The sequence below is a fragment of the Helianthus annuus genome, chromosome 3 (assembly GCF_002127325.2).
Source record: "Helianthus annuus cultivar XRQ/B chromosome 3, HanXRQr2.0-SUNRISE, whole genome shotgun sequence".
NCBI classification, from domain to species: Eukaryota; Viridiplantae; Streptophyta; class Magnoliopsida; order Asterales; family Asteraceae; genus Helianthus; species Helianthus annuus.
The window spans coordinates 136,573,981-136,646,069 of record NC_035435.2 but is presented as its reverse complement, the minus strand read 5'-3'; the positions used below and the strand labels follow the sequence as shown (position 1 = coordinate 136,646,069).

The 72,089-nt window shown below is 35.1% G+C and overlaps 5 protein-coding genes across 6 annotated transcripts; 2 read left to right on the top strand and 3 right to left on the bottom strand.

Annotated features, from left to right (window-relative positions):
- The first annotated feature begins 13,952 nt into the window (after nucleotides 1–13,952).
- Nucleotides 13,953–16,593, top strand: LOC110928001 (GDSL esterase/lipase At4g26790). Its single transcript, XM_022171269.2, has 3 exons — nucleotides 13,953–14,427; nucleotides 15,039–15,519; nucleotides 16,252–16,593. The coding sequence occupies exons 1-3, from the start codon at nucleotides 14,068–14,070 to the stop codon at nucleotides 16,443–16,445; spliced, it is 1,035 nt and encodes a 344-aa protein (XP_022026961.1). The 5' UTR covers nucleotides 13,953–14,067; the 3' UTR covers nucleotides 16,446–16,593.
- A 1,410-nt stretch (nucleotides 16,594–18,003) lies between these two features.
- On the top strand, nucleotides 18,004–21,256 carry LOC110929710 (zinc finger protein VAR3, chloroplastic). 2 transcript variants are annotated; one of them, XM_022172888.2, is made up of 6 exons: nucleotides 18,004–18,566; nucleotides 19,085–19,187; nucleotides 19,301–19,524; nucleotides 20,037–20,135; nucleotides 20,222–20,706; nucleotides 20,812–21,256. In XM_022172888.2, the coding sequence occupies exons 1-6, from the start codon at nucleotides 18,112–18,114 to the stop codon at nucleotides 21,108–21,110; spliced, it is 1,665 nt and encodes a 554-aa protein (XP_022028580.1). In that variant the 5' UTR covers nucleotides 18,004–18,111; the 3' UTR covers nucleotides 21,111–21,256. The 2 variants fall into 2 exon arrangements, with proteins under 2 accessions (XP_022028580.1, XP_022028579.1); XM_022172887.2 differs by having other exon boundaries at nucleotides 20,222–21,256.
- Nucleotides 21,257–21,301: 45 nt separating this feature from the next.
- Nucleotides 21,302–23,346, bottom strand: LOC110929711 (upstream activation factor subunit UAF30). The gene is made up of 3 exons (XM_022172889.2): nucleotides 23,193–23,346; nucleotides 22,589–22,767; nucleotides 21,302–21,557 (listed from the first exon to the last, which is right to left on the bottom strand). Exons 2-3 carry the CDS (start codon nucleotides 22,760–22,762, stop codon nucleotides 21,429–21,431), a joined length of 303 nt encoding a protein of 100 aa, XP_022028581.1. The 5' UTR covers nucleotides 22,763–22,767; nucleotides 23,193–23,346; the 3' UTR covers nucleotides 21,302–21,428.
- A 7,768-nt stretch (nucleotides 23,347–31,114) lies between these two features.
- LOC110929709 (EH domain-containing protein 1) lies at nucleotides 31,115–38,056 on the bottom strand. Its single transcript, XM_022172886.2, has 16 exons — nucleotides 37,747–38,056; nucleotides 37,586–37,665; nucleotides 36,186–36,254; nucleotides 36,042–36,099; nucleotides 35,888–35,943; nucleotides 35,757–35,793; nucleotides 35,575–35,645; nucleotides 34,651–34,764; nucleotides 34,451–34,553; nucleotides 34,313–34,362; nucleotides 34,097–34,225; nucleotides 33,750–34,001; nucleotides 33,568–33,647; nucleotides 32,903–33,029; nucleotides 31,947–32,090; nucleotides 31,115–31,520 (listed from the first exon to the last, which is right to left on the bottom strand). The coding sequence occupies exons 1-16, from the start codon at nucleotides 37,829–37,831 to the stop codon at nucleotides 31,335–31,337; spliced, it is 1,641 nt and encodes a 546-aa protein (XP_022028578.1). The 5' UTR covers nucleotides 37,832–38,056; the 3' UTR covers nucleotides 31,115–31,334.
- A 1,752-nt stretch (nucleotides 38,057–39,808) lies between these two features.
- On the bottom strand, nucleotides 39,809–44,003 carry LOC110929708. The gene is made up of 4 exons (XM_022172885.2): nucleotides 43,561–44,003; nucleotides 42,137–42,586; nucleotides 40,904–41,219; nucleotides 39,809–40,266 (listed from the first exon to the last, which is right to left on the bottom strand). The coding sequence occupies exons 1-4, from the start codon at nucleotides 43,966–43,968 to the stop codon at nucleotides 40,130–40,132; spliced, it is 1,311 nt and encodes a 436-aa protein (XP_022028577.1). The 5' UTR covers nucleotides 43,969–44,003; the 3' UTR covers nucleotides 39,809–40,129.
- Nucleotides 44,004–72,089: the final 28,086 nt, after the last annotated feature.

The following is a 72,089-nucleotide window of genomic DNA, read 5'->3' as shown; positions in this document are numbered from 1 at the left end:
AAGTCTAGCTAAAATTCGATTATATATGCTTGGTCACATTAAAAACCCATTCCCACAAAAAGTGAGTTTTGAGCCTTTATTGAGCATAAAAATACACATACTTAGATTAAATGCTCATTTTTCGTTTCTTGTGTGAATAGCCGCTCGGTCTTTACAAATCTAGAACTTGCCACAACGATACATTCCCGGTCCTTACCAACTTAAACCCAAGTAAGTAAATGATGGAGGCATTAGGACTAACTATTTTTCTTTCTAAACCATTATTTTTCATTTTTTTTTTTTTTTTACCTACCCAAAATCCCCCTAGAAAACCCCTTTGAGCCTAAACCTTTCATTTCATTACCCCCAAAACAATTTTCTACCCACCAAAAACCTTTTTCATTTTTTCACCTTTATTTTAGTGACAAACTCGGTTTTTCATAAACATACCCTTTACGTGACGATCAAAAAAAAAAAAAAAAAAAAAAAAAAAAAAAAAAAAGAGAAAAAAAAAATGTTGAAGTCAAAAACAAACATAAGCTACAAAAAGCTTGTTTGGAGAAATACTTCAAAAATAAATATCACCAAAAATAAGGTATTTCACGAAAAACCGACACTTGTTACGATTTTCGCCCTTTTTACTAACCACTAACCAACCACCCACCTTTAAACCCAAGCCTTCACCCCAAAAGACCTCTTGATATTTACAAAGGTAAAAGTTAAAAAGGAGGAGGATTGATCGCTTGGCAAGCATATGGAAAATGTAAATCCGTGCCGCTCTCGAGCGATTCACTTAAATATACACCTTCGGCCGAGTGATTGAGTGATCTCCCGTGAGGTATGTGAACTTGTATATAAATGGAATTTTAATAAAGCATGCTATGCCAAATTTAGTAATTTATCTTATGTAAAGTTCAAAATAAACCATGACGAATAAGATTGTAAATAAAATAAAAATATAACCTATACAAACCTTGGATTCCCGACACTCTAGGACAAGTTAAAAAAAAAAAAAAAAAAAAACTTCTCTTCTACCTATTCCATTTGGGAGTGTAAGCCACATTAAAAGAGTTTTGCTTGAGGACAAGCAAAAGTTCAAGTGTGGGGGTATTTGATGTGTGTAAAATGCAACATATAAAACACATCAATTAAGGCATAAAACTAACCCTTTTTAAGTACTAATGTTGGAAAAAGAGTGTTTTTGTCTTCCTTTTGTATTTTCAGGATGAAATGAGCTCAAAATCACAAAAGAAGCAAAAAGACCACTAATTCTACCATAAATACAAGAAAAGGGACAAAAAGTAAACTGCCCGGACCCTCAACGGCACCTCCCAAGACAAAGAGAAGAAAACAGAGCCTGAACACGCCCCGTGTCCAGTGAAAACGGGGGCGTGCCCAGGAAGCAGCAGAAAAGACAAACCAGTAGAAGCTTCCATTGCTCACCACGGGGCCGTGCCCAGCGGATACGGGGGCGTGTTGAAAGTACAGCAGGCGCATTAATTGTAATTCGCAATTACAATTAATGAAGAGAGAGAATGTCAGACGGGCACGGGGCCGTGTTCAGCGAACACGGGGCCGTGTCCAGCGTTCTGTTCAGCCTATAAATAGAGGAGCTTGGCTTCATTCTTTCTCATCCCTTGGCACACCACCTCTCTCACACTTCATCCACCACCCACCACCACCATAACACCATCATCCACCACCATCATCCATTGTCCATCATAGAGTGTGTGAGTCCTCTCGGGATCCAAGATTGATCGTAAGAGTTCTTGACAATCAAGGCCATGTTTGCCTAAGTCTCTTACATCACTTGGTGAAGACAAGTGTTTAGTATAATACTTTTTATTTTTAATCTTTTGCACTTTTTATTTGGTTTTGTATTAATGACTTTAATAACTAGTTACTTATGTTGAAGGTGATCTTTCCTTATCGTTTGTCCGTGGTGTCTTGGCGTTATTTTACTGTCTATATAAAATAAAAGATTTTCACCATTCATATCTCCACGGTCTATATGGAGGTATGTTGGCTACCTGGTCGGGGGTTAAGGGAACGGTTTGGTAAAGGTCTTGCCCTTGTTCAGCGTTTAGAGGTCCTGCTTGGGACCTGGGTCAAATTTAGTAGGATCTCCTTCAATGCCCATAGGTATTGGATGGCGGGGATCCAAACTCTTTGACCCCCTCATAAGCTAACTACTATTAATACTATAACCCAGCTATTTAGGACTGTATCCCTGCTGACTCAGACTACTTAGCCGAGGGTAACGTCACCGCCAAAAGCGGGGCCTACCATAATTTGCATTAATAACTTAATTCATTATCTTTCAATAATCCAACCCTTTAGGATTGTATCCTTGCTGACTCAAACTACTGGGTTGAGGGTAACGTCACCTCCGAAAAAGGGGCCTACTACAATAACTAAGATAATCTCTTAAACAAGTGCAAAAGTGCGAAAATAATCAAAGGTTATACTAATACACTTGTCGGATCCAAGTGATTCATCTTGTCTATCTATTTTTTATTTTATTTTATTTTTCAGCATTTAGTTAGTTTTTATTTTTCTTAGTTTAAAACATTTTTCTAACTTTTTGATTTGATTAGACGTTGAGGATAAACCGGTATTAAAAGCTCTTGTGTCCTTGGACGACCTCGGTATCTTACCAACACTATACTACGTCCACGATGGGTGCACTTGCCCATATGTGTGTTTAGTGTTAGTAAATATCGTGTTTTATAAATTTAAAACTTGGCTAAAAGTGTAAAAAGGGCTTAAATATATATCTAAATTATATACACACCGACACGCATCAAACTAGTTTACATAAACTAGCCGAAACGGGTCAAATCATATTGTTTTGACCCCAAAATCCAGAGTGTGATTATTATACCCCTATAAAACAAGTCTTCAAACTTGTTGGGTCAAAATCACATTCCATTCCCGGTGTTCGCCTTTCACGAGATTAAACCGTAACTATCCTTTGAAACTGACCGGTCTAAGCTACGGCTAGATTAAAGACCCGTTAGGATTCTAATAGGTTATTTTAAAACCTTCATTCCAGAATAGGAGACCAGTAAAAGCTATCTGCGATTTATTTCGATTAAGGATTTATACTTGCAAAGGTAAATACTTTTAACTTATTTTCCGTTATACGGGCTTGGGTTACCGTATTTAAAATACCGCTTGGTCGGGCAATTGACCCCAACTCATTAGTAGTTGGGTATTATCAATGTGACCCGTTTAAAAACTTGTTTTGTTGGCTTTACGCCTTTGGGAGCTTAAGGACCATGTCCCGGATATCCTTGGCATCATTTTACGAAATGGCCACTACCTCGACATCCGGGTGTAGGCGTACACCCGGCATTGTGTCTATATTAATTAAAGGTATAACCGTTGGTTTTCCCGCCACGGCTTTATGCTTTGTGGCGTGTCTATTAACCTTTAACCCGGCACGACCCGGGCGACCGAACGCATAGCAAACATGTAATTCTTTACAAGATTTAATTATAAATTATCCCAAGTTATAAAGAGTTTGTGCCTTGTGCATTTAAACCATTTATTAAACATTTTACAAAAGTGTCAGTTGAATGTATTTACCAGTGTAAACTGATGTATTTTCCCAAAAAGATTAAATGCAGGTACTAAACGAAATTGGCTGGCTATAGCTCCTTAGCATCTTAAAGAGTCTCGCAAGCTTAAGATGCCTTCGTCTGTTGAACAATACTTATATTTTTATTTGATCCCCTGTGGATACATTTTCGACTATTCGTAATACTTTGATATTGCAAACAATGGCTGAAATATAATTATCTTTATGCTTCCGCTGTGCATTCATATATTGTGTGGTTTGACTATATTGTTGCCAACTACGTCACGGTAATCCCCCACCGGGCCCACCGGTGAGACACGTGGAAACCGGGGTGTGACACTGTTCATTCAGGGTGTTCCCTGTTCGAGCAGCAACCCTTTTCGAGTGTTTCGCGACGGTTTTCGATATTTCGATTTCGATGGACGATGATACAAATACGATAGAGTTCCTAGTCAAATTACTTTCAGTCCCAACTGTCACGGCCCCTCGACCCACCCTGGACGGAGTCGGGGGACCGCGAGGCAGTTCCCGTGGTATTTAATTTATGCGGCAGCGGAAGTCTTTTTATAACAGGATCTTTTATCCGTAAAATATGCTCGTTTAATATATTATACAAAGTCTAAGGGATATATCCCATAATGTACAATAGTTGATTTCACACAGAAATCTTTATTTTTCAAAACACGTTTTATTGGTTTATTTACACTGAGCCACTTTTCTGAGCTTGATAGTGCTTTACTGCACTTTTCCTGGATCACACAGATCACCTGAAACATGTTTGAAAAAGGTTTTGTCAGCGGGGAAATACTGAGTAATTCATTCTGTTTTCTAAAATGACCCGTTAGTTATAATTTACAGTATTAAGAGCGATTACAATGTTTCTATCAACCAATTATCAAGAATGGGTATTTGTCACTCGATTCATTTCTGTGACTGTGGTCATACCACTATTGGGTCTCGTTGCCCAAATAGTGACGGTGTACTCACACAGAGTAATAATAACTCACATAGAGTAATATTCACTCACATAGAGTGATAAAAATAGTAATGTGCACAATACCCCACATACCAGCTGTAATTTGGTGATTACAAAGACTTAATCCCTGTAATTATAATCTTGAAAATAATTTGAGGTATTGTAATACTTACTCACAAACTGTGAGAAAACAATTTAAAAAGAAGAATGACTCACTTTGCAGATTAACGAGCAATAGATATAAGCCTACTGATTAGCCTTGCTTAAACCTAATTTAACACAATGCACACACAGACAGGTTAGTAACTAATACAGCACTTACGTCAATTCACGAGATTAAACTTTCACAACGATTAATCAGTGCAATACTCGATAATTCAATCGGATTCACAACGAATAACAGAGCATAGTCCGAATTCGAACAGCACTCTAATATTCAAGTCGAAATCACGATGAATAATCAAAGTACAAGCTCAATTGAACAGCACCCGGACTATCGTTGGATAGCTATAATCGATCGGACGTTGAATCGTAATAGCGATCGAGTTATTACCCTGATTGTGGCAGCACCTCGTGATTAGTGTGTGTTTAATTGTGATATAACGTTCTTAACTCGACGTACAAACAGAAATTTTACGTCGTTTTAGTGTCAGGTTTCAAGTCCCAAGGCCTGGTATTTATAGGTGAAATTGGACTCCCCCGCGTGTCGCGGAAGAAGCCGTGATCCCTGTCGCGACTCGCCTGAGGTAACTATCTAGCCTAGAGTAGCCTTGTTGTGGTTATAGGCCTGCTGAGTCAGTTTCGACCGAAACTTAACTTCCACGCAAAAATTCGTTTAGATATTATCAAATAGGGTTTATCCCCCCTGAGTTTTAGGGGCCCTGATCCTGATTCTAATTGTAATGAAAATTTTAGGGTTAGTGCAAAATTACTTGGGTGTCTCAATTAGGGTTTTCTTATTAGCTAATGATTGTTCTAATTATTGATTTTAGTGGCAGTTGTTACACCAACTGCTATATCTGACATACAATCATCTATACGTCACGTTTTGATGTCGGTTCCGATTGAGTTTGATTGCTTTATGAGTTTCGATTCTTGAATACCACACAAAACATAAAGTAAACACGCACAAGTAACACATAAGGCACACACACACGTAAGTATTACCACACCAGTTTCGCTTAGTTCGAGTCCCGAGTTCGATTGATGAGTCGATTAACTTGATTATTGATTGATTAACTTTATCGCATTGTTACTTCCTACTATTCACAGTCGTAAATCGGTCGCATTGATTAAACATTCGACCATTTTATTTAGACAACACTTACTCCACATAATACAAAAGCAAAAAGAACTATTATCAGTCAAAGAAGTCAAAGTTGACTTGGACTTTGACTTTGACTTTGACATTCGAAAACACGGGGTGTTACATGAACATTCTCCCCTCCCTGGCCCTTGCATGTCCTACTGTTGTGACCCAAGCTTCCACACTTGCTACACTTCTTCCTGGTTTTGTTTTCTCCACCTGCAACTTGATCCTCACTTGATGCAGGTACAACATTCTCCCCACCCTGCCCCTTGCATGTCCTACTGTTGTGTCCCAAATTTCCACACTTGTTGCACTTGGTTGTATTGCCCTTCCTGGTCATTTTTCCCTCACTATCAATATGAGCTTCAACTTCAGCCTCACCAACTGATTTCTTTCTCTTTTTTTGTGGCCTCCCAACCTGCTTATGGTGTTTGAGAGGCAGAAGTTTGGTGGGACATTGTGAGGGTATCCAATTCTCAGGCCCGAGAATTGGATTAATCACATTCTCATAAACCTTCTTCCATGTGGATAACCAATACACTTCATCAACCAATTCTTCTGGCACCCCTATCCTAATATCATTCCTGGCCATATCATTGATAGCAGCCACTGCATGTTTACATGGCATGCTAGTTAAATCCCACTTTCTGCAGGTGCATGTTCTGTTCTTCATATTAACAACACACTGGGATCTTGAGCTATTCACCTACACAAAATCAGAATCCAACATTGAAACATTGAGTTACTCACCTAGTAAAGGGTCTTATTTGGTCAAACTGCAATACACACACCTGGTACTGTACTGCATCCACCATTAAAACATTGAGTTGTGAGGCTTCTTCTTTGATCTTATTAAACACTTCTTGAGCATAAGGAGTTAATGGACCATGAGCTTTAGCTTGAATCTTCTTTACATTCACAATTCTTTTGGTCATATACACTCTTATGAATTCTAAACATGTGATTACAGGTGTGTCTCTGGCTCCTATCAATTGCCTATTGAACACTTCACATATATTATTCAACAATATGTCACATTTGGCCCTACCTGAAAAGTGTGCTTTTGACCAACTGTTTGCTGGGATATTTGATAGCTTTTCATGGAAACCAGGCTCTGCAATCTTCATTTCTTCTATTGCCTTTTCAAAATATGGCATTGATGTCTTGCATGCTACTCCATACAACAAGTTTTTGTATACATCACCAGGCCAATCCTTCTTCAGATTCTGGTGGATATGTCTTAAACAGAACCTGTGTTCAGAGTCTGGGAACACTTTGGATAATGCAGGCAGTAGTCCCTGCCTCAGACAATGTAAGTTAGATATGATAAAATGGCATAAACATTTAAATGATAAAATGCCATACCTTTTGCCTATCTGAGATGAAAGTGAAGTTGGTACTGTCTGCTAAGCCAAGATCATCTTTGAGTAATTCCAAAAACCATTCCCAAGATTTAAAAGTTTCAGCCTCCACTAAAGCATATGCTACAGGATATATACTGTTGTTGCCGTCAACACCAACTGCAGTAAGAATCTGTCCAGGAAATGGACCTTTCATAAAACATCCATCTAGTCCCAATATTTCTCTACCACACATCTTGAACCCTCTCATAATAGAAGCAAAACAAACATAACATTTTTTGAATTGCCTATTAGGAAGACAAGGGTTAACACAGGGTTCACAATCTATTTTAATTGTGCTACCTGGATTTGCCCTCAACAGTGCTTCACAATAAGACCTTAGGATACCATACTGCTCTCTATAATCTCCAATGATCCTTGTTGTAGCAATTCTTTTAGCCCTAAACACTTTCTGGATTGAAACATTCACCTGATGGTTCTTCACAAGCATATCCTGTATGGCTGGCAAAGGCATGTCAGGGTTTGACTCGATCATGGGTTAGATCTCATTAGCCATCTGAGACATAGTGTACAGGCCCACTTCTCTTGTTTGGAGGCAATAATGTTGTGAGGTAATGGTTTTCACACACCAAGATTCCTTTTCAGTTCTTCTGGAGATCTGAACCGCCCAAGGACAAGTGGGCTTCAAGTGCCTTTTATCTTGTTTTAACCCTAGCCCTCTAAATTTACTATTCTGCCCCTCACCAGAACCTAAAGCAGGATTAGTCCCAAGACAAATAACTCTGAACCTCAACTTATCATTTTTTAATATATAAATCTGCCTTCTACTCTTAACAGTATATGTCTTAACCATCTCATTCAATTGTTTTTTATCTGGTATTAATTGACCAATTGAAAATGGGAGGTATGAGTCACTAACATTACCTGTATTTTTTCTCTTCTTCATTACCTTCTTGGCAACCTTGTCCAGCAGTGTACAGTTATCATCTTTATCACTAAAATCCTCATGATCACAAGTTATATCTTCCTGCCTAAGTTCTTCTTCAGTATTCTCATTTCTAGCATCCTTAATTGTCTCATTGACTTCATCAGGATCAAAGTCAACACATGCCTTGAACTGACTCATATCTACTTCATAATCAAACACTGGATTATCTGGTTCGTGATCAAATGTGTAATCTGGATCTTCTTCATCACTGTTCTCTTTATCACTACTTTCTGACTCACCCTCAAAAACTGCCTCGCTACTTTCTGACTCACCCTCAACCACATTATCTTCACCCACATTATCTAGTAAAGCCAAGCTCATTGCAGTTGAATCCTTGATTCTAGATTCTCCTATTTCAACATACAAATCTACTAACTTGCATCCTTTTCTAAGTTGGTCATACACATAATCTAACTCATCATCATCAGTAAAGTGTCTAAGAACAAAATCCAAACACACATTAGGATCTTTAACAAAATAATTGAACACATCATCTATAGAGTAACCTATATCTTTCAGCATTTCACGAAGAACATCAACACTTAACTTTTAAAACTCAACCCAGTCAATGTAACTAACCTTACTGTTGACATACTCCCTTCCTGGATAATCAGTAAACTCACCTCCATGGTTAATCTTTAGAGAAAATAGTCTGGGTTCATCCCCTGTTAACACAAATGATCAAACCATCAGATAATATTCAACTTACCGAAAACAACCTATACCCCTGAGGAAGAAGACACAATCAACTTACCATATATATCTTCAGGATCGTAGTATTCACCTTGAGGACGAAGCCGCCATGTGAACACCATCGCTTTGGGTTTCTCTCTTGCACAATCAACCGTCTATGTGTTTTGGCGGGAGTAAATTAGGGCTTAATAGTGATTTTTGGGGTTTTTAGAAGGGAAATAAAGCAAAAAGACGGTCATACCCCTAGCTCAAACAGTCAAACAAACGACAGCTTGACAGAAGGACTCATACTGTTAGGAATCTATAAAGTCAGGGGCTCAAAAAACCAAAAATTTAATTTAGGGGCTCAAGTTGATGTTTGGGACATACCACAGGGACGCAAATTGCATTTTTCTCTTGAAAAATCTATGGGAAAAGTGTGTTTTTCTACATCCATGAGAGATGGATGGTTTAAATCATACCGAGTGAATCTACAGAAGTATTGAGAACTAAGTGGGTGTTTGGGATTCCTTCTCAAAATGACTTATTGACTTATATAGAGCTAAAATCCTTTTGAGAAGGAGAAGCTTAGCCAAACATTATTGAGAAGTCAGGAAGATGAGAAAAGCTTAGCCAAACACAAGCAGGAAAAGGACTTTTCAAGGTTTTTTTTTTTGTCTTCAAAAAGGAGAAAAGGAGAAGTCACAAATTGTGACTTCTTGAGAAGGAGAAGTCCTTCTGAGAATGAGAAGTCAAAAAGCTTAGCCAAACATGCCCTAAGTTAGTTTGCCGAAAAAAATATTTAAAAATCAATCACACCTTTCCTTGAGTCTCGTGTTTACGACATTGCGATTGATGACCAGATAAGTAAGAAGTTGACTAGTCATCCTATTAAACTTTTCTCTCAAGGTAGTATTACCAAAATGGGTTTACTCAAAGCTTTTTTTTTCATACTAGTTGAGTAAACCAAAAGTAAATCATCTTCTCTAATCTGAAAAGGTAACAATGATTGAGGATCGCAAAAGATAGACATTCAATTGTCTAAAATATGAAAAAGGCAAAAATGATTGAGGATCGTAAAAGAGAGACGTTCAAGTCAACACGTTAGGTCGTCTAAGGAAACCTTTGCGTGAAAGAAGAGTATTCCTCCTACCGTACGAAGGTCATGTGAGGCAAAACTTCTAGAAATAACAATAGAGAATACTTGGATTCTTGGAGCCCTGGATTGCGTATGAGAAAAATGTGATATAAGTACACCCCCAAACGCCTCATATATCATTCATTGCTCTTGCATTCAATACCTGTATTTGCACGCGTGCACACTGGCGAACCCATTATTATTATTATTATTATTATTATTATTATTATTATTATTATTATTATTATTATTATTATTATTATTATTATTGTTATTATTATTGTTGTCGTTATTATTATTATTATTACTATTATTATTATTATTATTATTATTATTATTATTATTATTATTTGGGGGGAAGGGATTGGGGCGTTTAACCGAACTTTTAAGGAGGACTATCGGGTTTTTGCCAGTAAATTACACTACAAAACTTTACAGGGTATCAGACTCTATGTAGGTACGCAACTGCACATGCACTAATCCATTAAAGCCCATACCATTCACTTGTGTTTAACGGTATCATAAAGGTATCTACTTTATCTAATGGTTTCTTTAAAGAATCTCACAACATAATATATAAGATGAACCTTGAGTGTGTTTATGATGAGTTTTATTTGGATACTTATCATAAGATATTATGCAAAACATATAAATTGTAAATCTATAAACTCAAACCTATGTTTCTATTAGGTGCATTATCCACCCTGTTAATTAAGTTTTAACCGCATATTTTTGTATAGATAAATTTCGACATCTAAAAGGCAAGGCCTAGTTTTTTTAATAGGGTTGAAGTCAAACTATGTAACATAAAATTATATTATTAAAGTATCATCATAAATAAATAAATAAATGTATATGATATATTACATTATAAACTGTGTCGATATTATCATAAATAAATGTATATGAGATATTACATTATAAACTGTGTCGATATTATCATAAATAAATGTATATGAGATATTACATTATAAACTGTGTCGATCAAAATAAAGAGTAGTTACTTGATACTACTTCCTAATTCCAAATTCCTAATGAATAGAGTAATTACTATAATCAAACAAACATGGATATGCGTCAACCTCAATAGTAGTTTTGTTTAAAAAAAAATACACCAATATACAAGTTTTAGAGTGATAAGTGTATAGTGTAATTTGTCTCCCTGACGTTTGGTCCAGATTGCCCACCGCATCTCTTTCTTCCAGTTTTTGTCCTCTGAAACCCGGGCATGGGTATTTCATTGCCACATGCCCCAACAGTTCGTCAACTGTTAGTTTGACTGTTAATTATGGGGGTAAGAATGTAATTTTACCCATGAATCTTATTGACCACACCTTATATCTCACTTATCTTCTCTCCTTCACTTTGACACCCTCAACTAACACACCCAAAGTCATCCCTTATCTTCCTTTTCACTACGTTCACACCCTTAAAATCTTAAGTTTTTATGACCTTTTAAAAATGTGTTACCTTTTAAAATCTGTTTTTAATGAAACATCTTTTAGATCTTGTTTGGAAAAAAAATCAATTTGAGAAGAAATAAAACATAAGAGTTGTTAAAAACACATTTGTCTCAAAAGTCTATATTTTTTTCTTCTGAAAAGCTACATATGTTCAAAATATATACCAAAATCTCGTTAATTTCAAGTGTATAATCTTTTGTTCATACATGATTATAAAATAAATCATCATATTCTAGCTTTGATTATTAACCTTAAAATAATTAAATACATGCAAGTCAGTGACGGGTGTTCATCAAGTCGAATTTCGATTATTTACTTATTTGAATCTAATTCAAACGTAAAAATTGAAAATTGAATTTAAATTCGAACAAAATAAAAGTCAAGTTCCTAATATTGGTCGGATTCAGGTTGAATTTTATTGTAAGAATAAACAACATAAACATGATAAAAGTATACATATCTATTCTATACTATATAATAAAAGAAACCAATAAAAGGACACTTGTCATGATTCTAGACCATCCTTAATTGTAAATAATTATTATTTTAATTTAAATTATTAAATATTAATTAAATTTTATCCGATATATGATCTTTATTTATTTAAAAAAATATATATCCTACAATTAAAATACTAAATAATTTAAAATGTATATCAATATAATATACACGGGTTATATTATATCTAACATAATAATATTGATAGTTTATTGACAAAATATTTGAATTTAGTCGGGTTGGTAAATATTTATTATATTCAACACGGGGCGATTATGTTGCTATTTTTAATAAATGTAATAGCGGGTGTAAATTTTTTATTTGGTTACATAGACGTAACCCGTGTAATATATATGATTTTTAAAATTATAACTTTTTTATTATTTGTTATATAAAATTAGATTTATTCAACCCGTATAATAGACAGAGTTTTTTTAAAATATAACTTTATTTCAAGAGTCAACACTAAAATATTTTGTTTTATTCTTTTAAATAATATTAAATAAATGGGTAAAAAGACTAAAATACCCTTGGATGACAAGATTTAACAAGAAAATCTAACTGGGTTAAGCCTAAAGGACAAAACGTGCAACAAACTTCGTTGTAAAGGGCAAAACTTATCAAGATTCGTTAAATTGGACACCGCCTGATAACTGGTATTAAGATAAAGGACAAAACTTGTAATTTTTCCTTTTTTAAATATAACTTTTTTATTGTTTGGTATATAAAATTACATTTATTCAACCCGCACAATAAACGAGGTTGTTAAAGATATAATTTTTTTTATTATTTAATATATAAAATTATATTTACCCAATATGTGTAATAAATGAGGTTTTTAAAAATATGTTGTTTTTTATTTAGTATATAAAATTGTATTTATTCAATCCGTGTAATCTATTCAACACGTGTAATATACGGGGTTTTTAAGGATGTAATTTTTTATTATTTGTTAGATTTATTCAATCTGATTATACACGGGTTTTTTAAAGATACGACGTTTTTAGTATTTAGTATACAAAATTACATTTATTTCATCTGTGTAATACACATGGTTTTTAAAGATGTAACTTTTTTTATTATTTGATATATAAAATTACATTTATTTAACCCGTACAGTATACGGAGTTCATAAAATATAACTTTTTATTATCTATTATCTAAAATTACATTTATTCAACCCGTGTAATACACGGGGTTCTAACCTAGTTTATTTATAAAAGTAAAAAAAAAAAAAAAAACATATGTTATTTGAATTTGGATACTTAGGTCAGCTTAGTATGCACAAATTCAAATCTGATTTGTAAACGAAGTCAATCCGGATGTTAACCCGATTCGAAAATTCGAAAACAGAGTTCGGTTTGGTTTGAGTTTTTTTTTTTCAATCATACATCTAATAATAAATGTCCCTGGTTATAACTTATAACTTATTAGTATTACACAAAGCTAGTTGGGTCAAACTTTGGCAAGGTATAATTGGGTGTGTATTAGCCGTTAAAAAATAGTATTACACATGATTTTTAGGATAATATGTCTATTTTACATTTTTATTACACATTCATACATACTTTTCGAGCCGGGGGTCTTACTGGAAGCAACCTCTCTATTCTTACGGGGTAGAGGTAAGGCTGTTTACATCTTACTCTCCTCAGACCCTACCTTTGCTTTGCTATTGGTGGGATTTACCGAGTATGATGATGACGATGATTCATGCATACTTTCTACCTCAGCTACCAACAAAGGCATCATATCAGCAGCAGAATTAATGAAAATCTTTTCCGTTACAACATAGATTCCTCTTCAACTCTAAGAACAAGATTCATGTGAAACTATATTGGATACACCCACAGATTCCACCACCTTTTTTTTTTGTAAAAATCATAATACAGCAACAAAAGCCACAAAATCAGTGTTCAGTGGCATACTTTTGCCCCATAAAAACAAAATCATACGTAACGTAAGCCAACCCAAAACGACACCGCTTTACTCATACAAAAATAACATTAATGCAACACACTAATCAGTCTCATTTACCATCACTAGAAACTCAATCAACCAGCTTCATTTCATTTGTAATCATATCTTGTATAATTTGGAATAATGAAAGGCATACCTTTGCTGCTATTTGGTTGTTTTGTGGCTCAGTTGAGAATGATTCATGCCGGAATATCCTCGATTATCGTGTTCGGGGACTCTTCTGTGGATCCGGGTAACAATAACTATATGCCAACTATTGCCAAGAGCAATTTTCAGCCCTATGGTTGTGATTTTTATGGTAAGCTACCCACGGGTCGCTTTTCTAATGGGCGGATCGCAACGGATTTTATCTCCGAGGCTCTCGGGATCAGGCCTATAATACCTGCCTATTTGGACCCTCATTATGGTGTGGTAGATTTTGCTAAAGGAGTTAGTTTTGCTTCAGCGGGAACTGGTTATGATAATATTACGTCCGCAATAATGGTATGTTGTTCGACTTTTTTTATAGGCGGAAATGGACAGGTCAGGTAACGGGTCAAATTGGGTAACGGTCGAGTCATGGTCAAACATTTATGTTAATTTGGTCAACCCACTTTCCATTTCTTGTATTGTTATACTCTCCAATATCATGATAATTGCAACATTTAATATATTGATAAAGCCAACACGATGACTTTGTTCGCGTGTTAACAAGTTAATTAATGTGACACTTTTCGACATAGTGAATCATGGATGGGTCGATTTGGGTTATGTTTCATCTCTAATAGGCAAGTGAATGAAAATAACTTAAAAGAAACAGGTGAGACTGAAAGTCACCCGAAATGTACTTTTATAGTATGAAAAAAAAAACAAATTATCTCTTTTCCTAAGAGGAAGATTATCATTAAAATTATGTACGTTACGTAATCATCTGTTAGAAAAAGGAAAATAGTTTTAGATAAAAAAAAGTGTTTTGGGTCAACCCAACCTCGCCTGTATCATAAAGAGACCATTTTGACATGAACCTGTTTTAACCGATTACCAAACGCGCCTGAACCACCCATTTTGCCACCTCTAAATATAACATGTAACTTAAATTTGGAAAGTAATTGCAGTCTGTCATACCGCTATGGAAGCAGCTCGAATACTTCAAGGAATACCAGAACAAAATGATGATTCAATTCGGAGTTGCAGAAGCCACCAAAGTATTAAGTGAAGCGCTTTACGTTATAAGTCTAGGAACAAATGACTTCATAGAAAACTATTACGCGCTTCCACTTAGATCATTGGTTTATTCCGTCGAAGAATATGAGAATTTTCTTTTAGTGAAAGCCCGAAACTTCGTCACAGATTTATATAATCTTGGAGCACGTAAAATATCTATAGCCGGGCTTCCTCCAATGGGCTGTTTGCCATTAGAAAGAACCAAACATTACTTTGTATGTATAGATAGATACAATCGTGTGGCGCAGGAGTACAATGTGAAGTTGCAACAACTAGTGGCACAGTTGAACCAGGATTTGGGTGGCGTAAAGTTGGTCTACTCAGATATTTATAGCATTCTCTTTGATATCATCATGAATCCACAATCTTTTGGTAAGTTTTTTTGAATTTTTATAACTGTTTATACGCGCTATCAACAGTTTAGAATGTACACGATCAAAGTGAGAACTGAGAACTAGGGCTGCAAACGAACCAAACGTTCGACGAACAGTTCGTGAACCGTACGGCGGGAAGTTTGTTTGTGTTCGTTCGTTTATTAAACAAACGAACACGAACAAGAAATTTCGTTCATTTAGTTAAATGAACAAACATGAACAGAGGTCGTGTTCGTTCGTTTATGTTCGTGAACGTTTGGTAACGTGTTTGTTTGTGTTCGATAGTTCATCAGTGTTTTTAATTGTTGTATTTATTTAAATACTTCAAAATTCCGACAAATTAAATATCTAATAAGTGTCAATGTATTATATATTCTGTTTATGAACGATTGTTTGTGTTCGCTTGTTTCTATCTGTGTTCATGAACATTATTTTGTGCTCATTTGTGTTCGTCAACCTTCGTTTTTGTCCGTTGTCTAAAATTAACAAAAAAACACAAACGAACACGAACAAATTCATTTCCTTAACAAACGAGCACGAACATAAAATCTCGTTCGATAAGTGTTCGTGAACAGTTCGCGAACACATATATTTCTTAACAAACGAACATGAACAAGGTCTTGTTCGTGTTAGTTTTGTCCGTTTGCAGCCCTACTGAGAACTAACCATACGTTGTCGTTGTCGTTGTCGTTGTCATTGTTGTTGTTGGTTTTGACGTTGGTGGTTGCAGGGTTTGAGGTTGGGGAGAAAGCATGTTGTGCAACTGGAAGATATGAAATGAGTTACCTGTGCAACAAATTCAACCCATTCACATGTGACATTGCGAATAAATATGTATTTTGGGATTCATTTCACCCATCTGAGAAGACAAATTTCATAGTTGCACAGCATGCGATCAACACCACCTTGGCAGGATTTCTGTAGATATATAAGTATTATATGTGGTCAGGGTTATTGTGATCTTACTCAAAAACTAAATGATATTGTGCTACATCACTAGATCTATGTAAGACTTTTGCTAGCGTCTTGCTAGTTCCTTTTTAATGTTATTGTCGTCGTTCTAAAGACAAAACTAGATTGTATCATCCAAGTACACAAACGCCTATATGGCAACTTCGTTTAGGTTGTTTTTCACCACATTACGAAATAGACTATACTCTCCATGCAAATATGCAATATTCATATATATTGCTTAACAAATGTCCATTAACTGATTTACATGACCCAAAATTATAAAACTTGATAAAAAAAAACATCTTACCACAAATCAGCAAAATGAAATATAGGTCTGTGTTTTACAGAATGTAATCAATAGAGATACGGTGAATGGTTGTCCCCTTCAACTGCCTTAAGGATGTAGGATTACCTTTTAACAAAACTTAAAGTGAATTGATTTGCTTAAATAGTTCAATATGAGGCCAAACTAAACCTAAGAGTGAACTTGAATTCGATTCAGTTTTCGGTTTTAAACCAAGAGGACAAATGAAACCAAGATCTTACATTTAGTAATTTTATAACTTACAAAATTAAATGTACACAGTTAAGTAATTTGGTTCAGATTGTAAATGAATAAATTTTAAAGTTCGGTTTGATTCGGTACAGATTCCGGCTTGTTTAAAGGAGCCAAATGCAGTCATTGCATGTTGCTTGTATTTCTGCACCTAGATGCACCCTTGATTGATTTGAGCTCAACATTTGATTTGACTAGCTGGGTTTAACTCCATCTCCTTCCTCATGGCAGTCTTTGATGACCGTCCGTGAAGGATGGTAAGAAGCTATGTAAGAGGGGTTGGTCCGTGGGGGGGTTTTTGCGTCGGGGGAGTTTTTGATAAAAAGCCTGATGTGAAGGTCCTTGGCCTCCGAAACACTTGATGCATATTGCATACACAAACGAGTTACAATCATGTTTAAAAGACTAACATGACCAACGGCCTCACCGTTAACGGGGTTTCTTGTATGTATCAACTTGAACATAACTAATGTGGTTAGGAAACCAAAGGAGTTTGATTGTTAGAATCTCTATAATTTTTTGCTTCACACATATATGCAGATATAGTGAAAACTAAAGAAAATATTACTACTAAAAGAAAATTATCAAAATAGTCAAAGTTGACAAAGAAAATATTAAAAATAGACATGAAAATTTAGCAATCACCAAACTAGTCCACCCCCATTCCCTCGATTAAGAAGCCTCCACATAAGCTCTCTCCAGTTCAGACAGCTAGAATTTAGCCTACACTTTTAGCTGATACGACAAGAAAACACCAGCAAGTTTGTACTTTTGGATCCCAGCGGCTAACGATTAGTCCACACTTTTAGGAACGGCTAAACTACCGTATTTATTTTTGAAAAAATTTCATCCAACTTTAACTCTTAGTAATTTAAGTATGTTGGTAATTTTCCCAATTTTTAACCCTTGCAAACTGGGCCTCTTGGTAATATGGCCCAATAACAATAACAGAAAAAAATCGGGTTCACTTCTCATATCTCCCTTCTTTTCAGCCCGTTTTAGGTTAACAACCGGAGCCCTCTCCTCCGGCGACCATTTCCACCAACAAAACCTTCTCCGGCAACCATTTCCTCTAATCAAATGGCCGGAGCTTCAACAAGATTACTCTTTCTCTTAACCAATCCATCATCCTTAATCCACCAACGCCCTATCAGCCTCTTCCGTTTAGCTCGCCGCCACTCCATCACCTTCCCGTTCACAACCCTAACTGCCGCCCCCAACCACCACCACCACCTCCGTCATACTGGCCAGTATTCACCCACTCCGACCAAATTCCCTGCGAGTTTTTACTCCACACGGACTAATTATGCATTTCAGGATAATCATCATGTTTCTGCTGACGGCTATCGTGCGCCGCCGTCTCATCCGTGGCAGGAGTGGTCCAGACTACTTGAAAGTCTATCTATGGCAGGTTATTTTAACGGAAACGGTAATATTGAGGATGAATTTGTGGAGAGTGAAAAGTTATCGAAGGAGTTTGTGGCTGCTGTGAATTCGTGTTTGGCGTTTGCTCGTGATAGACCTGAAATCTTAGGGTTTGTAATTCAAATCTCTTTCTATTGCATTTCTGTTTTAGTTAGTGTGATAGATAACATTATTTAAATTTAATCGAATTATAAACCCTAGATTACTAGTTCATTTGTTACTCTGCAAATTGCAAAAACTGAATTAATCAGATTTACAATGAGGTCATAAGGATGGCAATCGTGAGAAAACCCGAACCCGGAGCATTCGAGATGGGTAATGGGACAGGTATTTGGGCATGGGGATTAGTAATAAAAGTTTTCGTGGGTATGGGATTAGGTGATACCGGACCCGATTACCTGAAAGCATGTTCAGGTTTATTACCTGAAACATATATCCAGATTTGTTAAATTTTTGTTTTCCGTCAACACTGGTTTAGTAACGGTTCACTATAGTAAATTCATCATGTGAAAAATGTTTTTTTTTTTTTTCGTTTTCGGAATATGTATATGATAACTATGGTTCATTGAAGTAAATGAGGATAACTTTTTTTAATTACAAATTGTTTATTTGAATTTTTTTTTTCCAGGTGGCTTCCAAGGAAGGATATGGAGGTGATTATCAATGATGGATATCCATTTCTGTTCAAAAGTGGTCATGAAATTGAAAGAAGAATGAGAGCTTTCTTACAGGTTCTCTTCTTATAAAGTTTGTATGCTTTATTGAATTTGTATAACTATGATCATAGAGCACTTAAGAGTGTGACTTTCATGTTATCTCATTTGTTGTATTAAACTGAAGACAGGGATCCAATGAAGCAACATCAGTAGACTTGATGAAGTATATACTGAGTTATGCAAGCAATCCTGGAAGAAACATCAATGAGGCTACTGAATCGTCTGTCAGAAGCGTGTTACATGAGATCGGTAATTTGGCCAATAGAGGCCGAACATCAGAGCAGTATGAACAAAAGCCAAGAAATCCTGGACCGAATATTACCATGAAGAGGGGTGACTGGATATGCCAAAAGTAAGTTGCACTTGTTTAGATTCATTTGCCAGAGATTTCTTTAAGTATTTGTATAATTGTATTTAAGCTGCTAGTTTAATGTTAAGAGGCTGCGAATTTCCAACACGGACATAACACGAAATTCACAGGGTTTGGTTCAGCCTAAAAGGTTCGGGCCATTTTTAGGTTCAAGGCACAAACACCTATAGCTAAACAGGTCGAACTAGCAGTTTTGTTTAATCAGTTTCTTTTTAATAATTTATTTAAGAAATGTGTTTTGTGTCATAACTAAAAACCAATGTTTGATTAGCTATTCTATGCCATAATTTAAAAGATAAAAGTCAAATGACCATCATGGTTTATCATTTAAGCGTAGTTTTATATACAGTTGTGTTCTGTTGTAATTTTGTAATTTTAGAGTTTTGATATGCAAGTGTTGTGGTTCATATTGTATTCAACCTGCGAGGTCGACCTATTTAACCTCAATAAGCGTATAATTTTATAAACCTGTATAATTTCTGTGTTTCGAGCAGGTGTAGTTTCATGAACTTTGCAAGGAACACAAAATGCCTTGAATGTGAGGAGCTGAGACCACAGAGACAAACGATTGATGGGGAATGGGATTGTCCTCGGTAAATACTACATCAAACCCTATAATTACTAGTTGTGATACCTTTGTTGCAAATCTGACACACAATCAATTTCTTTCCTTTTTCAGATGCAATTTTTTTAATTACCGAAAAAACGTGGTGTGCTTGAAATGTGAGTGTAAGCGACCAGATACAGCTCCCTCACACGGAAGCAATCCGGGATATATTCCGAGCATGCATACTCAAGATACCGAAAAAGAAGTTAAGACGGAAAGATGGTTCAAGAAAGTAAAGGAGTTGCATGGCGTCACTGGCCCGGAAAACGATATTATACGTAAAGAGGAAAACCGTTTTCTAGATAATAAAGGTAAAAATCAATCGTTTCCTCCTCACCAAGGAAGCACTAGCGGCTTTGTTCCATTTCCACCTGACCATTTTGCCAAAAAAGATTCAACCATAAAACCGACAAATGAAGTTTCCTACTGGAATACGAATAGAGCCCCTTTTGATCAAAATCTTGTGCAAGAAACAAGTAATCAATTTAGAACAAACGAGCCTAAACGTGAAACCTCGTATGTTGGTCAACGAACACCGGAAAGCATGAACGGAAAAGGTCAAAATCTTGTGCAAGAAACAAGTAATCAATTTAGAACAAACGAACCTAAACGCGAAACCTCGTATGTTGGTCAACAAACACCGGAAAGCATGAACGGAAAAGGTGGGTGGACCGGAAAGAGTCTTGAGGGATCAGCAGTGACAGAACCTGACCCATTAGACATGTCAGAAGAGGCTAAGGCAGAAAGGTGGTTCAAACGTGTTGCGCAAATTAAGGATATTTCTGAGTTAAGTCAAATCCCTGATGAAGACTTCCCATCGATCATGCCGATGCGCAAAGGGGTTAATCGGTTTGTTGTGAGCAAGAGGAAAACGCCATTGGAAAGGAGATTAACGTCGCCTCAGTACAGAAAGAATCTAAGAATAATGAGTTCTGATCCAATGAAAAAGGAAGACGATTGAAGAATAAAGGTGTTTGTATTCAGTTAGTGATGAAATGTATTTCGTTATTTTGGAATCATGTTATAGTTTTGGCAAGCGATTATGTGTTACTGGACAATGAATAGATGAATAGCAATTGTATTAAATCCTCAACAAATTCAAATGCAGCTAAGTCTTCATGAACCGATTTGCTCCAAATGATGCACATATACTTTGTGTTCAAACGAGCGTTATAAAAACAGGCATTTATAGTTATATAATGTCAAACAGTCAACTACAAGAAGAAACGGTTTGTTGCATAATGTTAATTTATACATTTATGAATTTTAGATACTAAAATCACTTTTGCACCTTTGGAAAATGCAGCTTAATTAGCATAGGAAGTTCAGCTAGCTCCACCTGAGTTTTTCCCAACAGAATACTCTTCAGTTTTTCATCACAATGAACTATGTTTTTGTTGTTTGGATCCTGAATTACAAAAGTGGCAGCATACGAATTAGTTGTAACAGAGACAAAAGAATCGTGACAAATAAACTTTTCAAATGAAAAGTTGAAAAGCTTCAGTCTTTGAGATTGACTAGTGCCAAATCTTATTGAAACTATAAAAATAGTAAAACATGCATAATTAGTAACCATAGTGGTCAAAAGCGCAAGAGGCGTGTGTGCCAAGGCCGCTACACCTTAGGTGGACACAAGACACGGTTCTTTCTATAGCCAGTGAGCACTTTGGAACTCCAGACAATTTTTTTTAACTTTTAACACGACGCCCTTTGGTTACACTTTAGTTTTCTGTTAAATTAAAGGAACTTCGAAACTATGTGTATTTATCAGGTCATGCAAACCATTTAAGGGCACTGCCCCTTACCCCTCAAGGGGGCGTCACCCTGTTAAATCCTGCCAATTGTAGGGTCTGGAATTAGAATAGCTTACACGAGTGTATGGTTTGCACTTCTAAGACATGTTAGAGCTAATATAAAGTTCATCTGGTCATGTGTATATCTCGTGCAAATCTCATCTACATAACCTATGTCCTAAAATCACCCACATTTTTTTTATTTTCTACACCTACTCTATATTTTTTTTTTCTATACCTAATCTATATTTTTTTATTATTTTTCGTACTCTTGCGCCTTTTTATTTGTCTCAGGTGTATGCCTTGTCTCACTCACCTTGTGCCAGGCGACAGGCGAGCCATTCACGCCATTGAGTGCGTCTCGCGACTTTGACTACTTTGGTAGTAACATAATAATGCAACATGCATCATGTGAGTAGTAAACAAATGGTTAACTCATTATTACATGAACAAGACAGATGGAAGATGTTAACTTTAAGTCTAACCAGGTCCATATATATATTAAAAACAACTAACCGAAAGTTTCCATCTTTAAGGAACCTCGTGGCAATTATTTGCCCCTTGTTTCTCAAGAATGCAAATTTTTGGCTCCCAGCAGTATGTTGCAACATGACAATGACACTAAATCAAGATGATTAGTACATACCTGGAGATTGTTATCTTTTATGTAGGACCAAACATGCCGAAAACAACCTAGCCGAGAACTTTGAGACCGTCCAACAAACTCTCTAAGTGTTGAAGGTAAGTTAACAAGATCAATCAAGGTTGCAAGTTTCTTCGGGTTATCTGTGATAACCTTCTTCATCTTTTGCGGCAACATTATCACTGTTTAAAGTTAAAAATCTCAAAAGACCTCAAACAAATGCTCATATCATGATTGCGGTAACCGGTAACTGGCATTGCATTTTTTTTGGTACACACACAGTAAAAAATGCAATTCAAGAACCCACAAACACAGCTACTTCATTCAAAATCTTTTAATTTGAAAAAGATCAACAAATTGTGGAATGTATTTCTGTGGGGCATTTCATCAAACACCTGGTCTGCATTTCGGTTTTTCATTTTAATCCATCTTACCGTACAAACCATGAACAAACAACCACAAAATCACCCCAAATGCAATACAGACGTGCACATATGACATAATATGATCCAATAACAGTTATATGAACTACAAAAGTATTTTACAACAGTAAAAACGGATTGAGCATCAGTGACGGTTAAGCAGAGAAAGTTTTTTGGAATCTTACCGGAGATTTTGAGGCTTGAAAAGCAAGCAATTGAGGTTTATACGAACTGAAGGTAGTTCTTCAGCGACATATAAGTCGTCGTTACCGGTGGTTTTTAAACTTTGCAGTCAGTTGCTAAGAAGTTTGATGTCCGGTTTTCGGCTTTTATGTTATATTGCAAAGTAACCACTAAACTTTGAAAATTTACATTTTAAAAACTCTGGTCGTAAAATGCAATCGACAATGGTAAAACCCATATTGTAAAACGCAATTAAAAAATACAGGTCGTAAAACGTAATCCACAATGGTAAAACTTAGATCGTAAAACGCAATTCACAATAATAAAACCCAGATCATAAAACACAATGTTAAAACTCGTGTTGTAAAATGCAATTCACAATGATAAAGCCTCATATCGTAAAACGCAATTCGAAAACGTAGGTTATAAAACACAATTCACAACGGTAAAACCAAGATCGTAAAACGTAATCCGAAAACCTAAAACCTAAAACGTAAAACACATTCAAAAACCCAGAACGTAAAACGTAATGATTGACGAAATTCTTTAGACTTCTTACATAGATTGAAGCCGATTTCTTAGGATTTCTTAAACGATTGGCGAAATTTGAATGCTAGAAACACTAATGATCAAATGACACGATTGATTCGCTTCAAAAATACGAGAAAAAATGAGAAAATTGTGTGAACTTGAACTAGGTTTCTTCAAAAAGTTGAAGAACACGTTGATTAGTGTTTGAATCGTTGATTGATGAAGAAAATCGCAATATAATGTAGTGATTATAGAGACAGAAAATAAAGAAAAAGTTAAAGATGATGGTTTTTGAAGATGGTGGTTTTTGAATATGCAGAGAAAGAGAGAAGATGAGACGAGATTGACTAAAATGCTTTTCCTTATGTTTTTATTATTTGTCACATGTCATTCTATTATTGCTTCTTACACTTCCTACTCCAATCAATCTTCCTATTTGATCATCTAATTTATGGTATATTGAAAAGTAACCACTAAACTTTCAAAATTTACATGTCAAACACAGATAAATAGATTTTAATGTTATGTACATAAATTAGTTAATATAATGGTTTCGGGAAACTTATGATATACTTTATAGAAATTGAGGAATTGATAATAATCTTTCTAGATTATCAAGAAAGATGTCACTTTTGCAACATGTGTTTTAACAATATATCATAGTATTATTTTGTTATTGTTTATTTCTCACTATTATTACTTCTATTATTTCACCTTTTTATTATTAATATTATTATATTTGATTTCTTCATATTGTTATCAACTTTCTTATCATTATATTATTTGGTTACTGTAGCAAAATGCTTATCAGCTTATGAACTAAAAAGCAGGTGTGCATAACTTTCGAGCTTCTTAGCTTCTCGACTTTCTTGAAAAGTGGATTTATCCACTCATATTGTCAGTCCCGAGTCAGTAGTAGTCATGATGAAGTAATGAGTGCCTCTAGCTAACTTTAAGTTTTTTCTGCAAAGCTTCTGGCTTCATAGTTTCTTGACTATTGGACTATGCAAGAAGCTAATATGTTGCATGTTTTTTGTATTTTGACAAGGTTCGTGTACCTACTTTCGCTACCGTTCCCGAATCAGAGGTATTTATGACGAAGTAGTAGGTGCTTATGGCTTAAGCTATCATGCTTCTAGCTTTTCTCCTTCTTTGCTTAGTTCCCTCGGTCAATGAGCTGCTTGGTTTACTTGTAAAGTTGTTAAAACTGCTTAAAGTTGTAGCTATCATGTAATAGTTGAGGTGACTTTTTTTACTTTAATAGTGACAAAATGTCTTTTTTTGAAAAAGCAAATACATATGTCAATGTCGTGTAAAGATACCATAGATCTCGTTTGACTTTGAAAATTGACTAAAGGACAAAGTGAGAGTTATACAGTCTAATTATTCAACTTTTGGGTGTAACTTTATGACGAAAAAGTAATTATTAGGGGGGGTCGGGGCGCTTCGTGATAATACATTCTTCACGCGTTGATGCACGTTAAACACCGCCGCCGGCCAACATTTTCACGCGTGAACTTTACAACCCGTTGCCATAATCACGTGTTGAAGATTTCTCTCATTCCTTCTCCTTCACTCCTACTTCCTTCTCTCCTTCATACGTGGTGAGTGATGGACATCCCTAGTAAAATCCGTCACAAGTGATGGAATGAAGCTCCATGACATGGCGAAACTTGATTAGATGTTGTAAGTGATGGAAAACCATCACTAATGAAGCGTCCCTACCCCTTATACATTCTTTATATGTTTTAAGCATCTCAAACTAGTAAAGTAGAAGTCATAGGTTGATATATCACCCAAATAAAACATATGTGTAAAAATTCTAAAGAGTAAACTGCCATTTTGGTCCCTGTGGTTTGGCCAGTTTTGCCATTTTAGTCCAAATCTCAAACTTTTTACATCTGGGTCCCTGTGGTTTGCATTTTGTTGCCATTTTAGTCCAAAATCCAAAAACCCTCTATTTTGACTGTTGAAGACTGATTATTTTGTCCTTTAGTGCAGGGGCATTTTGGTCATTTTTTAAATTTCATTAGTTGTAAATATGAAGACCCAGATCCAAATGAAACCCAGATCAAAATAATCAGCTCTCTCTCTTCTCTCTCTCTCTTCTCTCTCTCTCTATAGCACCACCACCACCGCCACCTCCTCCTTCTCTCTCTCTTCTCTCTCTCTCTCTATAGCACCACCACCGCCACCGCCACCTCATCCCCCTTCTTACCACCGCCACCTCATCCCCCTTCTTACCACCGCCACTCCGGCGTCGTCCCATCCAACAGTCACACCCACACCTCCTTCCTCGTTTACCGGTGACCAACGCCGTTTTCCGGTGACAGCCGACACTCCCATTTCAGGCCTACACACACGTATGTTCAAGAGATCAGAGAGAGAGAGAGAGAGAGGGGAGAGAGAAAGGAACTCATATGACGGCGGCTCCGCCGCTATGACGACAGTGTTGGTGAAATTGATGATGGTCGATGACTGAGGTTTTTGGTTATGCTGATGAATCGCTGAAGTTGTCGATGATGAAGATGAATAGCTGATTGATTGATGCTGATGAAGGAGGTTCGAAGTTTCCCCAAATTAATCATCATCATCCCCAAATAAAACCCTAACTAGAAAGAAACTCAGCAGCAGACTTATCCTAGTGTCAATGATGACCAGGTGTTGGTTAAGGTTGTGGCTGCTGCTCTTAATCCTGTTGATTTTAAGCGACGGCTTGGGAAGTTTCAGGCGACTGATTCTGCTCTTCCGGTAATGTTTGTGGTTAATATGATGTGTTTTGATTGAATTTTTGTTGGATAAAATAGGAATTAGACTCCATACTTGTTGAATTCGGTGTATACAAGTCAATTTAGGGTTGTAAACGAGCTGAGTCGGGCTGGGGTGGGCTCTGGCAGTTTGTGGTGGTGGTGGTGGCGGTGGTGGAGTTCACGGTGGTGGTGGTGTTCGACAGAGAGGAGAGAGATGGGTGCATGGAGAAAGAAAGAGAGAGTGTGTGTGTGCAGGTTTTAAAGAGAGAGTTCACGGGGATGGTGGTGTTGGCGGCAGTGGGATGGTGGTGGTGGGGATGATGCGGTGGTGGGGGTGGTGGTGGTGGTGTGGTGGTAGTTCAGAGAAGAGAGAGAGAGAGAGCAGAGTGTATCTGTATGTGTGGTGGTGGTTGATCTGCAGAGTGTATATGTATGTGTGTGTGTGTGTGTGTGTATATATATATATATATATTAATATTTGAATAAAGAAAATGTTAAATGAAAAGCAAAATGACCAAAATGCCCCTGAACTAAAAGATAAAATAGGAGGTTGCAACAGTAAAAAAAATAGGGTTTTTAAATTTTGGACTAAAATGGCAACAAAATGCAAACCACAGGGACCCAGATGTAAAAAGTTTGAAATTTGGACTAAAATCGCAAAACTGGCCAAACCACAGGGACCAAAATGGCAGTTTACTCAATTCTAAAACAAGGAGGATGAAAGGCAAAGTAGTGGACAGCCATGACTTTTATAGCATTCCTTTGTAGAATTAAAAATTAGACCCGACACATAGAATAGAGTTTCTCAGCATGTTTAACATGTACATCATATAATCTTATGTGTAAGTCCATATATATCACTTTTGAATTTATGTGCTGGATGAAGTATTTAATGATAATTTTCTGTAAAAATGAGAAAATATATTTTTAGTAGTGACGAAGGAAACACGTGTATTTAATATATCAAGCCATAGATTAGGATCAAATACAAAGGATCCTAATTGTAAGAAGTGTAAGAAAGATTTACAGAGTGACAAGTGTCCAATAACTTAAAAAAACCCACTACACAAAAAAACCTCCCTACAAAAAAAAAAAAAAACCCCTTAAACATCCACCACCACCAAAAACCTAAACCCCCCCCCCCCCCACCAACATCACCCACCCAAAAAAAAAAAAATTTTCTTTTTTTTTTTGCCGAGGGGGTGGGGGTTTAGGTTTTTAGGTGGTGGTGGGGGTGGGTGTTTAGTTTTTTTTAGATTTTTTTTTTAGGTTTTTGGGGGGTGGTGTGGGGGGGGGGGATTAGGTTTTTGGGGGGTGGAGGGGGTTTAGGTTTTTTGGTGAGGTATAGTTTTTTTTTTTTGTTTTTTTTGCCGGGGGGGGGGGGTGTTTAGGTTTTTGGTGGTGATGTAGTGGGTTTAGTTTTAGGTTATTGGACACTTGTCACTCTATAAATCCTTCTTACACTTCTTACAATTAGAAACCTTTGTAGAATAACTTGACCCATCAAGCCATATGGACAATGTGGTTTTTGATAAAATAATAATAATAATAATAATAACTACTCCGTTTATATGTATAGGGAGGTTGTAATTGAGACCCAGCGGCTGGCTAGCTATAGCAAAGCTCGATGGCAAGGAGCTGGTTGATGTAGTTGGTGTAGTTGTAAGCTGTAGTAGCTCAGAAACTCGTGGGCTTAACAACTCTGAGGTAACAACTCAGTTGACAAGGTATATTCTCATTCTATCTCTAAACCAAATGAGATCCTGAAATAAGGGGATAGACCTCTTAATTTATAGATAAGGGAATTTTCAACCTTAATGGGCTGGGTTGGCACATTAAGCTTATTATCTTGTTTGGACTGTTAAGCTCCGAGCTTCAGGATCTAACTTCCTGCTTTTCGCTTCCCAACTTCCTTGAGTGATAGCATCCGCATACCCATCATCATCATCATCACTCAGTAAATCTCATCAATAGCAAAGCTAAGGTAGGGTCTGAGAAGGGTAAGATGTAAGCAACCTTACCTCTACCCCGTAGGAATAGAGAGGTTGCTTCCAGTGAGACCTCTGGCTCGATAGTAGTTTCGTATCAAGCCTTGACATGAGGCACATAACACTCAGCAATCAGGACAAAGGCCTATTTGTGCATGTACCCCTTGTCTTTCGGTTATCAACGCCTCCACATGATGCATGATTAATCGTCCGGGGGGGGGGGGGGGTGGGTGTTTAGGTTTTTGGTGATGATGTAGTGGGTTTAGTTTTAGGTTATTGGACACTTGTCACTCTATAAATCCTTCTTACACTTCTTACAATTAGAAGCCTTTGTAGAATAACTTGACCCATCAAGCCATATGGACAATATGGTTTTTGATAAAATAATAATAATAATAACTACTCCGTTTATATGTATAGGGAGGTTGTAATTGAGACCCAGCGGCTGGCTAGCTATAGCAAAGCTCGATGGCAAGGAGCTGGTTGATGTAGTTGGTGTAGTTGTAAGCTGTAGTAGCTCAGAAACTCGTGGGCTTAACAACTCTGAGGTAACAACTCAGTTGACAAGGTATATTCTCATTCTATCTCTAAACCAAATGAGATCCTGAAATAAGGGGATAGACCTCTTAATTTATAGATAAGGGAATTTTCAACCTTAATGGGCTGGGTTGGCACATTAAGCTTATTATCTTGTTTGGACTGTTAAGCTCCGAGCTTCAGGATCTAACTTCCTGCTTTTCGCTTCCCAACTTCCTTGAGTGATAGCATCCGCATACCCATCATCATCATCATCACTCAGTAAATCTCATCAATAGCAAAGCTAAGGTAGGGTCTGAGAAGGGTAAGATGTAAGCAACCTTACCTCTACCCCGTAGGAATAGAGAGGTTGCTTCCAGTGAGACCTCTGGCTCGATAGTAGTTTCGTATCAAGCCTTGACATGAGGCACATAACACTCAGCAATCAGGACAAAGGCCTATTTGTGCATGTACCCCTTGTCTTTCGGTTATCAACGCCTCCACATGATGCATGATTAATCGTCCGGGGGGGGGGGGTGGGTGTTTAGGTTTTTGGTGATGATGTAGTGGGTTTAGTTTTAGGTTATTGGACACTTGTCACTCTATAAATCCTTCTTACACTTCTTACAATTAGAAGCCTTTGTAGAATAACTTGACCCATCAAGCCATATGGACAATATGGTTTTTGATAAAATAATAATAATAATAACTACTCCGTTTATATGTATAGGGAGGTTGTAATTGAGACCCAGCGGCTGGCTAGCTATAGCAAAGCTCGATGGCAAGGAGCTGGTTGATGTAGTTGGTGTAGTTGTAAGCTGTAGTAGCTCAGAAACTCGTGGGCTTAACAACTCTGAGGTAACAACTCAGTTGACAAGGTATATTCTCATTCTATCTCTAAACCAAATGAGATCCTGAAATAAGGGGATAGACCTCTTAATTTATAGATAAGGGAATTTTCAACCTTAATGGGCTGGGTTGGCACATTAAGCTTATTATCTTGTTTGGACTGTTAAGCTCCGAGCTTCAGGATCTAACTTCCTGCTTTTCGCTTCCCAACTTCCTTGAGTGATAGCATCCGCATACCCATCATTATCATCATCTCTCAGTAAATCTCATCAATAGCAAAGCTAAGGTAGGGTCTGAGAAGGGTAAGATGTAAGCAACCTTACCTCTACCCCGTAGGAATAGAGAGGTTGCTTCCAGTGAGACCTCTGGCTCGATAGTAGTTTCGTATCAAGCCTTGACATGAGGCACATAACACTCAGCAATCAGGACAAAGGCCTATTTGTGCATGTACCCCTTGTCTTTCGGTTATCAACGCCTCCACATGATGCATGATTAATCGTCCGTCGCTTTTAACGTTATTTTCATGAAATTAGTAAAATAACGTTAAAATTAGTGCAATTTCACTTTTGCCCCATGAAGGCCCACACATATATACATTATATGCGCACACCGCAAGAAGGGCATAACATCCGCATACCCATGTCATCAGTAAACATAAAAGTTGTTTTAGAGGGAACACCTTTTGTGGGATTTCCTTATTTTTTGCATAGAAGGAACATTTCGTTTAACAAGATGTAATAAAATGATCAATCATGATATAAACTAATAAACTTTGATATGAGGAAGGACTTTACCTGTTTAGTTGTTTATATCCTTACTTACCCACCTTATAAATGTTCTTAAACCATAAAAGGCTATGTTTCTACATAAGCATCAAATCATGAAAAGCATGTTAATAAATAGCTACACAATCAAAACATGTAATACACAGTTGGGCCAATCAAACCAAGAGGTTGAAAAAAGAGCAGGAAAATACGATTAAAATGTTTGAAAAACCTTTTCAGAACTGAGTTTTGAGTTTCCATTTGAAACAACACAGCTAACTTGTTTCTCCATCAACATTTTCCTATTGATTCTTAGATGGCCAAAGGAACTTCAAACTTCAACCGAAACCATGAAACGAAAGACATTGCAGATCCAAAGGAAGCAAAAAACACTAGTCGAAATGGATGGATTCAATTCAACTAGAATCTGTAGTTAACACATCTAAGTTTGTCAAAACACAAACATCACAGCATTACAACAAGCAATAATCTATTAGCAAGCAAATTAAGAACAGGGTCAAACTGATTTTCAAAGATAATTGATAAATTAGTAATGGGCAGATGGTTTGTAACTTCAAAATTTAAATTTACGACTAAGTCTGTAATAAGAAGATGAGGTATCAAAGCACTTTTAGCAGCAAAAAAAATAATCATGTTCATACTCCGTATCTGCAAACAATGATCTCTTAGTGTCATGATACACACAGCACATTACACTACATACGTATGTAGACCAACAAACAGCTTTAATCATACGGATTGCTGAAGTTCTTCAAAAGATCGGGAATGTCATAACCGAGCATATCGTCTACAGTTTGGATCAATTTCGGCTTCAGTTTCTCGAATTTGTCGAAGTTGTAACCGTTCAATCTCTCCCTGAAGCTTTCGACAAATGGAAAGTCTCCTGCTGGCAGGTGTTGCTCCCTTTGAACCTGTTTACAACAGCTATTAAATACACAACCATATATATACTATGTTGATAACTGGATAAACACATGTACATAAAGCTTCCAAAAAAAAGTAAGATTAAAAAAAATTGTTTAAACTTCCCTCCCCAGTTTCCACCCTTCCTTTAATTTTATTTCCTCTGCTGATCTTTTTAAAAAGGTATAACGCGTTGTGCATATATGCATGTAGTGTATATACCTATCACATATGCATTTAGTGTATGGCAAAATGATATTAATACCATAAATTTTTATTATATATTGAATCCACATGTATTCTACTTAATTAATATAATAAATAGTACATCGCTAAAGCAGTTTCGCGGTTCTCAACATAATATTGGTTCTGAAATGGACACTGCTAGTCTGCTAGATATAAATATGTATATATAGAGAGAGAGAGATGTGAACCTTTGCAAAAACGTCTTCGAGGTTATCGATGAGCTTCTGCTGAGCTTTAGCCTTACCCATCATGCTCGGCATCTCTTTCTTAAGATGGCTAATAATGAAAGCATGAATCCTGGCCGCTCTAGCTCGTTTCACAAATTCGTTGATCTATAAACAAGATTGAATTATAATTTATAAATACATATTAAAAAACAAGCTTGGGTTACTGTAGCATTTTTCACTATCACGCTACTGTAATTTTTTTAATATTTTTTCATTTCGTCTCGGTTTCACTTTAGCCCCTTAACTTTCACTTTTTACAATAATACCCCCTTAACTTTTAAATTTTTTTTTATGAAATGTCATTTTGACCCCCCTCGAGTTTTAAGTGCTTATTTTTATATATGTACGTGTAGGTATATATTCAAGTTGATTTACGTTTTGACGTGAATTATTACGGAAATGATTCGGGTCAAATATAATACGTTTTTGGTTCTTATTTTTTTGTACGTTTACAATTGGTTTACGTTTAACGTAAATTTTGATTCGTTTTGGTTGTACTACCACTTTATATTTTTAGTTCTCTTCCGGATCGTGTGTAGGTATCCTCTTCCGATTACTATGCCAAGTTTCGGTACCGTACAAACCAAATGATAACAACCAAATTCCTCCGCCCGCCCTGCCGTGAAGCGCGGGCATTAACCCCTAGTTATAAACAAACAATATATAATTACATATCATTATAATTCCTTGTGCTCAAGGGTGGTAATTTCAGTCCACTCACTTAAATACGGTTTACTAGACACCCAAGTTAGTCCATGAAAATTGCAAACAAGTGTTGCTTTGTGTTATTGTGTAGCCCTACGTTTTCATTGTGGGACCCATCTTCATGATTAAAGGAAAAGAGATGGGACCTTAATGGAAATGAGAAAAATGTAACAAAATTGGAGCTTTATAAGTTCAAGAAATTCGAAACTCACTCTTCGATCACAAGCCTTCTTAGGTATGTCCTTTAAGTCACTTAGTAGATCTTCCTGCTCTTTCTCAAACAGCTCTGTCCCAATTGGCCCAGCAGTAACCGAATTTATCGGTTTGTCATTAAAAGAACTGTCGATATAAAAGAATATGTGGTAAGTTTCAAAGTTTGCAAACAAGTTTTAATCCAAAAAATCTAAAATTGGATGTATAAACTATGTAAGTGAGAAGAAACTTTGATTCTTAGTCCTTGAAATGTTATAACTATACAAAACATAAGAAGGAAACAAATATGACAGATTCATCATATACAAATGAAAGATGTGTTACACACTATATGTGGATTTATATGAACTTTATTGGTAAGTTATAGGTGCATAATTTACCCTCCAAGTTTAATATTATTGATTTTAAGAGTGATAATCACTGCCCAATTGCTTTACCCAAAAAAAAAAAAAAAAAAAAATTGCAGCACTTTGAGTTATAGAAATGAAAAGCAAGACAAATATTAGAGTAATTTTATCAAATTAAATTCCTATGAATATCACAATAACGTTGCCATGAATATTTAAGATACTATATAAATTAAAGAATTGATAATCAAGGCTGACATTTTTTGGCAACTTAAGTGATTACAGAAAAAAAAGAATTAGATGATCATAATTCATACCCGATGTAAACGCGCATAACCTCAGGAGTGTTTAGGACTTTACCAAGTGACCACATAAGGGCTCCATACACCCTCATCAGCTACAATACAGAAAACCACTTGTAAGCAACAGAGAAAGCATACCCATTTGTGGGGGGGGAATGTAAATCATGTAATATATAAAAAAGCATATTATTTCGTACTTGTTGGGTATCAACTTGATCAGCCTTGTTTAAGACCACACGTATCTTGTCATCGTTTCCTCTTAAGGAAGCTATAACGCGTTTAAATTCATCACTGATATCAAGTTTATGCGGATCAAAGAGAAGCAAGATTAGGTCACACTTTGCAGCAAACCAGGACGTGACACCTGTGAAGTCGTAGCTTCTTTGTGTCCTCTGTTTCTCTCCTGATAATACTCCAGGAGTGTCTACAAATGTAATATGCTCCAGCAGCTTTCAATTAGAAAACACGACATATGGTTTAGCTTGAAGAAATAATGATTGTATATTTATATCAAACACAAATAAGTTTTGTCATGATAACTAACAGGATGTGGCATTTGAGAGCACTCAAACTTTGATAAAAATGCAGTTCCAAAGTTAGTTAAACCGCTGTACGGCATGTCTGCTTGAACAGCAACAGTATTTCCCGGAATACTTCTTTCATCAGGTCCGTTCTGTAAAAAACAGTGTATAAAAAGATTATAGTTTTAGTCTATCGTCGTGATCATACCGAGAAAGTAAAAGGGGTTTTTAAGGCATACCATAACAACAACAAATCTATCTGTGGTAGGCTCAGGTCCAATGTGAGCTCCTGTTAGAATTTAGAAATATAAAAAATAATTAGAAATATGATTAAAGAACGCAAAAACAAAGGGATGAGAAAAGATTAAAGAACTTGCCTGGATAACTACTTCTAAGCAAATGTTTAATGAATGTTGTTTTCCCCGTTGAGTATTGACCCAGAAGCATCACCATTGGTTTCGCATCAAAATCACTGTTTGTCTGAAAACAAACCATCAAGAAACATTAACATGAAAACCAACCTTCATGCATTAAAACCAAAACACTGCATAGAAATCACATGGATTAAATCACATACCAATATGGGAGAAACAAAATCATTAAATTGATATGTGACTTCTAAAGGTTTCAGCTTCTGAATGTATAGCTTCTTCAGACCGTCAATGATTGATGTAACAGCAGTTAAGGGAACCTAACCAAGCATAAACAAAATTGGATGAAGACATAATATTTAAAACACCGCCATGGGTATATAGCATCTAATACTAACTTGTTTTTCAAGAAGCAGACATTGATGTAAAAATAAGAAAATAGTCATTGACTGGGGTGTGAATTTCTGACACGACCCGAAAACATGACACAAACCTAACACGAAATTCGTGGGTTTGGGTTTAGTCTAAACGGGTTCAGAGTCAGTTTCAGGTTGAAACCTGCGAACCCATTTAGCTAAACGGGTGGGGTTCGGGTGTGTATCTTATGCCATAATTATAACTTAAAAAGAGACACTGACATAATAATTTATAATTTAAATGTAATTGTATTATATACATTTGTGTTTTTATAGTAAACTTTAATTTTAATATATTAATTTGCAGAAAAGAATTCAAAAATTAAAAAAAAAATTCAGGTGGAACGGGTCGTGTTTGGGTTCATATGTATGACATGATTTTTAGGTTCGGGTCGAACCCGCAAAGACGGCCCGTTCAGCACCCCTAAATTAATATCTAAATGTATTGCTTGTATAATGGTATCATTTGAACATAAAGCAAAACATCAAAGTAGATCTCAAGTGCTTAAATATGCAAGCCCTATTTAGCACTATGCATGTTATATTAGAGGACTATGTTACATCTAGAACAAGGATAATATTCACTTACAAAAGCATAATATTTGTGTTCTATGATTTAAAGATAGGTGCGTCTTTCATAGAGCATGTAATAATCTGATTTTCACATTTAAAAACCTTATTCTGCATAGTGAAGAGAAAAGACATAACACGTACCTTTTTTGCAGATTTTGGTGAAGTAAACCAGCTAGATGATGCTGATGGTGACGTTTGTAACGGCGAATTACCTAAATCAATGTTGAGAACTTGAGCGTGAACATCAAAAAGTAAAAAGTAGAGACATCAACGTGATTATCTATTTTTGTAATAATAATAATTAGAACAATAGAAATTGTTACCATTTGATTCAGGCTCGTTTTTTGGACGCCTTTTCCTCTACACATATTGATAAACAAGTCAGAATTTCAAAAAAAAAAATATATATTTATGAATTCTCTGTTTTGTTAACATGAGAGGAAGGTATACATACAGCTAGTAAGGCATCCAGACCGTCCATCACCGGTGGTTTCAGATTTTCAAAATCAACTGAGTTGCAAAAAATAGCACCAAGAAAACCAATCAAAGGCATGAATATTACACACTGACATTATAATGAGAAAAAAAAATGTGATTACATTGCTTACCATCAGAATTTAAGAGGTCGCTACTTAGTACATGTCCTGCTTGTGCCATAGAAATCAGCTACGATTACCAAACGCACCAAATAAGGTCATGTGTGGAGACATGATGGACGTAACAAAATGAAGATAATGCTAAAAACAACTTACCTGCATTGCAGTAATAAACTCTTTAAGGCCAAGAAAGCCCTGTCGTTTAGAGTCTGCAATTGCCCACACCTTAAGTAGTCGTATGAACAGGTGGGAAAGATAAACGGGTCAGGATTCAGACGTAGAAAACAATTAGCAAATTATGAGAAAAGAGTAGTATATACTTAAAAGAAGAAAAATATGTCGTAAAATATCTTGCAAATACCAAATTTTGAGATAGTCAATCCACATTTCATAACTAAAGCTTCTATCATGTAGTTACAGTAAGAATAGCTTTAGGAGTTTCCTTAGGCCATTACTACTGATATAATTGGTGTTGTGATGCTCGATATACAAATACAGAGTTTCTCCGTTCAATTTCATGTCAAGCCTATCGATGCCCTTGATTTCTAGAAGTTTTAGATTTATGTAGAGTGCCCACAATTCATCTACGACTCAAATAGGTTGTCAAACTAAAAGTAATATCAACACGAATGAGAAGATGATAGGGACCATTATTGTTCACTTCTGACAAATACTGAGCCGCATTCCTATGGCGTTGGTTGTTTAAAAGGTTGCATGACCTGTGACTCTGTGCTACGCTTCTACTAACATTGCTTCTGATGTTAGGTAAATTAGGTGAATGTTTTATCTTTCTAACATATGAGCACATGAAAAGAGACCATCAAGTGGCCCGTGGCTGACATGCCAGATGATTTTTGTCACATATAAAATCAATTTCAGGCTTTCAGCTATCAGTAACAATCTCCAAAAAAATGCATCAGATCTTGCAAAGAGGAAATCAGTCTTCCCACAGGTAACCATTTTTCTCTTATTTTCAAAGAAGTTATTTGTACGATGCTTCTAGAATATGTTATTTTAGTTTCACACTTTCACTTCATTAAAGAAGTAATCCTATCTAGCATTTGTGCACTGACATCATTTAATCAAGTAGTAAGGTGTATATCCTGGTTCCAGTTTGGAAATCAATCGGTTTCTTGTCTTGCTGAACCTACATCTTCTAAAGTTCAGTCAGGTGAAACGTAGTGTGATTTACCAGTATATTTGGTGATTTAAAAACAAAAAACCTTAGTGTCATAATAGAAAATGCAGCATTAGCACAGAAATAACCTTCATCAAATTGGTAATTAAACTTGTGAAAATATTATCGATAAAAATCCCAAATTTGCCTGCAGTTCTTTTAACACAAATAAACGAGCCAATACTGGCTTTGGTAGAACAAAGAGTTATCAATGATCAAAAACAGAGAACCGATACCACTGCTTCACGGCAGCACTTATAAGTTAACACTATCAAGCACGAATAAAACATACGTATTACACAAGCTAGGGTTATCAATGATTCACAGTCCCTTCAAACACAACAAAATTAGGGCACAAACACATAGATGAACAAAAAACCTGTTTAAGATCTGGTCGAGCTAGATTAGACATAACAAAGAAATTTGTGGCATCCACACCAGTAACTCGCCCATCACCATCTGCAATCAAACAATAAAAAATCAAATCTATGTAAAAAAAAGTACGCGAATCAATGAAAATAGAGAAGAAGAAATAAAAACCTGAATCGGCAACACTGAACCATTCGGTGTAGATCTTCTGGTGTTCTACAGAGCACCGACTAATCGCCGATGAATCAATCTCCATTATATCTATAACATGCAGATTATTATTATTACAGATTTCTGAAATATATTGAAATCCCTAACAATATCCAGCCAGATCTATAGCCGACGAAGAGAGGTTTAAAACTTCTTCAGTCTAATAAGATATTTTTTTATTCCTTTTGGTCGTGAAAAGCGCCAAACCGCTTTGAGTAATCTCAACTTCAATGGAATTATTACTTTTGAGGAGCTATATTGATTGATACCATTACGTACAGTTACAGTCGCTAGCTTTTGAATTGAAAATTAGGTCGGTATGGTTTGTTTGTTTGTCTGTTTTCCACTTTGGGATGGGGGTTAAATCCGGTCAATTTCATGTTTTACCCGAGTGAAAATATCAATAACAAATATTTACTTACTTAAAATACTTCAAAAGTTTATATTTACTTGTTTATTTTGTTTTAATGTCTCCTGACACACTTATTGACAAAAGGTCATCCACACCCGCACTTGAAGACGACGTTGGTGAACCAATCCATCATCAATTCTAAAGGAAACTCATCCCACGAAGACCCATTGTGGTAAAACCCCTAGCTTACGCCTTACATTTTGTCGCGAACGAGACTCCAACCGACGACTTAGAGAAAGTCACCGGGGTACCGCTAGAACGTTGTCCCTTGAGCATTTATTGTATATAAAATTTATAATATGATTGTAATGCAAGTTTTAACAAGATATAAGTGTCCTTAATTTGAAAATAAGTACATTAGATATCATAATTTCCTCATAAAATATAATGTTATATTAAGTTTTGAGAAGATGTATGAGATTATTCCGGTTTGTAAAACTGTACTGGAACTGTAGCTTAAAGAAATCTTCGTGTGTTACTTTCGAGACGTCTATTTTCTTAAGGAACAAATGATTAGCATCAAAATTTGATTCTTCACATAACAACGCCAATTGGTCTCACCATAAGGAAATTGGTCTCTCTATGACCAGATTCGGCATGAGAACAAGTATATTGATTCGTGAAAGTAGTAAAGTATACGTGAGGGTTATTACAAGGTTATGGTGACATAATATATAGCCCTCGTCCATGTCGAATTCTATTATATGGATTTTTTTTATATTTGGTTAGTTTGTTATTGGTGGTCTCAAGTTTGTTTAGGCTGGTCACTCTTTTCTATTCTAAAGCGCTTGATCCGGTCTATTATTAAATTATGTTGACTAAACCGAACTATCATAGGTATTATGCTCAGGTCACAACCCATTTCTAGAGTTAATCACACTTTGTGGCTAGCTTGCTTCAACTTGATCCATGTGACAATGTTGCACCAGGATTGTAGTTGTGTGGTGGCTGCCCAAATAGCCAATAAGAGTAAAATGAACGACATTGTGTGTTATATTAGTAATTAATCAATAAAAAAGTCAACTTTTCAGATGCGTTCACCAAGGTAATAAGTTTGAGGTTTGTATCATCCACTAACTCATGGACTCTTAACACCTTTCTTACCCTATCTAATTTAGGTGATTGGGACATAACTCTCTCTTGTCTTTGATTGATCCTTCGACGACGATCATTGGAGTTTGAAGCTTGCCAAATTTCATTTACAATAAATGAGCGTTCGCAGCCTTTTAACATTTATTTTCATTCAACTCTTTAATTTTCATTAAAACTAATACCATCTCCATCAGGACGCTTGTGACGGGCAAGTAGATGCAATAAAGCCGAACTGAATTAGCAAAGTTGGAACCGAAAACCGAATGGTTTTAAACGGTTTCGGTTTCGCTTTGGTAATTGGTTTAATCGGTTTGAACCGAATATTGATCACCACTAGTTTAGGTATATCTAAATTGATCCCGTTGACTAACTTAAGTATATCTAAATTGATCCATTGACTAATCTGAGGCGACCCAAATGAATCCATATACAACTTTTTTTTTGTCACCTCTCAAAGTGAGGTTTTATGGGTGCCGACTAAAGGCAATTTCGAGTTAAAGCAGTGATGAAGCGTCAAGATAGCAACTTCAATTTGTAATACATTTGTTCATTTTTCGGGCATAAGTCACCCAGTTATAATCTAGTCATGATTTATACATTGTTTAATCTATGAACAAAGAGCAAAAGGCAAAAAACGACAATAATAATCAACAGATGTGTAAGTATTAACTAATATAGTTCTCCTGGCTACTTCCCTCTTTCAGACTACTTTCCAACCCTTTCGATAACGTTTTCATGCAGCATCGATATTGTCCTTCGTGGTTTCAGGCAACCGTTGATGTTAACTGATCCATGTGTAACCAAACGGATGCATTCTTTCTTGGTCTTAAAGTTGTTTTATCAAGAAATACCAATTGTTTTTCCAAGCAACCACAAGACCAGTGACAGCTCTATTGTCACTATGGTGTGTAGTGTAGTTCTATCCAGCATAATCCCGAATAACGTTATCCCAGCTCTATTATTCTCAAAATACGTCACTACAAAAGATCAAATAGAATAGCTATGATTTAGGTTCGATAATCATTTGCTATTCAGGTGGCAAAATGGTTGGTTCTGGCTTACACAATGACAAGCATTTAATGCATGTCAAAATGGGTCAGGTTCGGGTTGGATTAACCCAAAACACTTTTGTTTTTCATTTATATATATAAGTTATATGATCGATATTATTTCTAGTACTTGATTACTAAAACAATAATCTTCTATTTTATAGAGCAATTTATAGGGTTAAATGCATTAAGATACACTTTCGACCCGTTCAACCCAATTGACCTAACATATAGGTCGAATGATATTGTTAAAAATGTTCTATCCGCATACCTAAGATGACTTTCGACCCATTTATTTTTTATGTTAAAAATGTTCTATCCGCATACCTAAGACGACTTTCGACCCATTTATCTTTTATGTTAAAAATGTTCTATCCACATACCTAAGATGACTTTCGACCCATTTATTTTTTAGCTTTTGAAAAAAAATCTCATCGACCTTTTTACTTTGGATGACTATCGACCCATTTACTTTTAACCAACTTTTATCTTACCCTTTTGAAAGCAAATAGGTTGAAACTGACACCTTTTTTTTGTTATTCTGATCAGGTTAAAGAAAACTTACCTAAGGCTTGTCTTTTTTGAAAAGAGATTGTGCTATAAGCATATGCCGGTATGAGTTTAGTATTGTCCAACTCATCTTCTTCACTGCCAACATCCTCACAGTCAGAAGACGATGCTTCACATGGAAACACTGAGGTGCTAACAACACCAACAGGCGGGGTTTCGGTATCAGCAACTTCAGGTGACTCAAAGTTATCAATTGTAGCACATACATGCCACTTGGCGGCCAGACATGTCACGCCTTGTGCCTTATGTGTGATCCTAGTCGCACTCCTTAGCAGTATCATTAAGCCCGCAAGCAGGCTTACAGAAACCAACTACAATACGAGAAGACAGAACAACCATGTCATAACTAAAAGTGTATATGGTATGAATACTGAATGAATATTATTGATCAATGAAACCCCTTTACAAAGGGAAAATGCAATGTGCCCTACCACTGTTTTAGGACAAGACATACATGAATATTACATATAAATAATTAATAATAATCTCTAATGATATCGGCTAAGAATAACGATGTCTTGACCAATTTATGTATGCAGGCGTATATTCATGTTACATTTATCTTTAATGGGTAAAAAACAATGTTTTTTTTTTTTAAACCGAACTAGTAATCGAACAAGCCGTTCTACTGGTCCACCAGTCGGATCGGTCTCAAGATCACATTGAAACCGCCAAAGTATAGCAGATAGCACTATAATTAATAACCAAAAACTAAAAAAAGATCACACTATAATTAAAACTGAACGTAGATATAAGAAAGCCTAGAAGTATAAAAATATACAAGCTTTGTTAATTAAATAGAGCAATTAACTTACAAGAGTCACCTCAAACATAAATATTTACACATATATATAACAGTTATATTGGTAGATGAGTTAGTAATTGCTTTTATAAATTGTATCATAGGTCCCAAGTTTGAAACTTGGGACTTACGTATATAATTTTTTAGGTTTAACATTGTTCCAACCCATACGAACCAAACCAGTAATTAGTCTGGTTTGGTTTCATGGGTATAAAGCAGTGGCGGACCCAGAAATTATTTGTTGGGGGTGCGGATGAGATGTTCAACCATATTTTCAAGGGGTGTGGTCGGGTTTTTTGCCTGAAATATACACTAATTTTTTTTTTCAAGGGGTGCGGCCGCCCACTCTGGTATAAAGGATAGCCGATACTTTACACACTGGTTCATTTAAAAAGCCAAATTTACAAAAGCTACAGAGACACTTACAGCAAGTTCGCCGGTTTTGAAAATGCTGAGTTCAGCAGTGTGGCGGGTGGTATCAAGAAGTGCTGTAAACTGACTGACTGTGACAATGATGAGGGCAAACAATATGAACACGCGGTAACGATGACTTATTATTTTCAAGTGCCTTCTGATCCTGAGATGTTCCCTCAGTACAGACTCAACATCAGAGTCTACTTGGAAAACTAGAGCGAAATCTTGTAAACGGAGGATTTGGAGGCAACAAATGAGGCGAAAAAGCACGCAAACAAGGAAAAACACGATGGTTCGGTAGAGCCATGAGCCGAGTTCCAGGACGCATGCTACTGTGTCGCTAACTATAACATCCCCCAAAAAAGGAATGGCTGTTGCACCTGAAGTGTACCACCAGATCTTGTATGCACTCTCAGCAGCAAAACAAGGGGTAACGAAGATTGAGAGGATTTTAAGTGATCTCTGCATTTATATTTTCATAACAGTTACATATTACATAACACTAGAGTTTTGCCAGACAAAACAAACAAACCAAAATCGTTACAAATACATATGTTATGTAGTATGTACATTAACAAAACATTAAACTAATTTTTATCTTTTTTTTTTTAACTTTTTAAAAAATTATGTCTTACATACAAATACATATGTTATGTAGTATGTACATAAACAAAACATTTTTTTTTTACTTTTTAAACGTTTGTATACACACATGTACATAAGGGTGTAAAAAAACATCCGTTACCGAAAAAAATCAAAAACCGAACCGCGTCCGTAACCAAAAAAAGGGATCCGAAATCTTTTTCGGTTACTCGGTTTGGTTCCTAACTGTACCCGAATTGCTTAATCGGTTCCACAAATCTCGCTTATTCGGATAACCAAACCGAATAAATCGAATAAACCATTTTGTTAATAAATATACAAAATTTGCTCATATATGATATATCTTTTGTTAATTCAACTATTTTCTTATATCTAAAATTGAAAAAATAATGACTTATTTTTGTTCTCCCAAAGAATTATTCTAAGAGCATTCACATCCAAGGCATCATATTCTCAGTGTGGTGTTTTTAAAATATAAAAAGTTTAAAAAGTGGTTGTGAGTGGAGGAGAGAGAAAATGTTACTGTTCATCTGTATATTTGGGGGGACACTGTTCACCCACTATAATTTTTTAATATATACTGAAAGTGGTTGTGAGTGAAGGAGAGAGAAAAATGTAATGATAAAGGTATAAAAATATTATTTAATTAAAAAGGAGAGAGAAAAGGTATTTGTTTTTAGTGGAAATATATTGATATAAGAGTTGTTTTTTAGTGAAATGTATGTATAATTTTAGGGGGTTGGATGTGAATGCTCTAAGCAAGTAACAACTAGAAATCCAAACATCAATCAATCATAACAAAAAAATAAAAAAATAAAAAACATAGTACGTACATTAAGTTGAGCAGTATAGCCCTTCCTGACAGTCTCACTCTCATCACAAAGCTTATCAAAGAACAAAAACCTCTTCAGTCCATAAATCCTCACAAACTGCGAAAGCGAAACAAACGACAGCGTAGCAATACAACTCAAAGACAACTGAACAAGGCTATCGTAAGGCCTCGCGTGCCGATTATCGCAATCGCTACACGCCAGGTAGAAATGAGAGAACCCAGGGATGATGAAGGTGAAGATGATGAACACGAACCACGACAGCGTTGCAGTCCAGCCGTTGGACTGGTCAACGCACATCCACCGGAGATATGATCGGAAACTTTGGAGTTCGTCGTAGGCATGTGAGGCGCTGCGAGCGTATGCTCGCTTTTTGTTGATGAGAGGTAGACTATTGTTTTCGTTTGCCATTGGGATTGTGGTGACGAAGATGTTGAAGACAGTTGTGTTTTGATATTTGTTTCGATTTTTTGGAAGTTTATACTCGTGAAATTTTCAGAAATGTCTCTCAACTTTAAAATGTTAATTGTTTACACCTTTTCTTTTTTTTTTTTTAACTTCTAAGATGGATAGTTTATAAATTTTCTAGCGTGTGGTTATGTCGTGCCAAATTTTAACGTACATCTTGATATAAAGTTTACTTACTCAAAACTGAGTAGTGAAAAGTAATATACATAATATACAGGCTACTGAATTACAAATGTACAAGTCAACAAGGTTGTATCGCGGTTTAGGTTATTTTTGTATAAAGCGATGTCGTTTTTCCTTTTCATAATTTTAACAATGTTATATGGTGTGTTATAAAATTTCCTATGCACCATTATGACTGCTTTTTTTATCAACATTTTGATAAAAGTTTGTTTAAAATAGAGTTGTTATATCATCAATTAAATGAGACAAATATAACTGACTTTTTTTTCTGTTATCGTCACGAATCAATATGGTCTGAGTGCTAGTGTTGTACTGATAAAGTAACAAACCGAATCGATACTGATTGAATTTATGCAAAAAATTACTGAACATCCCACTAGTAGCAACTTAAAATTGATAAAGCAGATAATTGTGAGTTATTGAAAAAAGAGTCTCAAACTAAAAAGGAGTCGCATGTAATAACGACGGCGGAAATCACGCAATATGATTTGCTTTTGTGATGTTTACACCTCTTTTTACTATAAACTAGTGATATTCTCCCGCGTTTCGTGGTGGGGATTAAGTTGGTATCAATTTGGTTCGTTATAGTACCTGCACTCAATATAGTAATTAAAAGAGAAAGCACTACATCGATAAAAAAAAAACACATATTGATATGGTACCTATATATGTTGTTCAGTTGATATCGGTTTGGTTCGCTTGCATTTTATGTTTATTTTATTTCAACATTACGATTTTTTTTTTTTGAAAACGGATATTCAGCCGCTATCGTACCAAGCCCAATCAGCAATCGAAACCAATTGAACAATAGTACCAATATTTTTTTATTTTTAGTTTTTTTGCTTTCAATAAACTGATACTATCACTACCATATTGTACCGAACATCATCGGTACAGGTATACATTCGGTTTTATTGTTTCCTGTTTGATAACGGGTACTTTGATCGTATCTTAAAAGTTATATGAGAGAACAAAATATACTTAAATAAATTAAAGTAATAAACCAATAAAATAATAAAATCTTAGAAAAAACAATATTGAAAAAAAAATCAAAAACAATTGTTCCCCTCTTTTTATTTCAACACTACGATATATATTTTTTAAATGGATATTTTGTCGTTATCGTACCATATTCAATTAAAACCGATTGAATGACATCTGTATCCGTATCAATATTTATTTTTAGTGTTTTTGCTTTCGATGAATTAATATTGATACCATACCATATTGAACAACATCGGTACCAGTATACATTATATTTACGATTTCTTGTTTGATAACTAGTACTTTGATCGTATCTTAAAAGTTATATAAAAATATATGCTTAAATCAATTAAATTAAACTAATAAAACAATATAATAATAAAAACTTAAAAAAAGCAATATTAAAAAACAATTAAAATAACACTGTTCGTCAGCTCTTCCTATTCATATGTATAACTAGAGTATTTCTCCGCGCGTTGCGGCGGTTGTCACACCCCGATTTCCACGTGTATCACCGGTGGGCCCGGTGGGGGATTACGTGACGTAGTTGGCAACAATATAGTCAAACCACACAATATATAAATGCACAGCGGAAGCATAAAGATAAATATATTTCAACCTTTGAATGTAATATCAAAGTATCACAATTGTCGAAATATAATCCACAGAGGATCAAAATAAAATATAAGTATTGTTCAACAGACGTAGGCATCTTAAGCTTGCGAGACTCTTTATTGATGTTAAGGAGAAATATCCAGCCAATTACGCTTAGAACCTGCATTTAATCTTTTTGGGGAAAATACGTCAGTTTACACTGATAAATACATTCAACCGACACTTTTGTAAAATGTTTAATAAAAATTGATTTGAATGCACAAGGCACAAACTCTTTATAACTTGGGATAATTTATAATTAAATCTTGTAAAAGAATTACATGTTTACTATGCGTTCGGTCGCCCGGGTCGTGCCGGGTTAAAAATTAATAGACACGCCACAAAGCATAAAGCCGTGGCGGGAAAACCAACGGTTATACCTTTAATAATATAGACACATTACGGGTGTACGCCTACACCCGTGTGTCGGGGTCGTGGCCATTTCGTAAAATGATGCCAAGGATATCCGGGACATGGTCATTAAGCTCCCAAAGGCGTAAAGCCAACAAAACGTATTTAAACGGGCCGATTAAATTATTCAATTAACCACCATATGATGGAAGATTTAATGCCCGAACAAGCGGTAATTTATATACCGTAACCCAAGCCCGTATAGGGAAAATAAGTTAAAAGTATTTACCTGAGCAAGTAATAATCCTTAATAAACAATGCAAGTTTCTTTTACTAGTCTCCTATTCTGGAATGAAGGTTTAAACAACCTATTAGAATCCTAACGAGTCTTTAATTTAGCCTTAGCTTAGACCGGTCAGTTTCAAAGGATAATTACGGTTTAATCGCGTGAAAGGCGAAAACCGGGAATGGAATGTGGTTTGGACCCAACAAGTTTGAAGACTTGTTTTATATGGGTAATATAACCACACTCTGGATTTTGAGGTCAAAACAATAAGGTTTGACCCGTTTCGGCTAGTTTATGTAAACTAGTTACATAAACCGGACCGTGCGCGCAAAAGGCGTAACGGGTAACCGTAAGAGTCCTACACAAGTTTCCTAAGTCAATATGCTTTAAAGAGGTTGTGGTATCAGTAGGATACCTTCCATAATGCCCATAACGAGTTTAAATCCATTTTATGCCCCGTAGGGGTATTTCGGTCATTTTAAAGATTATAAAAGAGGTTTCCGAGTTCTACAGGAAATTTGAGTTTTCCGAACAGTTTATAAAGTCCAAAATACTCTATTTATTATTTAAAATCAGTAGCAACTGGAATCGGGTCAAAATACCATGTAGAACTCAAGTTATGCTCGAAAAGGGTATATTCGGTATTTACCGAACCGATGCCATAACCGCAGGTTATGAGCAGGATAAAAATAATTAAAAATCTTTAAAAATTCCAAAATATTATTTTACATCAATGTGTAAAAGGTTTGGTGTCGAAATCTGGGTTTAGATAGGCGTTATGCTAATTGCGCCATTTAATTACTAAAGTTTCTGTAATTGCGCTATTTAGCATAACTCCTATTCTGGACCTCGGATTGACGTGAAATTTTTGGGACATGCTTAGAAATCAGTAACTAAGGTTATTGTCCTTTCACGTGTCCAAAATTCTCGTTTTAAAGTGAAAAGGGCGTTACGGTCAACTTTTAAGCATTTAGCGGAAATGTGCTAAAGACTCGGACAAACAACGAACCGGTCACAGAGGGTTATACCATCATGTAACCTGGTCCTAAGAGAGTCCTAAGGCATATCTAAATCATACCATAACGGGTCAGAACTGAAGTCAAAGCAAAAGTCAAAGTTTTGCGACTTTCGGTTCCGAACCGGGTCTAAACAGTAAATGGTCGGATCAAACAAGCTTAGACTAGTTAATATACTTATTATCATGTTATATGAGTGTTAAAACAGGTTACACGCTATCTATATTACTGATTATGCATAAAATTGCAAAATAACATTCTGTTGACTTTTTCTAAGCAAGTTTGACTCGACATTCGGACTAGTTAGAGTGGGAATCAGAGGGTGCCCTTTTAGGGGTTTGAAGCCCACATGATTACCAACATATAACTACCTTTGATTCGACAACCACTGGACCATTTGTGATTTATCGCTAAGTCAATCGTTAATTACGACGGATTGACTTTTAAGCTAAAACTATGTAAAAACTGAACCACAAAGGGTTAGGCAAACTTACAAAAGCTTGGTGCACGACCAGAGATGTTAGAAGAATGCTCTTGAACTCCAGAAGTGATCAAGAAAACAGGTTTGAGGTGTGTTTCAAATGTGTGCACTACATTGCCTTTTATAGTGAAAATTGGAGCACAAGATCATCACAACTAAGTCTATAATTGCTCATGGATGATCAGCAGCTGTCCCTGAGTGCTAGGGGACATGTAGGGGGCGCCCATGCTGCCATAATTGCACCCAAGGTCAGTTAAAACATCAAACAGTGAATCTGTGCATGTTTTCTGCATCTGGCGGTCTGACGCGGCCCGCATTAAGGATCAGGCTACCCTTACGCGGGCCGCCTGAATCCTTATGTCAGACACCGGATCTTTACATGGCTCGCGGCCCGCATGAGCTTCCTTGTTTCCCTAACGCGGCCCGCCTGAGGCCTGTAATTCAAGATTTTCAAAGCTTTTGCCATTATTAGCCTGACCTTTCGGTTTTGAAGGGGTAACTTTGCGATTTGGGCCTCGATTATTTACGAATAAGGGCCTCGTGACTTTTACCCGCGCCGTTAAGTCCCCGGTTAGTTTAATTACTATCCGAAAAGCCTTATCTTTCATTGTTGACGCTTCTAACCCCTTGCATACGAAATTGATCATAACTTTCTCGTTTTAAAACGGAACTTCGCGAAATTTATATCGTATATTCTAGTGAGCGTAATTTACTGTTACAAAGCCTCGGGTATGTTAAAGGGTCACTCAGAGGTATCAGTTAAACATGTTGACACAATTAACCCCTGTAGTTTGTAATCTCTCACTTTCTTCCGTATTTGGTTCCGTACGATCCATGATTTATCCGTTTGAAGGTACGAGCATCATTTAGGGTTATTGTACAATGTATTTATCCCTCGTTGACATTTTTAACCCTCGAATTTACATACTTCCCATGTTTGTCAACTTTAGTCCTTTATTCTGTATTTAATACCACGTGTAAACCCAAGACACGTGTCAATACATTATTCGACGCAAAATTTCGAGGTGTTACAGCGGTACGTTAACGCGAGCTTTCGGTGAATATTGGTTTGATTTGTTATACTACATATAAGATACATGCACTCGGTATAGAAATCAACGTTTGTTTCACATTGACAAAAAAAAACAATTAAAACGAATGCGGTTACCGCACCGATGATCGAGAGATATCGATTGGTTTATATCATTTCAGTGTTGGTACCAATATTTACTTATCGTTGGAGACGGAGTTGCATAAATGAAATATTATAGAAATCAAAAACATAAAAATGAACACGTGTACCGATATCGATGTTTGATACATTACGGTAACAATATCATTGCAATTACGTTATTACTTCGGTGAAATGACTGCCTTATTTATGTTTGATGACATTCTCTTATTATATAATAATATAAAAATACAAAAGAAATATATAAATTATATATATATATATATATATATATTTAAAAGAAAACTAATAATAAAATATTATTAAAATAGTTACTATTCATGGGAAGTTAGTATTAATATATATAGTGATATTTTCCCCGCGCTTCGCGGCGGAAATTCGATCGGTTTCTATTCGATTCGTTACGGTATCGACACTCGCTATAGTTATCGAAAGAAAAAAAACATATAGCGATTAAAAAAATAAAAAAGAAAATCGGTACCGATGTTTTTCAATTGATATCGGTTTAGTTGATTTGCGTTCTATGCTTATTTTTTCAACATTGTCGTACCAAATCGACACTGACTAAGTTGTTCGGTACCGTTATTTATTTTTATATTTTATTTTGCTTTCGATAAGCTAACATCACATCGCTACCATACCGTACCAAACCGAACAACATCCGTACATAACCACGAACAACATCAATTCGGTACCGATAGTTATTTTTACTGACTTTTATTTCGATAAATTGACATCACATCGCTTGCGTACCGTACATAACAACATTTGCACTGATACATGTATACATTTTATGGTTTTCTCTTTCAATTTTTTTACATTTATACAGCTCTGTCTATAATGATAAATAAACATTGGTACCAGTACCATGACAATTTAAACCACGATATCGTTCGAACAATATCGGTGTCGGTACTTGTTTTTGTTTTTATCATTTTCGGTCGATGTAAAACATTTGTTGACTTCTATACCGAGTGCATGAATCGTACCAATATTGTAATGAACAAAACCAATACCAAATTAATTGCTAAATAAAATCCTACCAATACCATAAAGAATTATTAGTTACTATTTGTTACTAAAAAATCAAATAATAACAAATAAATATTAAAAAAAGAAAATACTTAAAAATATTACAATTACTCAATAAAATAATATAAATAACTAATTTAATATAATATACCAAACATAAATCCTTATTATTGATAATAACTATTAAATGTTCATCATTAAATATAATTTTTAATACTATTAAATATTCATCACTTGATATGATAATAAAAAATTTTCAAAACACTGCTTATGAAGAGCTTCTGTTAATATATATAGGGTGCTGCTAAATGTACCCTCTTTTCTACTGAACGTACCCCCTCCTTCAATTTTCACATTAATATAATTCAAACCCTTTTGTTTTTCTTTCATTTTTTATCTTTAATTATTATTATTACTAGTATTTGTTTTTAAAACGTTATTTTATTTAAAAAGATTTTTTTTGATTATTTGAAAAATAATCGTTTTCTTATGTTTTAAACTAAAGCGAGTCATTTTAATTTTGAAATGGATTTTTTTGTTCATAGCGGCTTGAAGTGGGTATTCGAATTCAGTTTGTATAAACAATGATACACAAAAATTTAAATGAAGCTTTAAAGCCAACCAACTTAAATAACGTTTTCTTTTCTTTTTACGTCTTCTTACTTTTAATAAATAAAAGTTGTTAATTATATTAAAAACATTTTAATATAATAATAATACTAATACAAATAGAAATAGAAACATGAGAGAACTAAAATACGAAAATATAAAAATATAAAAGGAACTGTTTTTTTTTTTCAAAAAAAAGTTCTAAAACTTTTTTATTGTATAAAAAAATATCTTTTTTATTAATTTTAATGACGTTTTATAAAAACATAATAAAATACTAGTAAGAGAAAGTGTCTTTAAATTATAGAAACACACTAGTTTTAAGAAACAATATTTGAATTGTTTAGAGGGGTGGAATTTAATAACTTTTAAATTATATTTTTAGAAAGAGGGGGTATGACTAGTAAAAAAAGAGGTGCATTTAGCCAACCCATATATATAATGTATAACTGGATGTATAATAATACTTTATTGTGATCACATATAGGTGAAACTAGGGTTTAAAAAAAAAACTCCTATAAAAGACCCGGGCTGAGCTCGTGGCTCGCTTGAAATTGGATCATTAAAGTTAAACCACAAATTTATTATATGATTTTAATAATAACATATAAAATATTAGAGTTTTTTACCAATTTAGTGTTGGTGGAAAAACTATTTACCAAAGTAGTGTTTCATGAAAAGTATTTACTAAAATAGTGTTCCTTGTTTGAACCGAAAGTCGCATAGTTTGACTTTCTCTTTGACTTTCAGTTCTGACCCGTTTTAGTCAAGATTAAGGTTGCCTTAGAGCTTCTTTTGGACCTAGTAACATGTTAGTATAACCCTCTGTGATTATACGGCTTAGTTCACTAGTTGTCTAATTATTATGCAAATTTCCGTTAAATGCCCATATGTTGACCATTATGCCCAAATATTCATAAAATGTGATTTTTGGTTGAAATAATGTTGACAAAATGTTGACCTGTGGATCTATTTCAGCTACTATGTGATACTGGATATTACATTTTATATGGTTGAAATAAATCCATTTTTATTGCTTCCGCTATGCATTATAATTTGTGTTGTTTGACTATGATGATATCAACTACGTCACGATACTCCCCCACCGGGCCCACCGGTGACACGTGGAAATTAGGGCTGTGACATCCGACTAACTATTTATATTTTTAGCAATAATTATTGTTTTTCAATTGTTTATGCTTTAAATTAAGGGTTAATGGATTTAAACACCCCCAACTATTGTCATTTGGCCGCTGACACTCTCAACTTTGACTTTGGCTCACACCACTCCCAACTTAACACTTGGGTTGCTGTGTCACCCCGTCGTTAAATAAACACTAACTGGGTTAGTTCTTTTTGCTGACGTGGCACGCTGATGGATCCAAATTTGCTGACGTATAACACCCTCAACCCACCTTTCACCTTCCTTCACCATATCTTCAAGTCTTCTGTCTTCAACTCAACCATCACCACCACCGTATAACACTAACTGGGCGCGTGAACGGTGGTGGAATCTAGAGATGAGGTGTGAGAATGAAGCCGGTGATGATAAGTTGAAGGGTATGAGAAGGAATTTGGGATTGCAGAAAGTGAGAATTGGAAGGGAACGTTGGAGAATCATTAGATTTACATCTTGATTTTGCAAGCAAGAAATTCAGATCAGTGAGGGTGTTGTTGGCAGAGATTATGATGAGATTACATTTTAGGGGTTTTGTTGCTTGATCATAATAAATGAATTGGTTTATGGGTTGGTGAATCGGTGTGGGGGTATTTATGGCGGTGGTGGTAGGTGGTGGTTGGTGGAGGCGATGATGGTGATACCGTTAGACAGAGGGGATGGGGCTTGGGTTTTATAAAGAAAATTTGTTTTTACACGTCACCATGCCACCTAAGCAAAAATGACTACATCAGCATAAAAAACTAACCTAGTTAGTGCCTGGTTAACGATGGGGTGACACAGCAACCTAAGTGTTAAGTTGGGAGTGGTGGGGGGCCAAAGTCAAAGTTGAGAGTGCCAGCGGTAAAAAACGAATAGTTGGGGGTGATCAGATCCAATAACCCTTAAATTAAAGGTTATATGTGTGCACACACTTGAAAGAAGAGTATTGATTCCAAAGTGAAACAAGTAGCTCAAATAAATCAATAGCTATTTAAAAAGAATACACAATTGATATTGAACAACAAAAGAAATCAAGAAGTCCATGTTTAATAAAACTTATAAAAGTGCTAAAACAATAGTATGCAAATTACTAAGCTTTTGTGAATTTGTTATTTTTTTAGAATCACTTTGGTGTAATCGTTTTTGTGGTTACTTATTTATTTTGATAGTTTACATCAAATTTATATATATCTCATTACACATACATACATAGTTACATACTACATATACATACACACGATACATATTTCCTATGAGCATTTTTTAATTTATTTTATTATTCAAATATCATATATAAGCAAAACAATAATAGAAGTTTTACTATTTACAAAGAATTATTGCTAAGAACATATACATACACACTATACGTATATGATAACTTATTAGCATTTTCTAATTTATTTTATTATTTAAATATCAGATATAAGCGAAATCATAATGGGAGTTTTACTATTTACAAAGAATCATTGCTAAAAAAATATACAAAGTTAATTGGAAAATTAAAATCAAAGAAATAAATAAATATTGGATTGATTAAAAAATATATATAAATCTTTCAAGAATAAAAGAATAGATACTTAATGAATTTAATGAAAATATAAAAAAAATGTTTAATATGTTGGTTAAAAAAGAAAGGAGGAAATACAAAAGGAACAAGGAACACTATTTTGATAAATAGTATTCAAGACACACCATTTTAGTAAATAGTTTTTCCACCAACACTAATTTGGAAAAAAACTCTAAAATATTGAACAAACAAAAATTTTGAATATGTCTCTCGTTTTCTATTAAATATTATAAATCGTAAATAATATTACTAAAAATATTTTTCCATATATATTAATATGTGTAAAAAATATCAAACGAAAAAAAAAAAAAAACAAAGAGCCGATTAATAAACAAGCTAAGCTGACTTGGTGTGCTTAGGCTCTACCAATCTCAACCTAACCAACTTCGCTTGACTCTTTTACCCCCTTAGGTGAAACATATATGTTCTCGTTGTTTTCGGTTTAAGTTTATTTTGACAAGAAAATTATTCGTGTTACATTTAGGCTAAGATGATTTACGTCCATTTTCATTTGTTTATATAAAAGTTTGTCAAAATTGGAAGGAAAAATAACCATTTTGTGTAGTGCGATTTAAGTTGTTGCAGTTAAAATTAAGGATTGATAATGATTCAAAATTGCTTTCTTTTTAACTTCTAAGATATTTTTATAATCTTTATTTTGAATTTAAGTTAACTCTTTAGTCTTTTAAGTTTCATCAAATGTTCGTTTCATCTTTTAAACTTTTCATGATATTTTTGTACTTAAAATTTCATCAAATTTTGTTATAACCTTTCAAAATTTTGCTATACCACCTGAATGTGAGTTAGGTAAGCGTCACGTCACATCATGTCACGTTAGCAGATGAGCCATTCATTCTTATTTTCACTAACCTTACATTTTACATGATGAGTGTCATGGTGAGCGCAAGTGATTTTTTAATGGATTTTAATGCAACCAAGGATGAAATATTGTATATCAAATTGTTGCAAGTCATTTTTAATGGATTTTAATGCAACTAAGGATTAAATATCGTATATCATAATGTTTAGAAATTACTGTGAAAACTGTTAATACATTATTTTGAAAACAACCCGTAGTTAAAATTTAAGTCGAAACGTTCATAGGAAAATTGTGGATTTCGTCTTCTTTTATTAACAAGTAAAACTTATTTGAGAAAAAAAAAATAAGTGTTAGATAAAATAATATAATAAGATATAAGAAAAACAAATGACGACTGGTAAAATAAAAATGTGGCTTCATCATTTCCGCACGAGCGTGAGGATCCTCAAGCCCTCATGGCTCACTAAACATTCACACGGCGGTATTGTGAGCTTCACTCATGTGGCTCTGTTCTCCGTCTCTCCCACGAAATATAACAAAATCCTAAGAATTTTCTTTGTGATATATGTATCGTACGGCCAAACTCCATTTTACATTAAATATATTATTAAACTATTCATTTTGTCTATGTTTGAGTTGAAACCCTCCATCTAAAAGTCATATACATATACTAACTAAGTTATCTTCACATTGATTGTGAACCCATAATATGGGAAAAGATCAAATAGGAAGTTAATTTTCGCTAGGAAGGATAGGAAGCCATAGGATTATGACATGTGGCAAATTTTAAAATAAAGAGAAAGGGTATTTTAGTCAATCCAACTCCTTCTTCTTCCTTTTTCAAAACCCAGTAAATTCAAAAACCCACCATTTTCAAAACCCACCATCTTCAACTATTTCTTCACTTTCTATCTCAATAATCACTACATTATAGTGCGATTTTCATCACCAATCAATGATTCAGAACCCGATCAACGTGTTCTTTAGCTTTTTTTGAAGAAAACCCAGTTTAATTTCATAAAAAAATCTCGTTTTTTCCGGTGATTTTGGAGATAATCACTCGATTCGTTCGATTCGAGCGTTGATAAGTGTTTCTATCATTCAAAATTTGTCAATTGATGAAGAAATCGGCTTCGATCCATGTAAGAAATTCTTTAATTTCATTTTCATGATCTGGGTTTTTGATTTAGTCATTGCGTTTTACAATCTTTGCGGGGGTCCGGGGGCGGCAGCCCCCGGTAGCGGGGTCCCAGGGGCGGCAGCCCCTGGCGGGGTCCAAGGGGCAGAGCCCCTGGCTGGGGTTGAGCTGCTTTTTTCGATTAAATTGCTGTACTAAAAACGCATCAGAAAAATTAATTTTCCATAAATTGGCTCATTTCGAAGACAGTAATTCGTAGACAATTCAGACAGTTCACAGTGACACATTTTTTAGGTGTTTTCAGTCCATTGCGTTTTAGAATGAGTCATTTTTAAGTGTTTTCTGGCCATTGCGTTTTACATATAAGACATTTCTTTGTGTTTTTGGTGCATTGCGTTTTAGGTAAAACACATTTTTATGTGTTTTCTGGCCATTGCGTTTTACAAATAAGACATTTCTGTGTGTTTTCTGGCCATTGCGTTTTACATATAAGACATTTCTTTGTGTTTTTGGTGCATTGCGTTTTAGGTAGAACACATTTTTATGTGTTTTCTGGCCATTGCGTTTTACAAATAAGACATTTCTGTGTGTTTTCTGGCCATTGCGTTTTACAAATAAGTCATTTCTTTGTGTTTTTGGTGCATTGCGTTTTAGGTAGAACACATTTTTATGTGTTTTCTGGCCATTGCGTTTTACAAATAAGACATTTCTGTGTGTTTTCTGGCCATTGCGTTTTACAAATAAGTCATTTCTTTGTGTTTTTGGTGCATTGCGTTTTAGAAAAATGTCATTTTTTAGGTTTTTTTTTTCATTGCGTTTTACGTAACTGGTGGTTTTTCTATTGCGTTTTACGCAACTGGGTTTTAATTTTTTTTTTTAAAATATAGCAATAGTATACTCGTTTTAAAGAAAAAAAAACGCTCGTTTTTTTGGTGCAATTTTTATAAAAAAATAATGTCGTATGAAAGAGTTATTAACGTTTAAAAAATGGGGGGGAATTGGAGGAGAGAGAAACTATTGGCTTGGATTGACTAGAATGCCCTTGAACAAACTCACGCGCCTCTTTTATTCTTTTCAATTTCCCTTATTTAATCTTAGCCCTTGATTAACTTAATGAATGGTCAAGATCACTTCCTATCCTTCCTAGCCAAATAAACTTCCTATTGTATCTCCACCCCCCATAATATCAATAATAATACATGTAATAAAGATATTATTCCATATATAAGTTTGCAACTTTTTTTGTGCATTATCACTTGTACATTGTGCTTTGTGTGTTTTTCAAAAGAAAAAGTTGATTTTTTCTTTTTAATCCAAAGGTTTTTACTTTTTACAATTTTAACCCTACATAATTTGTTTTTTTAACTTTAACCCAAAACTTTTCATTATTTGCAATTTAACTTCACAACTTTTGTCACTTATGCATTTCATCTTTCGCAAATTTTCGTTTTACGTATAGTTCTAAATTTTTCGAGTTAATACGAAGCAACGTGCATGTGTGGTTCAACGTTTTTACCTCTATTTTTCTATGTTTGACAAGTTCGTCGCAACACGCATATCCTAGGTCGAGTCAGTATTGGTGGTCGATGACGGTTGTGTGACATTAGTATTATTTGACACCGTTTTACGCCCCGCCACAACGCGGGGTGTGCTTTGTGAGGTTTTTAAAGAAAAAATAGTTATTCATATGGTTGTCGTAACGTTTGTTTAGTGGGTTTTCCAAAAAAAAAAAAATTGATTTTTTTTACTTTTCACCCAAAAGTATTTTTCATAAATTACTTTTAACTGAAAAATATTTGTTTTTTTTACTTTTAACCCAAAACTTTTTATCTTTTCCAATCTATTCTCATAACTTTTTTTTACTTTCAACTTTAGTCCTTTATAGTTTTCATTTTCCGCAAATTTTTCGCTTTATGCTTGGTTCTAAATTTTGTGACTTAACATATCGCAACGTGCGTCTTTGGTTTAACGTTTTTACGTTTCGTTCTAAATTTTGCGAGTTAACACGACGCAACGTGCGTGTGTGGGTGAACGTTTTTACATCGTCTATTTTTTCCCCGTTTGACAGGTTTAACATAACGTATGGGTCCTAGATTGACTTAGTTCGCAATCCTAGTTTAACCATAAATTGTAAAGTAGCATAAATAGTTCTATCACGTGACTGTTGATGGATGTGGGCGCTTTGCTCCGTGTCATCTCGTTATACTGATTTTTAATGAAAGATGATTTGTGTGTAACACTACAACACCTATGAATGCAACCACTTTTAGCATGCATTTCATTTATGGAACTTGTTTTCAAAGAAACAATTATATAATTTTCTGTCTTTTCATCAAATTTATTCTTTTAAATTACAAAATAATATCTGCCGACACCTGTTTTAAATTAGCCACATCTGTATTATTTAAACGATTAAAAACAAAAACAAGTATAGTGATCTTTCGGGCAAATTATTGTATTAAATTAGCCACATCTGTATTATTTAAACGATTAAAAACAAAAACAATTATAGTGATCTTTCGGGCAAATTATTTTATTATATTAACTAGGTTAGAACTCCGTGTATTACACGGGTTGAATAAATGTAATTTTATATACTAAACTAAAACAATTATTCTTTAAAAATCTCGTTTATTACACGGGTTGAACAAATGTAATTTTATATATTAAATAATAAAAAAATCATATCTCTAAGAACCTCATATATTGTACTGAATAAATGTAATTTTATATACCAAATAATAAAAACCCGTGTATTGTACGGGTTGAATAAATCTAATTATATATACTAAATAATAAAAAAAGTTATATTTTTAAAAACACTGTGTATTACACAGGTTAAATAAATGTAATTTTGTAACCTTGTATATTACACGAGTTGAATAAATGTAATTTTATAAACTAAATCATAAAAAAAAATTATATCTTTATAAACCCCGTGTATTATACGGGTTTAATAAATCTAATTATATATACTAAATCATCATCATCATCATCATACTCAGTAAATCCCACAAATAGCAAAGCTAAGGTAGGGTCTGAGGAGAGTAAGATGTAGAGGCTGCTTTCAGTAAGACCTCCGACTCAATAGTAATTTTGCATCAAGCTTTGGACATAAGGTACATAACACTCAGCAATCGGGACAAAGACCGGTTAGTGCATGTTCCCTTTTGTGTTTCTGCTATCAACGCCACCACATGATGATGCATGATTAACCGTCCGCCGCTTTTAACGTTATTTTCACAAATTTAGTGAAATAACGTTAAAATTAGTGCAATTTCACTTTTGCCTTCCGAGCGTCCACACATATATACATTATTAAAAGTTAGATTAGATTATATATGAAATTAAGTGTATAACAAAAAGTCTTTATGAATTTCACGTAGAATTAATTGGAATCCTTTATTAAAAGTAGGTTAGATTATATATGGGCTTATACGTGTGAGTAATTGTGATTATTGAATGTTGAATTTTGAGGGTTTTGAAATGTGAATTTGATTATGATAGATTATATTTTAGTTTTAAAACTTCTAGAATGATTGAATCAAATAAAAGGATTATGATTTCCTAGAAACAAAAATAACTGGGTTTTTTTTTTTTCTGATCATTTTGAACATGAGCAAATAGAACGATAACATCTTAATAAAAAAATAATTAATTACAAATGTGAAACCCAATAATTTTACTTCTGTCCTATTTGAACGGAAAAGATAAGTACAAACTAAATTTAAAAAAAAATGCAATATGAAAATAAGAGATAGAATAATCGATTTTTTTTTTTCATAAAATAAGAGATAAGGGTAAACTAAATAAAAACGTGTCAATTTGGTAAATAATAATATTAAGTATGAAAAGGTAGGAAATTAAATCTAATTCGTTTACATGAATTTTAATTTAGAAGATCAACTTCATAAATTATAACTCCATATATATCCATTTATACACAGTATATTGAATTGAACATGAACCTTACTTATGAAAAAAAATATATATATATAAATATCCAAAAGAATTGGTTTTCAAAATAGCCAATTACATGGTGGCCTAAAACGTTGAACATAAGCAAAACGAATTCAAAACAACCAATCTAAGATATTCTTTGTTTTATTTTTGTCGAATAATATATTATTTTGTTTTATCTAGGAAATTACCATGCTTATAATCGATATTTTTTTTTCATAAAATAAAAGATAAGGGTAAACTAAATAAAAAAGTGTTAATTTGGTAAATAATAATATTAAGTATGAAAAGGTAGAAAATTATAAATGTAGACATCTTCAATGAATGACATGTGTCTAAAATCAGGTTTCTTTTATTATATAGTATAGATTTAAAATCACACGTAATTTGAAATAGGAAAAAATAATAATAACAAAGGTGTGAGGGTTCACATGCTAAGCTAGCGAGTGGTTGCAAAACCGTAACATGTGAAATGACCCGTATGTTCTAATTTGTATGGATGAGCTTCCTCTTTGGTCATGTGTGCTACAAAATATCTACAACTTTGATTTGGTAGCCTAAAATGAGCTGTCACTTTTGTAAACGCGTCGAGTTAGTTGCATAGGCGTCTTTAAAAATTCACGTACACTGTTCGAGCTTGAAAAAATGTGCCCATCCGTAATGTTTTATTATGATTTTTTTTTAAATCAAATTAGTATTGGTCTCAATAAACCTAACGCCAAGTTGGCTAAATTCTAAACCATAAAAAAAATTGTAAATGGACATATAAAAAATAACATATACATATTGGATTTTTTTAAATTGCGTGCCAATCGAAATCACGGGCCTTGTACGGAGGTCCTTCTTGTTGGCGGTAATTCCCGACTCATCACAAGTCGGTGATGTGAAAAGGGTGACAAAAGGAGTTCAAGTCACAAGTCGGTGAACTTGAGGGATCAATGTTGACAAGTTGGTCATAATTGGTTAAGGTTCCTAATTACATTATAATTATATTTGGTAATGTCTTGGTCACCAAGTTAGGGTTATATGGTAATGTCTTGGTCACCAAGTTAGGGGTAGCCTATATAAACCAAGGTAGGGTTAGACATTATTAAGAGTCAAAAGAAGATAAACCGAGTTATGGTTTGTGAGTTATTGTAATCAAGTTTTTTGAGTTATATTTTCTTGGTTATAATAAAAGTTCCATTCGTTCTTGTTCTTATGTTTGATTATTCGATTGGGACTTGAATTGGTATCAGAGCCAAGTTAAATCGTCGATATCAAACGGGTACTCGGGTTCTTAATCGGCAGCTAAGAAGTCTAACGGGTCGGCGATCAAGAAGGTCGAGGCCGGCGATACTGATTCGTCGGAGCAGCGGCGTGGTACTGTTATGGTAGTCGACAACGAGTAGGTTGTTCGTGCGGTAGCAACTCGGAAACAAGTTGGTTTCTGATCGAGGTGGTCCGATAGCAAGTGTAATCAGCGGTTACTAATCAATAACTCGCTTACGGGGATGTTACGAACTGGCAAGATCTAGATCAGTCAAACCTTCGTTCCTGCGGTAGTGTTTTTTTTGTCCGGCGCCAGCAAAGCAATCGGAAGAACAAAGGATTTAATTGATAAGTTTTTCGATTTTCTGTTTTTTCGTTTTTGAGGTTTATTTTGTTTCAAGGTGTCACAAAAGTCAAACTTGCAAAGGACTAATAATAGAAATTGGTTTTGCATACTTACGAGAAAAAAAAGTCCACTACCTTTAATTGATTTTGTAAAACAAGTTTAAAACAAAAGGAAAAGAATTTGGTTTAATCTTTTTTATTGGTTCAAACAAGTTGTGTTTAACCATTAAACGTTGTTTGAGTTGGACAAGGGGTTCAATTCAGGATTGTTATTCGGTTTCGAGAGGTATTCGTGATCGGGTTTTTGCGAGCAAACGCGTTCAGTTCTGAAAAGTTGTTCAAAATCAATGACGAACGGGGATAAACCACCACCGGTTGTGGTCAAGGATCAAAGTACCACAACTTTACAGTGTCCAATGTTAACCGAAACAAATTACAACATCTGGGCGATTCGTATCAAGGCAGTATTCAAGGTTCATGGAACACAACAAGCTTTAGAACCAGGCGAAAAGGAGGTAGATGCCAAAAAGGATGACATGGCAGTTGCACTTCTACTTCAAGCAATACCCGAAGAATTCGTGTTTCAAGTAGCTCATTTTCAGACTGCAAAGGAAATCTGGGAAGCGTTGAAGACACGGTATGTTGGGGTTGAACGGGTTCGAGAGGCAAAGCTTGAGCAACTTGAAAATGAGTTCGAATCCTTGAAGATGAAAGAAACAGAGACGATTGATTCTTTTGCAGGGAGGATTAGTCAGTTAGTTACCAAAGCAGCCAGTTTGGGAACCACCTACGAAAACAAAAAGCTAACCAGAAAGTTATTAGGCTCTGTTCCAGCAAAGTATGTTCCAATTGTAGCTTCAATTGAACAATTCACAGATTTGAAGAGTATGACGTTTCAGGAAGCGATCGGTAGACTGAAGACGTTCGAAGACAGGATTAAGGGTATCGAGTCTTTAGCAGAAAATCAAGGTAATCTAATGTTTGCCAATGGTGAGTCATCCTCGAAATCCAAATCCTATGAAAATACGCGAGGGCGTGGGCGAGGCGGTTCAAGTTACCGAGGTAGACGTCGAGACTGGGATGATGAGGACCAAGATGGAAGTCAAAGCCGAGACGGTCAAGATCATGGGTCAAAGCAAACGGGTCAAAGAAGAACCAATGATCGCCAAAAAGGAAGGAAAGATAGATCACATGTTCAGTGTTACCGTTGTGATAAATTTGGTCACTTCGCGTCAAGATGTCCGGATCGTATGAAGAAACAAGATGAAGCTAACTTAGCTAAAAACGATGATTTTGATCCATCATTATTCATGATGAGATGTGATCAAGAGACGATTTTTCTAAATGAAGAATGGGTGAATTCAAAGCGTTTCGAGACTGAGCCAATGGAGAAAGACACTTGGTATCTCGACAACGGAGCATCGAATCACATAACGGGTGATCGAGCTTATTTCTTTGAACTTAATGAACGTGTCATGGGAAAGGTGAAGCTTGGAGATGGATCTTGCATTGATACAGCAAGTACGAGTCAGAATCTTCTCAAAGATCCAAGTTTAATGAAGAAACCCAAAATTCAAAGTCCAAAGAAAAATGTTCAAGAATTCAAAGAAAAGGTTAAGCAAGAGATTCAAACCCAAGGAGGTACATTTAATGATCCAAGAAAGCTAGTGTTTGCTCAAGATCGCAGCCGAGTCAATGGTGATGCGAGTTCTTATGATCAAAGGACGAGTCTTGGAAAAAGGACTAGTCGAGTACAAGGTCGCAAGAATGTTCAAGCTCTAAGGAGCCAAAAAACACAGCTAGAGATCAAGATGAGTTATATGAGAATCAAGTCAAAGAAGACATGTTGGAGCCTACCTATTTCGAGTCGGAAATTAAGGGGGTGATTGTTTGCGGTAATTCCCGACTCATCACAAGTCGGTGATGTGAAAAGGGTGACAAAAGGAGTTCAAGTCACAAGTCGGTGAACTTGAGGGATCAATGTTGACAAGTTGGTCATAATTGGTTAAGTTTCCTAATTACATTATAATTATATTTGGTAATGTCTTGGACTCTTGGTCACCAAGTTAGGGTTATATGGTAATGTCTTGGTCACCAAGTTAGGGGTAGCCTATATAAACCAAGGTAGGGTTAGACATTATTAAGAGTCAAGAGAAGATAAACCGAGTTATGGTTTATGAGTTATTGTAATCAAGTTTTTTGAGTTATATTTTCTTGGTTATAATAAAAGTTTATTGGAGAGTTATTCCATTCGTTCTTGTTCTTGTGTTTGATTATTCGATTGGGACTTGACTTCTTGCACACCATCAAAGCCGCCACTGTAGTGGTGCACGAATCGGGTTTTCTGAATACCCGGTTCCGGGTATGGAACCGGGTTCGGGTTCGGGTACGATCGGGTTCTACAAAATCGGGTATTGACAATACTCGGGTCGGGTCCGGGTTTTATATAAAAAATGTATACTCTATATACCCGGGTTCGGGTAGGGTTTTCTAGTACCCGGGTATTATAATACCCTATTTTCAGGTTCGGGTAGGGTCGGGTATGGATCGGGTTTGGTTCGGGTATGCCTCGGGTATTCATTTCTTTTGGATAAATCATAGAAATATAAAATGTAAAACCTTTTTATTTCATAAAACATAGAAATACATGACACCTAAATAATCATTGAACCGGATCGAATAAGATGATGAACATAGATAGCTTCGAATAACTTGATCGTCTTCGTTTATTGTTCGTCATCAAAGACCCCTTTTATAGGGTATAGAGATACAATATAAACCAAACAAATGATCATAATACACTTTCTAACGGCTATATGGCCGGTACAAAACTCGAAAAACACAAAAAACCGAAAAAACCTGAATAGGGTATTGGGAAACCCGGACCGGGTATTGAAAAAACCCGGTTCCGGGTTCGGGTTAAAACCGGGTACTCGTAAAACCCGGGTTGAAAACGGGTATAAAAAACCCGGTTCCGGGTTCGGGTTTTATAACAGAAATGCATACCCGGGTTTTATAATACCCGGTTCTGGGTTTTATTTTCGGGTCCTGGTTCGGGTTTTTTGTGCACCACTACGCCACTGGTTTGTTGTATACATGACTTGTCACAACATAAATACTATTTTATAATGTTAAACCATTCTTTGATAACTTGATATTTTATAATGTTAAGACCATTCTTTGATAGCTTGATATTGTATCATCATGGGGCCATGGCATAGAATGAACATTTACCCAATTTGTATACATTAAGTTACTTAAATATTTGTCCTTATAGAAAGAATAAACAAATACTCTTAACAGAAGTAGTCAAGATTAGAACGGGCCGTATCTTGTTGGTTTTGTTTATATTGTATCTAGAATATCAAATGATTTGGTTTTGTTGGTTGCATGTTAGAGTGGTATGCATTCATGATTAAATAGATGTGAGCCATACAAGGATTCATTAAGAGCAAAGTTTAGGTGTTAATTTGTAAGCATGTCTGATATGATGATCATTTGATAGTTGATACATGCATGTAGAACATCGAAGATGTGAACAACTATGATTAATCATGTTATATCAAAATTTAGGTTTTCTTCTTTGTAGCTAGAAGTACAAGCGCTTAACTAAAAACCACATTTTTCTCAAAATTTTGTTCATCTTCTAAAAATTTCCAACATCTCATTCTTCATTTTTATCTCATTCTTACTCAAAAAGAATTATTTTATTATTTTGTCTTCGTTTTATACACTCACAACATTTAATTTGGAGATTAATAGTAACATATTAAATATGGAGATTGAATTTATTCTCACTGTATATTTTTGTGATAAAGAGTAAAATGAAGAACCTAATATAGATGTTAAATGAAAGAAAACTCTATTATTTCTTTATAGGTTTGCGATGGAGAGTGAAATGAAGAAGCTAGTATGAATTTTCTAATACCTCGATTATTTAGGGGTAAGTGACACATATATTCTTTATAATTTTAAAGTTATTTTACGTAAGGTGAAGGTTATAGAAAACATGTGATGTTTGATTAAGTAGTTTTAATTTCATTTTCAACTGTCGGAAAATTTTTAAAAAAAATCAAGGGTGGATAACTTAATAGTATCTCGACTCAGTTTCAGTACAAAGGAATGTTAATACGCTCTTATAGTGATTACAAAGGGGTAAAACTTTTAACTTGGACTAAGAATTTACAAAAGAATTATGAAATTTATTTTTTTTATAAAGAGAACTAGGTTAGAACCAGTGTTTTGAGGACCGGACCGGACCGGCCGGTCGGACCGGGCTGGCGGGGAACCGGACATAAGAGCGGGCCGGGTCACTACAACAGGCCGTTTGTGCATCGACCCGGAGGTCGGACCGGAACCGGCCGGTTGAACCGGTGAACCGGTGAAGGGTCGGACCGGATTTGTTTTTTTATTTTTATTTTTTTATGTTTCAAAAATCAAAATCCTAACATTTTTATATATTTTATCTATATTTTTATATAATTTTATCATTTTAGTAGGAATTTTAAACTAGTAGGATGATTATTGGTTATTTGGAATTTTATCTATTTTTATGTATTTTATCTATATTTTTATATAATTTATTACATAATCCGGGTCTTGAATCCAGTCCGACTGGTCCGACCTTTGACCCGGTAAGGCGACCGGGTCGACCTCCGATCCGGTCCTGAAAACATTGGTTAGAACCCCGTGTATTACACGGGTTGAATAAATGTAATTTTATATATTAAATAATAAAAAAGTTATCTTTATGAAACTCGCATATTATACGGGTTAAATAAATGAAATTTTATATATCAAATAATAAAAAATTTTATATCTTTAAAAACCATGTGTATTACACAGATTAAATAAATGTAATTTTGTATACTAAATACTAAAAACGTATGTATAACCGGGTTGAATAAATCTACCAAATGAGAAAAAAATTACATCCTTAAAAACCCCATATATTACACGTGTTGAATAGATCTAAAAAAGAGTTATATCTTTAAAACCATGTGTATTACACAGATTAAATAAATGTAATTTCGTATATTAAATACTAAAAACGTCGAATCTTTAAAAAACCCGTGTATAGTCGGGTTGAAAATCTACCAAATAATAAAAAAATTATATCCTTAAAAACCCCGTGTATTACACGTGTTGAATAAATCTAATTTTACATAACAAATGATAAAAAAAGTTATATCTTTAAAAACTTCGTGTATTACGTGTGTTATATAAATGTAACTTTGTATAGTACATAATAAAAGTTAAATTTTTAAAAATCCCGCATTTTACACGAGTTGAATAAGTATAATTTTGTATACCAAATAATAAAAAAAGTTATATTTTTAATAAATTAGGATAACATTTAATATTAATTTATTATTTATATATTTAATATAAGATAAGTAGGAAAGAGAGGTATTTATTTTAAAAATATATTAAATTAACAATTTAGATTTGAGGATAATATTTTATTAAAATATGATAAGATTTAATATTAATTTATTAAAGTATGATAAGATTTAAAATTAATTTATTATTTATTTAGTTAATATAAAATAAGTATATATTTGAGGATGCCTCAATGAATGACACGTGTCCAAAATTTGGTTTCTTTTATTATAGTAGATAGAAGATTACTAAGAATTTACAAAAGAATTAAGAAATTTTTTTTTATAAAGATAACTAGGTTAGTTCCCCGTGTGTTACACGGGTTGAGCAATTTAAACTATATAATATAGGTATTTCCTGTAAATGCAAAACAAAGACAGTAACATTTATATACCATATTGACACAAATGAGTTAATATAAATGTAACCCATCAACTCGTACATGTTAATTATTATGAGTCGCAATATTTAATAGATAACTAATAAAACAAAAGTGGTTAAACATGGAAAACTAACTTTAACTAATAAAAAAATAAATAAGAGTGGTTATCTACAACTTATTGGACAAAAATAAGAGTGGTTATCTATAACTTATTGAAATTATAAATTTCGAATCATATGAATATGCCATCTTTCATAACTAACTTAAAAGGAAAGAAAATTAAATATACTTAAAATAAAATAATAAATCATCATCACCATTTTGCTCTCTATTTTTTATGCTTATCGCCACTAATAAACTCTCTAAATTAGAAGATTGATTTAAACAAGAAAACAAAATTAGAGAGCGCTCAGGAAGTGTCATGTGTCCCCAAGAAGTTTATTTTATTATAGATAATAATAATAATAATAATAATAATAATAATAATAATAATACAATAATCTATATCAATACTATATAATAAAAGAAACCTATAAGGGGACACGTGTTGAATTACTATGCATTCTCATAATTGTTTTTCTGCCCCTTTTTTTCTCTAATTTAGTTGCTATCTGATGTGTGTAAAATGCAACATATAAAACACATCAATTAAGGCATAAAACTAACCCTTTTTAAGTACTAATGTTGGAAAAAGAGTGTTTTTGTCTTCCTTTTGTATTTTCAGGATGAAATGAGCTCAAAATCACAAAAGAAGCAAAAAGACCCCTAATTCTATCATGATTACAAGAAAAGGAACAAAAGCAAACTGCCCGGACCCTCAACGGCACCTCCCAAGACAAAGAGAAGAGAACAGATGTCTGAACACGCCCCGTGTCCAGTGAACACGGGGGCGTGCCCAGGAAGCAGCAGAAAAGACAAACCAGTAGAAGCTTCCATTGCTCACCACGGGGCCGTGCCCAGCGGACACGGGGGCGTGTTGAAAGTACAGCAGGCGCATTAATTGTAATTCGCAATTACAATTAATGAAGAGAGAGAATGTCAGACGGGCACGGGGCCGTGTTCAGCGAACACGGGGCCGTGTCCAGCGTTCTGTTCAGCCTATAAATAGAGGAGCTTGGCTTCATTCTCTCTCATCCCTTGGCACACCACCTCTCTCACACTTCATCCACCACCCACCACCACCATAATATCATCATCCACCACCATCATCCATTGTCCATCATAGAGTGTGTGAGTCGTCTCGGGATCCAAGATTGATCGTAAGAGTTCTTGACAATCAAGGCCATGTTTGCCTAAGTCTCTTACATCACTTGGTGAAGACAAGTGTTTAGTATAATACTTTTTATTTTTAATCTTTTGCACTTTTTATTTGGTTTTGTATTAATGACTTTAATAACTAGTTACTTATGTTGAAGGTGATCTTTCCTTATCGTTTGTCCGTGGTGTCTTGGCATTATTTTACTGTCTATATAAAATAAAAGATTTTCACCATTCATATCTCCACGGTCTATATGGAGGTATGTTGGCTACCTGGTCGGGGGTTAAGGGAACGGTTTGGTAAAGGTCTTGCCCTTGTTCAGCGTTTAGAGGTCCTGCTTGGGACCTGGGTCAAATTTAGTAGGATCCCCTTCAATGCCCATAGGTATTGGATGGCGGGGATCCAAACTCTTTGACCCCCTCATAAGCTAACTACTATTAATACTATAACCCGGCTATTTAGGACTGTATCCCTGCTGACTCAGACTACTTAGCCGAGGGTAACGTCACCGCCAAAAGCGGGGCCTACCATAATTTGCATTAATAACTTAATTCATTATCTTTCAATAATCCAACCCTTTAGGATTGTATCCTTGCTGACTCAAACTACTGGGTTGAGGGTAACGTCACCTCCGAAAAAGGGGCCTACTACAATAACTAAGATAATCTCTTAAACAAGCGCAAAAGTGCGAAAATAATCAAAGGTTATACTAATACACGTGTCGGATCCAAGTGATTCATCTTGTCTATCTGTTTTTATTTTATTTTATTTTTCAGCATTTAGTTAGTTTTTATTTTTCTTAGTTAAAACATTTTTCTAACTTTTTGATTTGATTAGACGTTGAGGATAAACCGGTATTAAAAGCTCTTGTGTCCTTGGACGACCTCGGTATCTTACCAACACTATACTACGTCCACGATGGGTGCACTTGCCCATATGTGTGTTTAGTGTTAGTAAATATCGTGTTTTATAAATTTAAAACTTGGCTAAAAGTGTAAAAAGGGCTTAAATATATATCTAAAATTATATTACACTACACGCACATCAAGTTTTTGGCGCCGTTGCCGGGGACACAAGGATTTTAAGAAAGCTTAAAATCGACGGCCTAATCAGTTTTTCAAAACGCGCGCATTTTTCTGCATTTTAGTTTAGTTTCTGCATTTACAGTAGCTTGAACACGGGGCCGTGCTCGCTGAACACGCCCCCGTGCTGCATATTTTAGAGTAGATACCCAGATACAGAGTCTGACCACGGGGCCGTGTTCACTCAACACGCCCCCGTGCTCAAAGTGACCAGTTAATTTAATTAAAAACGCCCAGATACAGTCCCTGAACACGGGGCCGTGTTCACCCAACACGGGGCCGTGTCCAGCTTCTGTTTCCGTCTTATTTTTGTTTTCTGGTCCCGAGACTCAGTTGTAGTCTGTTGAGTGATTCCTATGGATCAATACTCAAGAGATTACAACTACACCTATGATGAGGATGAGTATAGGGGTAATTATTGCACTAATTGTCGTAATACACACTCGGTTCAATATAATACTTCATATCAACCATCCAATTCGTATAGCCATCATGAGGAGCCCAGGTACGAGCCATCGACTTCATACACATCCTATGAAGACCAAAGGTATGGACCTCCTCCCTCATACTCGTATTTTGATGAACCAAGGTATGAGCCTTCATACTCATACTTTGAAGATTCAACATATGAGCCACCACCTTCATACACTTATTATGAGGAACCATGGCGTGAACAACCCACCTCATATGAGTACTATGAAGAACAAAGTTTCGACCCTTATCCATCATATACTTACAATGAAGAACAATGGTGCGAACCATCTACTTCATATGAGTACTATGAGGAACCAAGGATCGAACAACCGGATTCAAGCTTTGAGGATCCAAATTCTTTCAATCTCACCGAAGTGACCAATAGGATATTAGAGCACATTAAAACTATCGAACGTTGCATAAAAGAATCTCGCGCAAGGGAAGAGGAATCCCGCGCAAAAGAAGAATTAAAAAATGATAATAACGTAGAGATAGTTGAAAGTGTAAAAATGGAAGAACAAGAAAGTGAAAAACAGACACATGAGTTAAACAACGAAAATGGTGAGTCCGATAATGTTAAAATTCAAGAAGAGTCTAATTTTGAGGAAATTATTCTCTTGTCACCTACTTTCGAAAATCATTGTTTAATAACCCCTCATGCCAAGTTTTTAAAAGAGTTAAACACTAATGCTAAAATCAATGACTTAGTAAGTGTTAAGTTAACTAATGATCAAACCTCGCTAATAAAAGAAGATCCTTTTGAAATTAACATCACACCGGTTCCATGTTTCTTTCAAAATTCGTTTATTAGCAATATCACTATTGATAAAGATCTTTGTGTTAACATAATGCCTAACTACATTTTTGAAAAGCTAAGTATTAGTGATTATACTCCACTTCAAATACCCATTTTTCTATCCGACCGAAAAGTAGTGAAATCAATCGGTGTAGTTGAAGATGTTTTGGTTCAAACTAATCAAATGGTAATCCCAACCGACTTCGTCATTTTAGATGATGCCCCCCTAGTCTTGGGAAAACCTTTTGTACAAACTCACAAAGCTTTGAAAAACCGGAAATTCAACAATCTACCTCTTCAATTAGGGGCATTCAAAAGGAGCATAGATCTTGAGCGCTCAATGAAATATCCTTTTGGCAATGACGACCCCCTAATTGAAGATGAGCCAGAGCCACCTGATAAGGTGGGTCTAGCCAAGGACCTTTATAAACGTGGCGCACCACGGAGGCATTCCGCGGAACTATCCGTAGTTTAGTTTAGATTAACTTTTATGCTTTCTATGTTAGTTTTAATTTGCAGGAATAAAACACACTCGGGATGGTGAAGGACACTAAGGGAAGCTTGAACCAACACCCCAAGCACAAAAACAGAGCCTCTTGACAATTTTTCTTCATTACAGCAAGTTCAGCACGGGGCCGTGCCCACCCAACACGCCCCCGTGCCCAAAAATTTGCAGAAATGCCCAGTTCAGGTACCTGGACACGGGGCCGTGCTCATTGAACACGCCCCCGTGCCCAGCCTTCTGTTTACTTTTGGTACTGGCAGTCTGGACACAGGGCCGTGCTCAGCCAACACCACCCCGTGTTCAGCTACCCAGTACCATAAAATCTTGTTTTTAACCCACTTTTACACATTCTAATCAACCGAAAATCTTATTTTTGGGACACATTGAGGACAATGTGTAATTTAAGTGTGGGGGGATGCTAAAACCTTGAATTTTACAAGTCCTAATTACAAGCCTTACACAAAACTCTATTGGAACCGCTAAACACCCCAAATTTTTTTCAAAAACTTTTCGTTTTTTTTTTTACTTGTCTTGGTTTAATTTGGGAATAACAGTTTCTAAGAAGGTTATATTTTTACAAATTTACAACCGATAGCGTCGTGATAAAAAGAACCAACACAAGAAAATTATGAAACGGCATGACAAGCTTAGTTAAAATTTGATTATATATACTCGATCACATAAAAACCCATTCCCACAAAAGTGAGTTTTGAGCCTTTATTGAGCATACAAATACACATCTTTAGATTAAATGCTCATTTTTCGTTTCTTGTGTGAATAGCCGCTTGGTTTCTTACAACTCTAGAACTTGCCACGACGATACATTCCCGGTCCTTACCAACTTAAACCTGAGTAAGTAAATGATGGAGGCATTAGGACGAACCATTTTTCTTTCAACACCATTATTTTTTATTTTTTTTATTTTTTTTTTACCATCTACCCAAAATCCCCCTAGTTAACCCCTTTGAGCCTAAACCTTTTCGTTTCTTTCCCCAAAACAAACACCCTTTACCCACCAAAACCTTTTTTATTTTAAACCCTTTATTTTAGTAACAAAGCTCGGTTTTCTTGTGACACAAAAAAAAAAAAAAAAAAAAAGAAAGAAAGAAAAAAAAAGAGAGAAATAAAGTTAGCAATAAACAAACAAGCTCATCAAA

What these genes read in the sequence shown, in the direction of transcription:
- LOC110929710 (XM_022172887.2), top strand. Translation starts at nt 18,112, where the DNA reads ATGGCCGGAGCTTCAACAAGATTACTCTTTCTCTTAACCAATCCATCA. An exon ending in GATAGACCTGAAATCTTAGG is followed by an intron (nt 18,567 to 19,084) that starts GTTTGTAATTCA and finishes TTTTTTTTCCAG; the next exon opens with GTGGCTTCCAAGGAAGGATA. An exon ending in GAATGAGAGCTTTCTTACAG is followed by an intron (nt 19,188 to 19,300) that starts GTTCTCTTCTTA and finishes AACTGAAGACAG; the next exon opens with GGATCCAATGAAGCAACATC.
- LOC110929708 (XM_022172885.2), bottom strand. Translation starts at nt 43,968, where the DNA reads ATGGCAAACGAAAACAATAGTCTACCTCTCATCAACAAAAAGCGAGCA. An exon ending in TCAAAACCGGCGAACTTGCT is followed by an intron (nt 41,220 to 42,136) that starts GTAAGTGTCTCT and finishes CTCGTATTGTAG; the next exon opens with TTGGTTTCTGTAAGCCTGCT. An exon ending in TCAAAAAAGACAAGCCTTAG is followed by an intron (nt 40,267 to 40,903) that starts GTAAGTTTTCTT and finishes GATCTTTTGTAG; the next exon opens with TGACGTATTTTGAGAATAAT.
- LOC110929711 (XM_022172889.2), bottom strand. Translation starts at nt 22,762, where the DNA reads ATGTTGCCGCAAAAGATGAAGAAGGTTATCACAGATAACCCGAAGAAA. An exon ending in TAAAAGATAACAATCTCCAG is followed by an intron (nt 21,558 to 22,588) that starts GTATGTACTAAT and finishes TTTGTAATTCAG; the next exon opens with GATCCAAACAACAAAAACAT.
- LOC110929709 (XM_022172886.2), bottom strand. Translation starts at nt 37,831, where the DNA reads ATGGAGATTGATTCATCGGCGATTAGTCGGTGCTCTGTAGAACACCAG. An exon ending in CACCAAAATCTGCAAAAAAG is followed by an intron (nt 34,765 to 35,574) that starts GTACGTGTTATG and finishes ATGCTTGGTTAG; the next exon opens with GTTCCCTTAACTGCTGTTAC. An exon ending in ATCAAGTTGATACCCAACAA is followed by an intron (nt 33,648 to 33,749) that starts GTACGAAATAAT and finishes TCTGTATTGTAG; the next exon opens with CTGATGAGGGTGTATGGAGC.
- LOC110928001 (XM_022171269.2), top strand. Translation starts at nt 14,068, where the DNA reads ATGAAAGGCATACCTTTGCTGCTATTTGGTTGTTTTGTGGCTCAGTTG. An exon ending in ATATTACGTCCGCAATAATG is followed by an intron (nt 14,428 to 15,038) that starts GTATGTTGTTCG and finishes AAGTAATTGCAG; the next exon opens with TCTGTCATACCGCTATGGAA. An exon ending in CATGAATCCACAATCTTTTG is followed by an intron (nt 15,520 to 16,251) that starts GTAAGTTTTTTT and finishes TGGTGGTTGCAG; the next exon opens with GGTTTGAGGTTGGGGAGAAA.